This window comes from Eleutherodactylus coqui, chromosome 2 (assembly GCF_035609145.1).
Source record: "Eleutherodactylus coqui strain aEleCoq1 chromosome 2, aEleCoq1.hap1, whole genome shotgun sequence".
NCBI classification, from domain to species: domain Eukaryota; kingdom Metazoa; phylum Chordata; class Amphibia; order Anura; family Eleutherodactylidae; genus Eleutherodactylus; species Eleutherodactylus coqui.
In genome coordinates this window covers 23,190,601-23,262,689 of record NC_089838.1, presented here as the reverse complement: position 1 = coordinate 23,262,689, position 72,089 = coordinate 23,190,601, and the positions used below count along the sequence as shown (strand labels likewise).

Genomic DNA, 72,089 nt, shown 5'->3' with positions numbered 1-72,089 from the left:
TGCTACGTTGTTGTGCTGAAAGGTGAAATTCCTCTTCATCCTCAGCTTTTTAGCCGAGGCCGGAGGGTTTTGTGCCAATACTGCTCATAATTCCCTCCACCTTGACTAAAGTCGTAGTTTCACCAGCATAAAAACAGCCCCACACCTGATGCCTCCACCATCTTCACTGTGGGTATGGTGGTCCTTTTGGTGCTGCGCAGTGTTGGCTTTGTACTAAACACCTTTTGGAATTATGGCCAAAAAGTTCATCCTTGGTCTCATCAGACCAGAACACGTTCTCCCGCATACTTTTGGCAGAACTTATGTAGGCTTTGCCAAAACATAGCCGGGCTTCAGTCTTGCCACTCTACCCCACAGCCCAGACATATGAAGAATATGGGAGTTGGTGGTCACATGTACTACACAACCAGTACTTGCCAGAAATTCCTGCAGCTCCTTTAATGTTGCTGTAGGCATCTTAGTAGCCTCGCAGACCAATTGTCTTTTCAACAATTTCTGAAGGACGTCCAGTTCTTCTTCACTGTGTTCCATGGTATATGTATTGCCTTGGACATTTTTTTGGTACCTTCTCCTGACTGATACCTTCCAACAGTCAGATCACTTTGATTATTGTAAGCTCTTTACGGACCATGGTGTTAGCGTACATTGTAGCGCTAGAGGTATAATCTTGCTGTTCCAAATTAATTTTAAATGTTCAAGCTGCTCGAAGAATTAGGAGTATTTATAGAAACGTAGGCAACACCTTCCTTATAATTATGTAGAGCTTCTTACAATCCTATTATCAGTATTGGTTATTAAACCTTAGCAGTAGTAGTGCCATCAGTCGTTTAGGTAGGAATTCCTTCCTCCCAGGTCACACCCTGCCTGCCTACTATTCGTTAGTTAGTTTAAATAAACTTTCTCTGTCATAAGGCCGCATCCACACGGACGACACAACTTCGACACGAGAAAATCGCAGCGATATCGCATAGGTGGTCCATGCAACATCGCTGCGTTTTCTCGTGTCGATGATGTGATTTGTGTGACTTTGTAGCAACACACACTTTGCAGCACCACAAGAGAGGATTTTTTTTTTTTTTGGGGGGGGGGGGGGGTAATATAAGCCCTACCCCGAAGATAAGCCCTAGCTGGCGTAAAAAAAACCCCAAAAAATAATAATACATCACCTAAGAGGCACTGTCATCTTGAGTGCATCTTCTCCCCTGAGGCTCTCTAGCACTTGCTTGAAGTTTTCTGTCAACCCTTCCTGTATTGCAGGGTCAAAATCCCTGCCTCCAGGATGAGCTGACTGTGATTGGTTCACGAGCACCATGGCTCAACCAATCAGAGCCAGCGCTTGATGAACCAATTACAGCCATTCATTGATTCATTGAACCAATCCCATCCAGCCCTTCCTGGAGGTGGGGATTTTGATACAAGACAGGGTGAGGGCACTATGCAGAAAGTCTCATCTTCCTCAAGGAATTGTTGGTAGCAGCATGGCAAAGGGGCTGCAGGGTGCAAGTGGACTCTGCTTTCACAAGTGCAAAATCCTGCAGGCAGCATGTCAGTCACTGGTTGTGGGCATTCACTAATTAAATTGGGCACCCTGGCACTGAAGGGACTTAAGAGAGCCAATTCAGTGCTCCTTCGTGCCCATATGCCACTCTTTTCCCAATTAGTGTCCTTCTGTTCAGTGTTCCCTTTATGCCAATTGTCACTCACTACTACCGCGTTTCCCCAAAAATAAGACAGTGTCTTATATTAATTTTTGTTCAAAAAGGTTTAAAGGGGTTGTCCCGCGCCGAAACGGGTTTTTTTTTTTTTTCAACAGCCCCCCCGTTCGGCGCGAGACAAACCCGATGCAGGGGTTAAAAAAGAAAATCGGATAGTGCTTACCTGAATCCCCGCGCTCCGGTGACTTCTTACTTACCTGGTGAAGATGGTCGCCGGGATCTTCTCCCTCGGTGGACCGCAGGTCTTCTGTGCGGTCCATTGCCGATTCCAGCCTCCTGATTGGCTGGAATCGGCACGTGACGGGGCGGAGCTACAAGGAGCCGCTCTCCGGCACGAGCGGCCCCATTCAGAAAAGAAGAAGACCGGACTGCGCAAGCGCGTCTAATCCGGCGATTAGACGCTGAAAATTAGACGGCACCATGGAGACGAGGACGCTAGCAACGGAACAGGTAAGTGAATAACTTCTGTATGGCTCATAATTAATGCACAATGTACATTACAAAGTGCATTAATATGGCCATACAGAAGTGTATACCCCCACTTTGTTTCGCGGGACAACCCCTTTAACTTTTTTACATGTATAGCTGCCTGGACACTATTTAAATTGACTTTTTAAATTAACTGTTAGCAGGGCTTACTTTTGGAGTAGGGCTTATACTTCAAGCATCCTCAAAAAGCCTGAAAAATCATTTTGCATCCTCAAAAATTCTGGAAAATCATGCTATGTCTTATTTTCAGGGAAACGGGGTAGTGCTCTTATGTGCTAAAATGCCAATGAATAGCAATTGGGCACCATTGAACTGAACAGAATATTCAGCACCTTCTTTCTGCTAGTTTGCAGAGCTTGTGTGCTAAAGATCCGCCCACTCCCCCTTGCTGGCAGCTCCCATAGGCTGGAGCGGAGAGGGGGAGAGACTAGCTCTGCTAAGCTCCTGCCCCCTCCCCTTGTTGTCAGCCAGCAAGGGGCAGAGAGGGGGCGGGAGTTTAGCACAGCCAACCCTCCCCCACCCCTCCCCCCACCTGACGGTATTCCGGGGCTGCAAGATAAATGCGCCGCAGCCTCTGGCGTTAAGATGCGAGTTGCAGCCGTGACTTGGTCACTGCTGCCTCTCGTTCATAGGACTTTCAGCCGGCTGAAAATCGCAGCGCCCGTGTGAAGGACCCTGAGACAGACTTTGTTTGATTGACATCTCTGCAACCATCACCTGATAATTACATGACCCGGGTATGTTAGACTCGCTCCCACATTGTTACCCACTCTCTTCCTTACTTATCTACAATAAACCACTGAGACCAAATTCTTTGGAATTTTTTGGCCACAGCAGCCAAGTTTATTAAACAAAACACATACAATTATTCATTAACCTTTTCAATACGAGGGGAGGCCCTGGAGACAAACCAAAAATACCAAAGGGGTCTGGTGTTAAATAAATTAAAACCGTACCTTGCCTCCAGCCGTCACCCGCCTTGGAGACACCACTAGCCCCCCCCCCCACTGGGATGCTAGAAAAACAAAATATCTTAAGGCCACCCGGGATCCCTTCCCTGGCCTTCTCCCACACACCAGCCCCAAACACCATAACACCAGGGTGATAATACCGGTGAGGCCGTCCCCACTAATACTTCCTTTCACCCAACATACCAACTCAGCCTCCAAGGACCCCCCCCCCCCCCCCCCGTCCGCCACAGCCAGCAGAACTTACTGCCTAATTCTGCGCAGCCCCCACAATCGCAGAGCCCTCTCGATCCCCTCTTGGATCGCCAGTGTCCACATATCGGTACCAACCTCATTAAGGTGTACCCCGTCACTCCTCCAATAACCCCTATAACCCCCTTCTAGATCATTGTGGCGAATCTTCACCCCACCATTTCGTACCACAAAATTGGAAATGTGTCTGTTGATCTTAATGCAAGCTTTATTTATTTTCTCTACTGATCTTGCCATCCGCCACCTCTTTCTAGGCAAGATTTCAGACCAGACTATAATCATGTCAGGAAACAACCTTCTCAAACGCAAAGAAATCGTGCTGTATGTCCTTGCGTACCTCCCTCGCCGGTCTTCCTCCTAGGTCATTGCCGCCGGCATGCAGCACTAAGATGTCAGGAACCTTGTCTAATTCAGCAAACCCTTTGACCTCAGGAAGCACCCTGCCCCACATCATGCCCCTTATACCTATCCAGCGGATAATCGCGTCATCCCTGGAAAAGCCCAGCTGACGGCCTTCTGGTCTCCGCTTAGCCCGATCAGCCGCCCAGAACACAAAGGAATGGCCGATGATCCAAATCAGCGCTGGATCTTGACCTGTCAAAACAAAACCAGACAACAAAACTTCCAACAATAAAATAACCATTCAAATGTATATATATCCACAACCCCCCTAAAGTTTGCAGCATCATCCTCTATCATTGAACCATCCCTCAGGTCTAATATAGATTTGATATCTTTTCGATTCCCATCTCCCAATTTTTTGCACCACTGCCGGGCTCAAACCCCATTCTGCAGCCTCTGTAGCCGCACCAATCCTAAAAGAATGGGAAGAATAACCCACCCTTTCCAGCCCTAACTGTTCCAGCGCCTTCTGTAACACCGCTCCAAATTGAAACTTGGATAGGTACGAGCCATTCCTATGCTTCAATAACGGACCATCCTTTATTGTTAAACCTTCCAGCAGATTCTTCACACACTCCACCGGACACATCCTTGCCCCAGGTACTGACCCACGGACAATCCTTTTTCCTTTTCCTAATTGGTCGGTCTTGGAGCTTCTCAACCAGAGTTCCACCTGATCCCTTAATACCGTAACGTCTGTGTTCATCAAACCACCCCCCATTTTCGTACTGGGTGATACCAACTCACTAATACGAAAAGCCCCGAAAAAGGCTAATGAGAACGCCGCCTTGAACAAACTTAATTCAAACGAGTTGTGACAAACCACCTCCAATGCCTTCCCCAAATCCTCCAAAATTGCAAAAGATATCGGCCTTCTACAATCTTTTCCCGTTTTCCTTTTCTAAAACCTTTTAAAGCTTGTCGTACTACAAACTCTTTAGTAACAATCCCTCAATCCTTGCAATTTCAAATTAAACGCTATAGCTGCCATAATGTGATCCACCTTAGCCACTGACCACCCACTACTAGACGCCTCACTCAATAACCATAACAAAGCCCCTGTCCTATCTTCGTCACTGTGAACTTCCCCCAAAATTTCCACCCAGCGTTCCCACTCTTTCCATGCCAATTGATACGCTTTTCGCGTATTCTCAGCCAACGATCCTCTTATAAGGTGCTCCGTGGCATGTCTACCAGACTCCAAAGTTCTTGAGGGCATCGAATTCCTTCCTCCTCTGCATCTGGCACCAATGTTCGAAAGCGCTCCCACTGAAAGCGAGAAATTGAGTCAGCAATGGCGTTCTCAATCCCCGGAACATGCACAGCAATTGCCCATGTGTTAAGTGACAAACACAACAATACCAAATGCCGTAACAAGTCCACCACTGGGGGCGAATGCGCACTCAGTGCATTGATAGCTTGTACCACCCCCAGATTGTCACAACAAAACCTAACTTTTTTATTAGAAACCACTCTCCCCAAATTGTAACTGCCACAACAATTGGGAATAGCTCTAACAACACCAAATTTTTAACCAATCCTGCTTCCACCCATTCTTTTGGCCATGCCGCCGCACACCATTGTTTTCTAAAAATTGCACCAAAACCTATGCCCCCTGCAGCGTCTGTGAACAGTTCACAGTCCACATTATCCACCCCTTTTTCCATTTTTATTGACCGACCATTATATTTTTTAAGGAATGACAACCAAACTGATAAGTCAGCTTTCATTTCCTTTTTGACCCTAATGAAATGGTGAGGAGATTTTACCCCCGCCGTTGCCCTAGCCATTTTTCTACTAAAGACTCGCCCCATGGTCATAATCCTGCAAGCAAAATTTAGTTTTCCTAATAAGGATTGTAGATCTTTAAGCGTCACTTTTTTGCTTGACCTTACCTTTAGTAAATCATGCTCCAAAGAAGACAACTTCTCTGGCGGCAAACGGCACTCCATGGCCACAGTGTCAATTACAATCCCTAGAAAACTCAAACATGTTGTAGGGCCTTCCGTTTTCTCCGGAGCCAATGGCACGCCAAAATGACATGCGACCCATTGCACCGTGTCCAAAAGGTTCTTGCAAATATCATTATTTGCCGGCCCTATACACAAAAAGCCATCTAAGTAATGGATGACTGACTGAATACCTGCAACGTCACAAATCACCCACTCCAAAAACGAACTGAACGCTTCAAAGTAAGCGCATGAAACTGAACACCCCATTGGTAAACATCTATCTACGAAAAACATCCCATTCCAATAACAACCCAGCAAACGACAACTGTCTGGGTGCACTGGCAACAAACGAAATGCTGATTCAATATCAGTTTTCGCTAGAATCGCCCCCGCCCCATACTTGCGTACCCACTTTACGGCTGCATCAAACAACGTGTATACCACCGAACAGAGTTCTGGATCGATCCCGTCATTTACTGACGCCCCTCTTGGGTATGACAAGTGATGAATGAGCCGAAATTTGTTCGGCTCTTTTTTGGGGACCACCCCTAACTGGGACACCACTAAATCCTCCCAAGGCGGGGCCTCAAATGGGCCTGCTATTCTCCCTAATCTAACCTCCTTAAACAACTTTTCACTCATGACATCCTTATGGTCCGCTGCTGACCTCAAATTTTTTAAAGAAAACGGAACTTGATGCCTCGGTCGAGGTATCCTAAAACCCTGTTCAAAACCTTCCAACAAAAGTAAACCCTTTTCCTTATCCGGGTATCTATTTAGATAGGGGACCATCCTTTGAAGATTCACTGGTGTCATCCCTTTTCCAATTGCTTCCTCCTCCCCTTTTCCCTTATCCTTTCTGAAGCACCGAGAGGCGCCGTGAGATGCGCCTTCACAAACTGAGCAGACGTGCTTAAAGTTGCACGTCGCTCCAAATTTACATTTTCCCTCATTAAATTGCCAGCATACTCCTGGCTTTTTTCCTCCTGCTTGTCCCCCCTGCTGTCTGCTCCCCGAAACCCCACTTGTGCCGGCTGCGCCGGCTCCTCCCTGAAAGGTATGCCCATGTCTAGCCGGGGCCATCACTCTAAGCCATAGACCGATGTCCTTATGGTCCCATCGGATGCTGGGCCTAACCGACTTCCGCTGATGAAATTGTTCGTCATAACGGAGCCAACTTTCCCCCCCCCCCCGCCCCCCCCCGTATGTACGGTATGCCTCTCCTATCGCGTCCAGGTAGCAGAATAAACCCGAACAATTCTCGGGATTCTTCTCCCCAATGACGCTCGCCAATATTGCAAACGCCTGTAACCAATTCTAAAAAGTTTGCAGGATCAATCGCCACCGCCTCTTTTCCTCTTCCTCCTTCTTGTATTCAGTCCTTTTTCCCTTTTCCAGATTAAATTTTTCCAACGGTAGTAGAGAAAATATCTCCACGTACTCACCCCGCCAGATCTTTTCTTTTATCTCTTTTTTCAGGTGTGCCCCCAAAGGACCATCAAAGCACACATACACCTCTCCCTTAGCCTTGTCATCAAGCCGCACCGCATTCCCGTCCTTCTCTGTCTGAACGGCGACTGTTACACCTGACGTCGCCGACGCTGTACTGACCGGCTGACTTTCTATTAATGTTCCTCCATCATTAGCCGAACCGCCCCCCCCCCGCTAGCCAAGCCGCCACAGGCGACGGACCACTCAGGCCCCTTGTCGCTAACCCCCTTTCACACCTTACCAAGATTTCCCGCACATTACCCACTAACTGACTTAGATCAGCCTCACTGTTGCCCCCCCCTTTCTCTATCACCTACTCCCCCTCCCCCCACATTACTGCCAGCATGGATTACATCACTATCCTGCATCACATTTCCATCATGCATAACACTTCTACCCCGCACTAGGTCTAACATTACATTTCCATCCTGCATTACATTTCTATCTAGCGATACATTTCTACCATCTTCAGTAAAAGACAAATAGGATAACGCATTTTGCTCACCAGGCCGCATGGGCGCTGTGTCCCCACCAGCCGTACTGCGCGGATCCTGTGGAATCTCTGTCCTCCTATACGCCATGGAGTCCTCGATCATCGCTGTACGCTGACCTGTCAGCATGTGACCCGAGCCACCCTGATGCTCGTGCTGTGTCGGCACCATAACCGCCGACCATTAATATAGCTCCTTGATGGCCCTGCAGCTGCACTGTCGCCTGACCAACTCCTCTCACTGGTGCGCTCAGCGGAACGCACCGTTGCCCTGGGCGGATTTTCCTGTCGCTGGTCTGCGTCCATACCCGGCCCTGCTCTCCTTGAGCCGACCGTCCTGCTCCTGGATCCTTCATCAGATGGCCCCGCACGCGCCTCTCGCTGCCTGGCTGGCTCCTGGACCGGTACAACATCCAGGACACCAGCCGTTGCTTCACCGCTGTCACTCACTACAGGCTCCGCTAGCCCCGCCCCCGAGGAGAGCGGGACCTGCGAGGAGCCGTTAATCCAGGCCGGCGTGCAGGATTCCTCCTGACCGGTCTATCGCTGCCCCCCTTTGCTCTGGGAGCAGGACGACCGGCCAAAGGGTCCCCGGAGGGGCTCCTATACCTGCGCCTGGACTGCGGCTCAGTCTCCTCCGCTATGAGCCTTGCCGGAGGACGGGCCCTGCACGTGCACCGCGCTCTCTCACTTGTCTCCGCTGTCGCCGCTGCTCCTGACCCTGCCGCTGGTCCCGATGCTGCCTCTGAACCCCCGCTCAGCATGCCGGCTACCTCATGCTGTAGCCACACCGGCGGGTGACGCTCCACCGCTGCCCGCAGCGGCTCCAGAACTTCCTCCACCGACGCCATCAGTGGGTCTGCTAATTCTCTCTCCACAGCTCAACCACGCACTACCACCCGTCTGCTGCTCTGCCCGCTGCTGTTAAAAACTCCGCTTGTCACTGGCTGTATACTGGTATGTCACTCAGTTCATACCAGTTCTAAAATGGTGCTCCCGCCCAAACTTCCCTTTTTATGGGTTCCTTAACCCCTCCCCTTACTTAACCCCTGACCAATCCAATTGAATATAAATAGCCCACTCACCTATGTCCTCTCCCCCTCCTTCTACTTACGTTACTATTTATTAACCCTATCCTGCCCGTTCCACTCCCTAACAACCCTGTCATGCAGGGCCTTCTCTTATGGGCCCCGAGCTATATTCAGGATATACACTACTACCTGCTCAGCTGAGGTGTCATCCATGCTGATGCCACTGCGTCAGGGCAGGCAGTGATTGCTAAGTATTAAGTTTTTATTTTTTAATTCAAAATCCTAGGGAATTTCGTGCAAGTTCCTAAAGTTTTCACCATGGTCCCCATCTGTGCACTCCACGGTTATCTGACTACAATGTAATAAACTCAAGCACATGAACTATGCCGACTGATTTCATGCCAAGAATGATTTCATAACTTTCAGCATGACCTATTTTACCTTGGCTGCATTACATAACCTATCTGCCAGTGTACCCGAAATGTCAGCGCCTCCCTTTATTCCACGTAGCTTCACTGTTCAGAATCATTGCCTTCAGAGGTCATCTGACGTTACCCTACCAAGAATGGGTGATGTTGCTTATTACAAGCATCGGTGCTCTATGGGCAGCTTGTGCCTCGCAGACCCTCCTACAGACATTGATCTCTATGGACAGTATGTAGCTTATTCTATGGGGGAGTCACATATATAGAGTCATGTATGGACAGACAACTGTACAGTCTAACGAGCACACAGGACCGGTGCTCAAGATCTAAGCTTGGTAAACTGAGCTTCTTACATAGAACAGAATGCAGAAATATCCTAAAACCACCCATAAAATGGGACCGAGTCTAAAAAAATCTGTTCCTGGTTTTTGGAATGCCAGGAATTAACCCTTTCTAATCCAATTTGTATCCTGGTTTCCCTAGGGGGCTTACTTTTTTTCTGCCGTTATACAATGGCTCTATCTGCTGGCTAAATCCAGTACTGCATGAGGTGACACGTTGGATAGGCTCCGACAGCAGAGCGGCTGGGAATATACAGTAAGAGAACCCCGACGGACGTCTTCCAACATCGGAGCTGTACAGCCTTAAATCATAATGTCTTCAGACGTCAGACAGTGGGTTGGAAAGGGTTAAAAGGAGTCTTGCAAATTCCATAAAAGTTTGCAAATGTGAAGCTCTGGTTATGTTTATTTTTATGTGGGCAGGAATCAGTTAAAAATAGAAAAATAAGCCATATTCCTCTCTTTTGTGCCACATCCCCCAGTATATATGTGAGCTAGTATAAGGCCACGGACGGACTTGATCTGTGGAATCCGAGCGGGGCACCTGCAAATCAAACATAGGGAAGCATGGGCGTCCGCAAATGGATTAAAGCATGTGGATTTGTTTTGAGGACTTTTTGGTCTGGAAAACAAATCGCAGTATGCCCCATTTCGGTGCGGATCCCACACGGACGGCTTCCATTGAAGTCAATGGAAGCTGTCCGATCCGCAGTCCGTCCGCAGCTGACACTGCGATGGGCCATGGATCCCACAGGAAAGCAGGAGATTTTTTTTTTTAAATCTGCACTGCGCATGCGCGGACGCCGCTGACTGCCTGCACAGGTATTCAGTGTACTCGGCCGCGGGCAGGGTCAGATTCCACTGCGGGATAGACATGAGGTCTAACCCTGGGTATTTCTATCTGAACTTCCCAGCCTCTTCTTCCTCAGATGGTCATGTGATCTCAGCTGAAATCAGTATATCTTTAAGGCCTTAAAGGGGTTGTCCCGCGCCGAAACGGGTTTTTTTTTTTTTCAATAGCCCCCCCGTTCGGCGCGAGACAAACCCGATGCATGTGTTGAAAAAAAAAAAACGGATAGTACTTACCCGAATCCCCGCACTCCGGTGACTTCTTACTTACCTTGCGAAGATGGCCGCCGGGATCTTCACCCTCGGTGGACCGCAGGTCTTCTGTGCGGTCCATTGCCGATTCCAGCCTCCTGATTGGCTGGAATCGGCACACGTGACGGGGCGGAGCTACAAGGACCAGCTCTCCAGCACGAGCAGCCCCATTCAACACGGAGAAGACCGGACTGCGCAAGCGCGTCTAATCGGGCGATTAGACGCTGAAAATTAGACGGCACCATGGAGACGAGGACGCTAGCAACGGAACAGGTAAGTGAAGAACTTCTGTATGGCTCATAATTAATGCACGATGTACATTACAAAGTGCATTAATATGGCCATACAGAAGTGTATAACCCCACTTGCTTTCGCGGGACAACCCCTTTAAGGCCTCCTGTCCCAGCTGATATTTCACTGCGTTACCCGCGGCGATAATCCGTACGTATAGGAAAACTATCGAAAGCACAGCCCGATGTACACGAGCGGAAAATCGCTCGTGCCTAAAAATCGCGGCATGAGGTGAAAAGAAAGCTGTGCTGTGATTGGCTGCTCTTTCTTATATTGCTGAGGTAAAATGAAAGCTGCGCTGTGATTGGTTGCCATTTCTTTTACCGCTGAGGTAAAATGAAAGCTGCACTGTGATTGGCTGCTATTTCTTAGGCCGCCTGCAGATGGCCGGGTCGGATCCCGCTGCGACCCGAGCCCCTGAAGGGACCAGTGCGGCGCTCACCTCTCCCGCGGCTCCAGCTCTCTGATGAGCCGGCGGCCCGGGAGTGACATTTCTGTGTGGGCCTCTGCGAGACCCGCGCAGAAATAGAGCATGCCGCGATTTGTTTTCTGCGTGTATTTTCACGTATTGTAATGCAATCCTATGCAGGCGGGCAGGGGCGGAAATACTGCGGGAAATCCCACCGCAGAATTTCCGCCCGTGTGCAGGGAGCCTTATACTGCTGAGGTAAAATGAAAGCTGCGCTGTGATTGGTTGCTATTTCTTATACTGCTGAGGTAAAATGAAAGCAGCTCTGTGATTGGTTGCCATTTCCTATACTGCTGAGGTAAAATGAAAGCTGCGCTGTGATTGGTTGCTAGTTCTTATACTACTGAGGTAAAATGAAAGCTGTGCTGTGATTGGTTGCTATTTCTTATACTGCTGAGGTAAAATGAAAGCAGCCCTGTGATTGGTTGCCATTTCTTATACCGCTGAGGTAAAATGAAAGCTGCGCTGTGATTGGTTGCTAGTTCTTATATGACTGAGGTAAAATGAAAGCTGCGCTGTGATTGGTTGCCATTTCTTATACTGCTGAGGTAAAATGAAAGCTGCGTTGTGATTGGCTACTTTGGGCAACACAAATTTTCTTTTGGACAGCTTCTATAACAGTGCGGCGCTCGGCTCATTTTTGTGGCCCATTTTGTATATTCCAGGACTGATATTCATAAAATTGCTGTGTATCGCAGGGGTATATCACCTAGTATTGCATAAGGCCTCATGCCCACAGCCGTGGCAGACTCCGCCAGCGGAATATCGCAGTAGAGTCCGTCACGGCGCCCCCAAGGACCCCATATTCACCTCTTGGATCTGCGGCGTGAATTCTTTCTGCCGGGCCAGCCCGCATGCGCAGTATAGCGCATGACGCGCCGGCGGTGGGTGATGACGCGCCGGCGGTGGGTGATGACGTGGCCGGCGGTGGACGGTGACGCGTAATCACGCGTAATCACGCGATACTCCCCCTGTGCTCACGGCCGGCTTCCATTGACTACAATGGAAGCTGACCGCGTGTTTTTCCGCAGCAAATAGAGCGTGCCGTGGTTTCTTTCACGCTGTGGAATTCTGCGTGAAACGTGGCAGAAACCCGTCCGTGGGCATTAGCCCTAAATGTATTTTATGGATATTGTATTGCTTTGATTGCCATTACTATGATGAGTCCCCATTATCCATGTGGAAGCCCTTCTCTTTGAGGCTGGGGGCAGCAGGACCGCACGGAAATTCCGCAAGACTTCTGCAGCTTGAAGTCCCGCGGGTTTTCAAGCGGCTTACTCCGCTGCGGCCAGGTCTTCACCATAGAGAGAAGAGATAACCGCAGCAGAAACGGCGATGCAATTGACATGCCGTGGCTTTGAATTCCGTGTGGCACCTCAATTTCGACGTGGCTTGGCCGCAGCGTGGATGTGATTTTTGCAAATCTCATCCACATTGCTGCTTTATCCGCAGCAACTTCGCCCAGTGTGCACCCTGCCTTAGGCCTCATGCCCACAGCCGGGTCGGATTCTGACTGTGAAATATTGCAGCGGAATCAGACCCGGAGCCCCCCAGAGACCCTATACTCACCTGTCCCAATCCGCCACGAGCGTTTCGGACGGCGAGCCGGTGCACATGCGCAGGAGTATCGCGGGACGGACGGCTTCTATTGACTGCAATGGAAGCCGTCCGTATGATTTTCCGCACAGAATAGAACATGCGGAAATCGCATTAAAAACAGTTTTAGGCCTCATGTCCACGGTAAAAAGAAGATTTAAAATCCGCAGCGGATCCGCGCCCCATAGGGATGCATTGGACACCTGCAGGTAGTTAAATACCTGTGGATGTCATTTTCCCCTTGAGGCGCGGATCCGTGTGCGGGGAAAAAAAACGCGGCATGCTCCATTTTAGTGCGGGTCTCCCGCGGACGGCTCACGCAGGCTTCTATTGAAGCCTGGGAGAGCTGGAGTTAAAAAAAAATAGAGTGCCCGGCGCATGCACGTGGCACGCTGCCGGCGTGCCGAGCACATCTGCCGGGCCGAAGAAAAAAGATCCGGCTGCGACGGAGGGCAGGTCCGCAGCGTCCGGACAGGTGAGTAAATTTTTCTTTTTAGCCTCATGTCCCCGGGAAAGGAGAAACCACCTGATTTTCCCCGTGGACATGAAACCTTAGGACAGCTTCATAAGGGCGCCCACCCACTGGCGATTTTTTTTTCTTTGCGTTTTGCGTTTTTTCTCAAGAGCAATTAGAATTGAATGTACTCCTGTCCACTGGCGTTTTTTTTTTGCGTTGCGTTGCGATTTTTAACATAGGAACTGTCAGTTGCATATGTGTCCTTATTTTTCTCCTAATGCACCCATGAAAGTCAATGGAAATTAATGGAAAAGCCGCGAAAACGCCGCGAAAACGCTGCGTTTTTCACGCACGAAAATCGCAAACGCCAGTGGGTGGGCGCCCTAAGGGTGTAATTTATAGCACGAAGCAAATACACAGTGACTGCATACTTGCTGCACGTCACCAATCACCATGCACTATCTTGCCGCGTATGCACACGTAATACGTGCCACCATACATCATGCTGCGATCTTTCTTGCACATACATTTCACACAATATGTGTGAGCGGCAATATGGGAGCCTATGGCAGATTGGTACAGCGTATTACGTGTGCAAAGAGGAGAGGCCGGAGCACCACGGGCGCTTCAGTCAGTTGATCGGTGCAGATCTTGGGCAGCGGACTCTGCCAATCACTATTGGTGACCTATGCTAAGAATAGGGCATTCATAGTTTAGGTCAGCCTTTTCAGCCTTGGGGCACCCCTGGGAAAATTTTTTTACGGCGCCGCACCCCTACCAAAAGGGGCTGTATTTAGGGGTGTGGTCAGGGGGCGGGGCTTATTACGACATATGATTTTTACCTCCATCGTTATAAAAAGGACAGGGCTTTAAAAAAAACACAGGTGGAGCGCTGGGTGGGCTATTGATATATATTATATTTAAAATTAACATGTGGAATTAAATCCCGCACCTCATGTCAGTGTCCACACTGGTTTTGTGCAGATTGTTTCCACACCATGGGGATGATTTTCAAAATCTCATCCACTTTGCTGCTACAGCTACTAAAGATTCCACAACTAATCTGCCCCGTGTAGTAATAGTGTCCCACCCTCATATCGGTGACCCCCTGGTAATGGCGACCCCCTATATTGGTGGCCCTGGTAGTAATGGCGACCCCCTATATTGGTGGCCCCGGTAGTAATGATGACCCCCACAGTGGCCTTGGTAGTAATTATTGCGGCAGTAATAGGCGAGCCCTATTGCGGCCCCGGCAGTAATAGGGGAGCCCTATTGCGGCCCCGGCAGTAATAGGTGAGCCCTATTGCGGCCCCGGCAGTAATAGGTGAGCCCTATTGCGGCCCCGGCAGTAATAGGCGAGCCCTATTGAGGCCCCGGCAGTAATAGGTGAGCCCTATTGCGGCCAGCTTTTTCCCGGGTGAACTGCTCGCTTCCACCTCCGCTGTCAGTCTTCTACTGCTGCTGCACTGCCATCTCAACTGCTGGCTCTGTGCCGCACTGTTACATCACAGCTCCGTCCTCTGGCTTTTGTCTGCCAACTGCTTCGGCAATGGCTCCTTACAGCTCCGTCCCCTGGCAAGTGTTTTGTGAGTGTGTGGCGCGTCACTGCTGCCTTAGGTCCGCCAGACGCGGTGTTTCTTGCGCTGTGCCGCATCACTGCTCCGTGCCGGCAGCCGGCTCTTCCCCCCCCTCTCCGTGTCTGTTGTGGTCGCCTCTGCAGGGCCGCTGTCCGCTGTGTGGCGGCAGTGAGCAGGCGCCGCATACCCCGATAAACGCTGTGTGCCCCGGGGAATCGTAGGGGTGGTTGGGAGAGATCCCAGGGCTCACTGTACAGTGACAGCGGGGCTATGATGCAGGGCCACAGTGGAACACATTTGGGGACTGTCTGCTACAGCATCAGCCAAACACCTCCTGGGGGCGTCGGCTGTATCTTGTCGCCACAACACTTCCGGTGGCAACAAGATACAACAGTACCGATGGAATATTAACTTTTTCCACAACAGTTCTGCCCTATTCAACCATTCCAGCAACCTATTTGGTTGTTTGGGTTGGCTGATTCACTAAACAACCAATCAGGTTGCTGGAATTGCTGAATAGGGCAGAAGTATTGTGGAAAAAGTTAATATTCGTACCAACGTGATTTCCAGACAGAGAGCCATGGCACCCCTGGCAGCCTCTCGCGGCACCCCTGTTGGGAATCACTAGTTTAGGTTGTATTTACACGATGCAAAACTTGTGCAAGTTCTGTTCATAGCGCATCAAACGGAACTTGAACGAGTAAAGAACCCATTCATTCATTTGAAATGGGCTGATGTAGACGAGCGATGCATGGGGCACACTCTGCATGGTACGCAGGGAAATAGGCAAATAATTGGACAATACCTCTGCAGCGCCACCTATTGGAAGGCAGCATTCCTGCAAGTCAATGTTAGACTCTTTATACAAGCCTTGTAACAATGACTGGGAATTGAATGCTGCCTTCCAATAGGTGGCGCTGCAGAGGTATTGTTCCATCTCCCTTATTTGCATATTACCCAGAGGAGCATGAATGACCTTATAAGTCTCCTCACTCACCTTTAGGTGCTCTAATTAGCCTAATGGGTTTCATATGCGCCATTTCCATGCTGTGTACTTTTTGGCGTGATTGCGAATGCAAAATACAAGCTTGTGAACGAACGCATTGGAATCAATGGGCTCTATTCATTGCGTATTGTCCACGCAAATACGGACGTGTGAATGCACCCGGAGTCCCAGAAAAATGTATTTTTTGTCAGTGTTACAGGGGGCGCTGTCTTCAAACATTGGTATAGTGTGGATGAGCAACTAGTAGCAGAATGCCGTTTATAGGCTGCATGTATAGCTACAGGTCACTTATCAGTTCTACTCCCAGAGATTCGCTCTGCGCATGCGCCGTATGACACACGCCTTTGGCTCTCGGTGCCAGTATGTGGGCGGGGTTGGCCGCGGTGTCAGAGCGCGCAGGCGCAGCGCGGCCGCTGTTTGTTATTGTGGGCGGGTAGCGGGCTGTATGTGATGTGCGCTGCGTGAGCGGCCCGGAGCGCTGTGGGGGCCGGAAATCCGTGATCTAAAGGAGCCCGGTGACGAGACCGCGGGAGGCCGGAGGTGCGAACCGCTGTGACAGCTGTGTCCGCCGTCACCAGGGGGCGCTGTGCCGTGCGACGCGAGCGGAGAGTGGGCCGGAGGCCTGAGGATGGATCCCGGGAGACAGTGAGGAGACGCAGACAGGTATGTACGTGCTGGGCTGTATGGGGGCGCTGTCTGCACTACACTAGTGGCTTCCTGCTCTGTACATGTATGAGGAGCCCCCTCCCCCGTCCGTGGGTGTGACAGGGGGGACGTATGGAGGGTAGCGCTGCTGCCCCCTCTATACCGGGGTGTGACAGGGGGGACGTATGGAGGGTAACACTGCTGCCCCCCTCTATACCGGGGTGTGACAGGGGGGACGTATGGAGGGTAGCGCTGCTGCCCCCTCTATACCGGGGTGTGACAGGGGGGACGTATGGAGGGTAACACTGCTGCCCCCCTCTATACCGGGGTGTGACAGGGGGGACGTATGGAGGGTAGCGCTGCTGCCCCCTCTATACCGGGGTGTGACAGGGGGGACGTATGGAGGGTAACGCTGCTGCCCCCCTCTATACCGGGGTGTGACAGGGGGGACGTATGGAGGGTAGCGCTGCTGCCCCCCTCTATACCGGGGTGTGACGGGGGACGTATGGAGGGTAACGCTGCTGCCCCCTTCTCTATACTGGGGTTTGACATGTAGAAGATGGTGCCTCCCTTCTTGCTCCTGTGTGACATTAAGGGTTGCCCCCACCCATGACTCGTCCTTCCCTGACTCCAGGTGTGATGTGTAAGGGGGTGCCCCTGTACCCCTTCTTCACCCTGCAGGGACATGGCAGGTAGCACTGTTATCCCCTTCCTGAACCGCTGCGCAACACATGGAAGACGGCACCAACCGCTCACATCACACTGTGTGCGACACAGAAGGGAGCTTCTTGGGAACGTATGAAAGGGGTGCTTACCCCCTGGTGACCCTGTGCGAGGCGTATGAAAGAGGGCTGCTACATTGCTTTGATCTTGTGTTTGCTACATGGGGGTACCACCTTTTCCCTTTGACTCCATATGTGACGTATAGGGGGGGATGCCTTTCCCTTTGACACCGTATGTGACCTATAAGGGGGTGGGGATGCCTTTCCCTTTGACACCGTATGTGACCTATACGGGGGGGGGGATGCCTTTCCCTTTGACACCGTATGTGACCTATAAGGGGGGGGATGCCTTTCCCTTTGACATCGTATGTGACCTATAAGGGGGGGGGATGCCTTTCCCTTTGACACCGTATGTGACCTATAAGGGGGGGGGGATGCCTTTCCCTTTGACACCGTATGTGACCTATAAGGGGGGGGGGATGCCTTTCCCTTTGACACCGTATGTGACCTATAAGGGGAGGGGGGGGTGCCTTTCCCTTTGACACCGTATGTGACCTATAAGGGGAGGGGGGGGTGCCTTTCCCTTTGACACCGTATGTGACCTATAAGGGGAGGGGGGGGGTGCCTTTCCCTTTGACACCGTATGTGACCTATAAGGGGGGGGGGTGCCTTTCCCTTTTACACCGTATGTGACCTATAAGGGGGGGGGGGGGATGCCTTTCCCTTTTACACCGTATGTGACCTATAAGGGGGGGGGGGGGATGCCTTTCCCTTTTACACAGTATGTGACCTATAAGGGGGGGGATGCCTTTCCCTTTGACATCGTATGTGACCTATAAGGGGGGGGGATGCCTTTCCCTTTGACACCGTATGTGACCTATAAGGGGGGGGGATGCCTTTCCCTTTGACACCGTATGTGACCTATAAGGGGGGGGGGGATGCCTTTCCCTTTTACACAGTATGTGACCTATAAGGGGGGGGATGCCTTTCCCTTTGACACCGTATGTGACCTATAAGGGAGGGGATGCCTTTCCCTTTGACACCGTATGTGACCTATAAGGGAGGGGATGCCTTTCCCTTTGACACCGTATGTGACCTATAAGGGAGGGGATGCCTTTCCTTTGACACCGTATGTAACATATAAGGGGGGATGCCTTTCCTTTGACACCGTATGTAACATATAAGGGGGGATGCCTTCCCCTTTGACACCGTATGTGACATATAAGGGGGGGCGGGGAGGGATGCCTTCCCCTTTGACACCGTATGTGACATATAAGGGGGGGCGGGGAGGGATGCCTTTCCCTTTGACACCGTATGTGACATATAAGGGGGGTGGGGAGGGATGCCTTTCCCTTTGACACCGTATGTGACATATAAGGGGGGGCGGGGAGGGATGCCTTTCCCTTTGACACCGTATGTGACATATAAGGGGGGGCGGGGAGGGATGCCTTTCCCTTTGACACCGTATGTGACATATAAGGGGGGCGGGGAGGGATGCCTTTCCCTTTGACCCCGTGCTCTACATGGAAAGTTTTTGTTTGTTTGTTTTCTTTTGTTTAGTTTCCTCCAAGTAAACTGAAGCGGATGTATACTCGGCCCCCCCTTCAGAGGTCGCAGCAGTACGGTGGGGGTCTCTAAGGGGGGGGGGATTATGTAGTAGTAGTTTGATGCTCGGTTGTAGGTCTGTGAGGGGAGACGGATCGGGAAGGTAATGCGGACGCACCATGGAAGAGCGTCGGGCCGTATGGGGGGGGGGGGGGGTGGAGAGTGTTTCCCAGGAAGGGTCCTTGTAGAGAAGGTGGCTGGCGTAATCACACCAGGAGGGGGCGATACCTGAGGAAGAATGGGCAGGAGCGGTGATGCCAAATGTGGACCTATCCGATGCCTACATCAGTCCATAGAGCAGATTACTGAGCCTGTGCCCGCCGCTGGTGGTGCCTGGTGCCTGTGACGGGTTACTTTATGACGCCGGTTTTGTTTGTTGCTTTAATCTTTGTGCCCGCCTAATGTTGGATTAAGTAAACTTCACCGCTGAGTTGGCAGCTTCTGCCCGTCCACAAAGGGCAAACTTCCCAGGAGGTCTTGTACTGCTGGCGTGTCTTATGGTGCGGAAGGGTTATATTCCGTTACGTAACAATTAGCTTCACTGCTGGTTTAAAGAAAACGTCATGAAGCCCCTAAACCCACCTAGGAATCCTCGCCCGTCGCTGGGTCCTGACCCTCCTCCGTCCATCAGGAGTTCCTCCATTGCTGACAGTGAGCCCCACAACCCCGGTGTCTGCTGCTGGTGGGACACCTACACCGATGACCTGCGGGGTACTGGGGTGCGTTCACACCGCAGGGTTAGGCAGAAATCACACACAATCCAGGAGGTAACTTTCAGTGGCGGTTAGCGCCATAGTCCGTACGCCACCGACTGCGTGCAAACTTCAAATCTGGGCCGAAAAATGAAAAAACGACGTGCCGCGTGATGTGGATCTGCAGCCCAGCTCTGCGGGGGGGGAGCGATCTGGATGATTCTGCCGTGTGAACGTATTCTTAGAGATCACATAACCGCAAGTTAACGGAACCTCAGATGTCCAACTGGGAAGCGGAGGGCAGCGTCTCCACCGCGAGGGTAAGCTCACCCCGGGCTGATCTTGGCATGGATCTGCTGTGGATCTTGATGCCTATTCAGACCAAAACCTCCGTCAAGATGCCCACCATTGGCACGGGCACCGATCCGCTGCAGCGGGGGTGACGTCCACCGTGGATCCACATCCATGGAGTGAATGGACTCTAAGAGCAGAAACATGGGGAAAGGGATCCAGTAACATCCCAGTGACTTCTTTAGTTTGCGTCTGTCCCGTCTCGCTTCAGTTTTCTTGTATGGATACAAGCAGATCCTGTTTTTTGGGGGATTTGTTTCTTTTTTTTTTTTAATGGATCCATCAAAATTCCAGATCTATTGCTTCGGCGTGCATCCAAAATATGTATATAACAACCTCGGCTCTGCTACACCGGTGCTCTGGATGATCTCCAAATGCTTTATTATACAGGATGATTACAATCTCCTCCTTGAACTTTCCTCTGATGCGTCTGTGTCAGATAACATTGAGACGTGTGGCAGTCTGAGCGGACGGCATGTATTCGGGCTGCCGGAGAATACCTCCACCCTGCGATATCGCTGCGCCTCGTGGTTTGGGCTTCCTTCAGAGCTGGTGTCTTTGGAGGCCAACATATACCCCCAGTGTTTAGGCTTGCATCGGCCATTGACTCCTGGGTTATATGAGGGGCGTTCATTAAAGACTTCCCCTGACCCACTTGCTGTGGACTGAGGGCAACGAAACTTGGCCCAGTTATTAGTCCTTCCCTGCATAGGTGCCACCTAGGGACACACCTGTCTCCCATCACTCTATGCCACTGTAACCCCTCGCTTGTAGAAGGCGACAGGAATTTCATACCCGCAGCAGCTTCCATCTGAGCCACATGTGAGTTGTGAACTGGGGCATTATCTCTCAGGAGGCGGGCACCTTTAGTGGGCATGCCACGTCTCTTGCTTTTGGTGGCCTCACGCTATTTCCACAGCAGTGAAGCATTGGTAGTATGCCCCAGTAATCGTGGTACCCTCTGCTAGGAGATCCATCAGGACGACTCTATGCTGGTCCCAAAAGACTGTGAGCATGACCTTGCCTGCCGAGGGTTGGGCACGTGCGTCTGGATGCCTCCATTGCATAGACTGGTCTTGAGTCTCCGGACCGTAGTGATGGGCACCGCTTTCATCCTGTATCATCAGTCTGTCAAAAGAGCCTGGGAGCATTCGATTCGTTCCTGCTTCTGGAAAGGTGTGAGCAGCCGGGGAACCCAGCGAGCGGATACCTTATGCATACGAAGACGGTCTTGGATGATTTGTGATATTTTGGGCTAGGTCGCGAATGGTTACTCGACAGTCTTCCAAAATGGCAGCCTCCACCTCCGCTCCCCCCCCCCCCCCCCCCCCCAGCTCCTTCCTGCTAACTGTCGCTACTCACCGCTCCCCCGCGCCGGCACCCGAACCTTTTGTCCCGAGCGGGCAGGTACTCGCTAAAGGCAATGCTCGCTCGAAAAATTGCCTTTAGCGAGTATACTCGCTTATCTCTAGTGCTACGGCATCCATGGAGCGCTACAAACATACTCCTGAAGTTCGTGTGCCCCTCCCCCCCCCCCCATGGGCAGATGGGCGCAACTACTCTGCCCACAAGAGGAATAAATGGTGAGCGCATGCGCTGGTCTGGAGTGTATGAGAGTCCATAGCGCTCCATGGATGACATGGCACACAGCAGCAGAGTTGGGTAGGTTTATGAGGTCTCATCGCAGATGATGTTTGCACTTAATAGACCCCCAATATCTGTTGGGCCCCCAATTACTGACATTCTTCGTCATTGCTAGAATCAAGTGCAGCTAATACGTTGCATCGCCCCCTTTTTGGTTCTGCATCGCCCATCCCAGCAGCTCTGACATTGGCGGCACATCCTCGGGGCATCCTGATAAATGACATCCGCCTGTTTGGGGACCAGTAAAGGAATGTTACACGTTCTTTCTGGTTAGTAACCATTCCCTATAATAGACACTCTCCCGATTCCTTTGATATTCGGGACTGCGCTAAACATAGTAGTCTGACGGGTTCTCAGCCGCTATATATAGTGTCTTGTAATCCTCTGATAATTAACGTATCCTTCGTTTTTGTTTGTTTTTCCCACAGCTCAACTTTAATTCGCTCCAAAGGGATCCAGCATGGGTGCAAAAGAGAAACTAGAGGCCATGTTGAATGTGGCCCTGCGCGTCCCAAGCATCATGCTGCTCGATGTCTTGTACCGGTGGGACGTCAGCTCCTTCTTCCAGCAGATCCAAAGAAGTAACCTTAACAACAACCCCCTCTTCCAGTCCAAGTACCTGGCGCTCAACATGCATTATGTCGGTATGTCCTTCCTTTTGTGTCTTGGGCTAAAAGTTAGGGCCCGTTAATCTCATAACCTCTCTTTATAGGGGTCCTGCCTTGAACTAAATGGGCTCAACGAGAATAGATGCTGGTGGTGTCATCCTTACTATGGTCCTGCAGCTCAGTTCTGTTCCAGTGAGCGGGCTGAGCTGTAGTTGGAAGCACGGCCATATGTAAGGATGAGACGCTGTACCTGGATTAACCCTGAAGGCGCTGCAGCCTATATGTTTTGCTGGCTATTGGAAGTCTCATGGGTCACCCCCTTGATGGCCCCTGCTAGGGACAGGGCATTGCTGTATAATCCCAGGACAAAAGTCTGTAAATGTTACTGGGGGACAAGACCTGTGGTGAAGTCGCATGCAGGTTTTTGGGTGTCTGAGGGTGTGTTCACACATGGCAGATTTTGCACAGCTGAGAAAACGCACAGAAAATTCGCAATATTTGGCGCAGCTCCATAGAAGTTTATATTCAATTGAAGGCGTGAAATCTGCTGCAGATCTGTACCACAATTGGTGTCAAAATCCACAAGAAATGGCGCAGAATTGCTGCAGGTCTTGTTTGTTGCGGAAAATCGGCAGAAAATTTGCCACGTGTGAGCATACACTAAGGCCAGCTTCACACGAGCGTGACGGGCTCCGCCGCAGAATTTTCCGCGGCGAAGCCCGTCACGGCGCCCCCCAGAGACCCCATACTTACCAGCGGAAGATAGCGTGAAGACTCTTCCCCGCCCACCGCCGCCGCGTCATGTGACATGCCCACCGCGTCACATGACGCGGCCGGCCGTGTCACGTGACGCGCCGTTCAAAACTGCACCGTTTGGCGGAAATCACTCCTCATTTGAAGAGGTGGCATTTGCTCTGATAATCCGGGGCTATAGCTGATTTGTTCTCCCCACGGCTCAGATTCCGCATGGATTTTGTGCAGATTTTCTTTTCTGCAGCGTGTGGAAAAGATTTTGAAAATCTAATAGCTTTGCTGCTACTATAAATGCCACAGCAAAACTGCCCCACGTCAACATGCTCTTAGGCCTCTCTCACACGAGTGTATATCGGCCGCCGTTTTCACGACCGGCTGATATATGCTACGATCTGATGCATTGGATTCCAATGCATCATATCACATGGCTGTATTCCCGCGGCATGAAAGCGCCCGGCTGGGCCAATATAGCGCCGATCTCTTTCACGCAGGCCCGCAAAGATAGTCTTGGAACTATCTTTCAGGCCAGAATACGTTGACCTGCATGGGTTCTTATGGGAGCCAATGACAGTGGGTGGAGAAGGGAGGTGGGAAGGAGTTTAGCAGCGTGACTGCTAAACTCCCTCTTCTCTTCTCTCTCCCCTCCGGCTGTTTGCAATGATAGGAGACGGGAGCTTAGCTTCGCCTTCTCCTGTTGCAAACAACCGGACAGGAGGAAGGAGGGGAGGCCCAATGGCATTGCGGGCTCAACGTGGATGCGCCAGGGCCTGTGCCGCCTGAACGGGCGCACAAACGTTAGATTTGTGCACCCGTTCTCGCGCTTTTATAGTGCTGGCAGGCGCACATAAAAACTCCTACGGCCGTGTGAAAGTTCCCTTAGGGTGTTTCGGTGAGTCTCTGCAGCAGATTGCACTCTTTTTCAATTAAATTCAAATTGAAGGGGTGAAATATGCTGCAGATCTGCTACAAAATCTGCAGCAAAGCAGCTGTGTGTGATCAGACCCTTATGATGCAAGTCTATGGAAGCGTCCGCACACAGGACTTTGAAAAAAGTCAGATTTTGTATTACCTTGATAGATCAGACTTTTATTGGTGCAGGTAGCGATACCAAATGTTTTTTTTGCTTTTTTTTAAATATATATATAATATAGGAAAAGGGTTTTTTTGTTTTGTTTTTTTAAACTTTTTTTATTACCTCCCTTTTTTTTGTTAATAAATTTATATATTTTTTTTTTTTACACCCCCCATAGGGAACATGAACTTGCGATAGTTTGCTCTCTTCTGCAGTATGTAATACCATAATGTTACATCATACCGCAATCTGACAGGCAATCTGTGATGGCAGCCCTGGAGGATTTCAGAAGGCCCTCGGCTGCCATGGCAACTGAACGGCACCCGTGATCTCATTACGTCGGCCCTTCACAACCCTCCTCCCCCTCCCTAAACTCGATCAGGACGTTTTAAGGGTTGACGGCCACAATTGGCGGGAGTGCTGATCGCAGCAGGTGTCAGTTGTAGGGACAGTCAGCACCTGCATTGTATGGAATCGGTTTGGCTCCCGATCCTCCATACAAACGTCAAACCTCAATTTCTTAAATTTACATCATGGTGCATTAAGGGGTTAAAGTGCCCACTGTATATGCATCAGTGCTGTAGTTGGCACCGCATGGTCCCAGCCTCCACATCTACAATGTCTTGCTGTCACCTTATTCACCTCTCGGCCAATACTGTATGGTGTGTCCTCTTAACAGCACGTGTTTCCTACAAGGTATCTTAAGAATGCGGTCCTACCTGCTGACGGGTTCCCTTTTAACTCTGTATGACAAGAAGGGCGTATGAGGAGCTCCCGCATCTATAAATATATACTATGTAATGAATGTAAAGTATTCTGTTATGAGGTGACGGGCCCTCCCGCTCTCGCACCCGCCAGGTCTACATAGGTGTGGACTACAGATGACGTGTTCTGGTTACCTTGTGTGCTCTGCCTGTCTAGAGGGTCATTATGCTGCGGAGAGCTGTCAGCGTTGCGGTACCTTTACAACTATTGTTCATGTAGGCGCTGGAAACAATATTTCGCCGAGATTGCGTTCATAGGGGCGATCTCTATGAAAAGTTGTTTGCAAGTCATTCCTATGTGAACAGATGTGACTTTATGCCGGGCAACTTTTGATCAACCGGTGACTATTTTTAACCCCTTAAGGACCAGGCTGTTCTGCACCTTAAGGACCAGACACTTTTTAGGGATTTTACCCATGTGGGGGTTTTACTGCTCTATTTTTTTTCCTTTAGCTACCAAAATTATTTTTGCTGCGTTTTTTTTCGTGACATATAGGACTATTTTTTTAAATATCTTTTTCACTGACTTTTTTTTCTGTTTTTTAGTTTTATTGGGGGTAAAATGCTAAAAAAAAAATTATTTTTTTTAACATTTATAGTTTTTTTAAAATTATTTTTATATTTACACTAAAATAAAGTATGGGAATGGGTTCCTCTATTTGTTTCGGACGTTTTGATATACAGTATGTATGGTTTTGGTTTACAGGGTGCATACGGCGACGGTTTTTGTTGGCGTCTGCTTTGTGTTATTCTCTTTCTTTTGTATGTATTGTTGTTTTATTCTGTTATTTTGTTTTACTCATGTATGTAATTGTGTTTTTTACTATCTGTGTCCCCCATGACGTCATATAAGACCTCTGGGGGACATTCACTTTTTTTTCCCCTTTATTTGACACTTTCCCACTGTATATAGGGCGTCCATAGGAGCCCTAGTTACAGGGGAAAGCAACCCCTGTGGTGACATTAGTCACCTGCAGAGCTGCCAGGGTCTAGTCTGACCCTCCAGCTCTGCAGTAGCAGGGAATCCCAGGAGGTCACATGACCCCCCCCCCCCCCCCCCGAGGCTCCCGTAGTGAAAGAACATCTTACTTTCACTTTGCCCATACAGTGCTGTATATCGGGGAAGCAGAAGGCAGGAAGGGTTAAAAACCCCTCCTGCCATCTGCTCCAGGTTATCAGCTGTCACTGACAGCTGATAACCCGTTCCTTCCTCTGACTAATTGCAGAGGCAGGAGACTTAGAGCACCTCCGTATTTTTACGATCGGTGGTCCTCTAGGACCAGCACCAGCCGCCGTATATATATACAGTGGCTGGTCGTAAATGGGTTAAGTGAGCGGAGATGAAGTGACTATCGCTCGCGGCCGTGTTGGTGGCTGGGATTACTTGCAACAACTGTTGTTTGCACTCACTCTTTCCAACGATTGTTTGACTCGTCTTCCGTAAGCCTTCCTTTACTGGCCGCCTCAATGGAGGCAAATGCCAACGTGTCCCGTCTCATGAGGCTGTTAAGTACCGCTGACACTCTACAGCGGGGATCGACAACTTGTCTGTCCACAGCCGTTGCCAAACTACAACTACCAGCATGCTCTGGGGCTTAGTTTGACATCCGTCTTGATTATTGATGCATTATAGGTGAAGCCTGAAGCTTATAATGGTGACAGGAACTACTGACAAGCTATAGACAGTCGATAACTTATTGGGGGACGGCAGGGAATTTGATTGGCTCATCATCGCCCTTTACTAACTGCAGATCCATTTAATGAGTTGGAGTCTATAAAGAAGTACATAATATACGGTAATTTTCCTTTAAGCACTTTGTGTTTTTACAGAGAGGAGGCGCTACATAGACACCACTTCTCTTTCTCTACAGTCGTGGCCAAAAGTCTTCAGACTGACACACTTTTTTAGTTTTCACACAGTTTGCCGCTTCATTGTTTTTAGATCTTTTAGTTGGATGTTTCTGTGGTTACCGATGTGCAATTTCTGAGTATTTCATAAGTTTTTATAACTTTTATTGACGACTCAATATTTACAATGTTAACCCTTTTTTTTTCTTTCTCCGAGACCTCAGCAGTTCACCCGACATGCTGGATATCAACTTCTGGACCAAAACCGGCCTCATGGCAGCCCATTCTTCCTTCTCGGCTCTTGGAGTTTGTCACAATTTCTGTGTTTTTGTCTATCCACACCCTTTAGAGAAAATTCTGTACAGGGATCTGTCTTCAGAGGACTTGGGGAAAGTTATTGTCTGTGATGATTGGGATAGCTGGAAGAATTATGGTCCAGAGAAGAAAAGGGTGAGCCCTACCATGAGTCCTGTGTCATGCCAACAGTAAAGCATCCTGAGACCATCCATGTGTGGGGTGGCTTGTCATCCAAGAGAGTGGGGCTCGCTGACAGATTTACTTAAGAACACAGCCCTGAATAAAGAATGGTATCTACACGTCCTCCAAGAGCGACCGCTCCCAACCATCCAGGAGCTCTCTGGTGATGAACAACGCCTGATGGAGCCCCATGTCACAAGGCATAAGAGATAAGTGGGGCGGTGAACAAAACATTGAACTTCTGGGTCCATGGCCAACAAAAACAGAAATTGTGATAGCATCCAAGCTCTGATTAGGCAACAATGGGGTGCATTCAGTCGGGATTTGGCTCAGAAGCTCCAGCATGCGAGGGTGAGTTGCAGACGCCTTGAAAAGGGGCAACGTTGTGTCTTTCCCTAAACTTGATGTGTTTGGTAAAATGCTTATAATTGTACTTTAATATACCATAGAAACATCTAAGGGGAGGCTCACATGAGCGTAATCTAATCGTGTATTACGTGTGCGATGTACTCATGCGTAGTATGCAGTAAATGGATCCAATGAAAGTACAATGATTTTCAGTGATCCATTCACACTTGCATATCTACATTGTGTATAATACGCACGTAAAGAACACTGCAGCGCGTTCTATTTCTCCATGTATTACGCACTATAGAGCTCATTGTTCTTTATGGGTGCGTAATAAAAGCTGTACATACGCAATATAAGGCCTCATGTCCACGGGCAAAAGATTATTTTAGATCTGCAGCGGATCACCCGCATGCGGATCCGCACCCCATTGAGATGCATTGACCACCCGCGGGTAGATAAATACCCGCAGATGGTCAATAAAAGTGATTAAAAAAAAAAATGGAGCATGAAAAATTCCGGACATGCTCCATTTTCGTGCGGGTCTCCTGCAGGCTTCTATTGAAGCCTATGGAAGCCGTCCGGATCCACGGGAGACCAAAATCAGAATATACTCACCTGCTCCAGATCTTCCCTACTTCGCGGCTTCATCTTCTCTCCGTCGCGGCCGGATCATTTTTCTTCGGGCCGGCGCATGCGCACAGCACGCAACCGCCGGGCCGAAGAAAGAAGATCCCACCGCGACAGAGAGAAGATGAAGCCGCGAAGCAGGGAAGATCCGGAGCGTGCGAGAGGTGAGTAATAATGCTATTTTCAGCGCTCATGTCCGCGGGCAGCAGGGACCCGCTGCGGATTCTACATGGAGAATCTGTAGTGGGCCTGATTTTCCCCGTGGACACGAGGCCTAATTGCGGCATTTATACTCTCCATCGTTTAAGGAACCGAGCGGGAGATAAAAAAAAACAGTAAGACCACGTATGACGGCGTGCGTGAGAAACGCTGCCATGTGCAGACCAAAATCACTTCCATTCGCAGCGAAATGCTGTCTCTCACCGCAGTAAAACACTGCGCTATACACACAGCGTTTTACGCATACGCTCATTCACACATGCGTTGGAACAGTGCCAGGCAGACCGCATTGACTATAATGAGGTCCACCCAGTTGTTGGTATTTGCAGCCACATCTGTGCCAGACTCTCTGGCCGGAGGTTCCGTCACGGATGTGAAACCGGCCTAAAACATCTAGAAGCACTGAAGCGGAGAACTTTGTGAAAACCAAAACTTTTGGCCAGGACGGTTGCAGAAAGTTATTTCTCCTGTGTCGTTTACTGACAAGTTTGTGCTACCCAGATATTTAAAGAGGTTCTTCAGCTGCGGTAGAACATCATAAGACACACCGCAGCTGCTGCAGAACATCACAACACATCTCAAAGAAGCAGAAGCAGGATGAAGTGAAATTGATTCTTCATTCACAAATGTTTGAAAACCTCATATAACACGCCCCAGCTGCTGCAGCACATCGTGCAGTCCTCCATCCAGCAATTAATAATTTTAAAAATCTTTTTCAACTTTCCCCTTTATCTGAAACACGGATGTCACAAAACCACTGGCGCCTTCCACGCTCTTTAGTGTGTTTACTGAAATGCTTGTTTCAATTTTCCACTCCTCAGCAGACGGCATTAAATGCCAAAAAGTTATTCTAAGCCGTCATGTGACTTGGAAACTCTTCTTCAGGAGTAAAGGAAGTATTTCTGTGCCTGAGTTTCAAGATGTCTTAACTCAGTCTCATCTTAAAGTGTTATCTCTATACGGGTATTACAGGACAGTAGACTTGTGTGAGTATTCATATGTGCGATTGGAGGTAGAAGTCAACGCCGCTTGCAACTGTCTGCAGAACAAAAGGTAGTCAGAAGGGTGGAAAGCCCGACAGGCTCCCATGCAGACATACCCTGACTGGTCACTGTAGTCGAGAACCCCATCTAGTAGCACATTGGGCGTCCTTCGGCCTTCAGAATCACAGAAATTTGTCATGGTGTAGATTCAACTAGATGTTACGATCATTCTGCAGGAATATTGGCCCATGTGGACAAGAAGCTGCTTGTAGTTGACGCAGGTTACATAATGGTAATGAAATGTTCTGACAGGAAGGGTTCATCGATTCATGCTGCTTGTGCCAAATTCTGATCGGTCAGCACTGTGCAACAGAAATCTGGATTCATCTGACCAGGTGATGATTTTCCACTGCTCATTAATACAATTTTTTACACTTTTTTTGCCCTCCGGAGTCTTGTCTATCTGTTTTTCTTAGTCAGCAATGGCGCTTGGACCGTGCTGATAAATGGTGAGTTGCGCATTCGAACATCTTAGTTGGGCAACTGGCATTGTATTCGGCTGCAATTTGCTTGATTCATGCGCCTCCTGTCCAGGATTTCTATGACCCCTGTCGTTGATGAGATGTTTCCGTCCGCAGGATCCCCTTCCCCTGGATGTCTTCCCACTATCGCACCATTCTCAGTTTACTCTCCACACCGCTGCCCACGCGTTTGGCAGTGAAATCCCGGCCCCGGCTAGTCTAGCACCGATGACCAGGCCTCGTCGCTCAGATCACTGGACTTTCACATCTAATGTGAACTCATGGAAAACTTGTCATTTGGTTTTTATGCTGCACTTTTTTTTCTCATTACTTTTGCATGCTTGTAGTTGTTTTAGTTTCAACAGATTTTATTAAAGTTCAGAGTTAAAACAGTAGTCATTCATGCTTTCTTATTTCCCCACGCAGGGGGCGGTGAGATTAATAGAAGGAATGACAAAGGTTTATTTTCAGACATTTTTGTACACTTCTTACATAACCTTTCTTTTAACGAGCTGAATTCTATCGTATCGCCTGTTTCTGGCCTTTTCGGTGAATTCTAGATATTCAGGCTTCAGCAATTACAAAATTATAAAGGAAACATAAAAACATGAAAGAACATGGAAAAGTAGGTCTTCACACTTTTTTTTTTTTTTTTTTCCCCATTCGCTACCGACTTTGGGTAATTCTTTTGCTTAGCTCTTTTAGGATTTGTGTGGATATCAGGGGGGGATTTAGGTTGAGAGCAAGTTATGTCTAAGGCCTGGGATGTCCATCATTTCAATCCAAGGTCTCCATAATTCACTGTATTTCGTTAGAGTGTCAGTTTGTATAGCATGTATTCTCTCATACAGGGCAATCTGGGAGATCCGGTTTTGGACTTCATTATATGAGAGGGTTGGCTGTTTCCACCTCGCTGCTATATGTATTCTAGTTGCCATGCATATGTGCTGGATCAATTTATGTGCTTGGTATTTTATTCCTGGCGGACGATCTCCTAGTAGGAATATTGTTGGAGATTTTGGGAGTGGACCAATAAATAGTCTTTGCAATAGTCTGTGTATCTGAGACCATAGTCTGGCTACCACCGGGCAACTCCACCATATGTGGGCTTGGGATCCTACTTCTGTACATCCCCTAAAGCAGAGTGGTGAAGTCAAGGGAAAAAATTTATTTATTCTTACTGGGACTAGGTGAGTGCGGTGTAAGATTTTAATGGACGTTTCCATTAAGGAGACTTGGTGGCTTCCTCTAGTGATAGTTTCACAACAATGTTGCCATCTTTCCACTGACATGTGGATTTGTAGTTCAGTTTCCCACTTTCGCATAAACGGAAGTTTGCTTTCTGTATCAGGCTCGTTTAACATTTTGTATAGTAAAGATAAAGTTCCTTTCCTCAAGGGGTTGTTTTTACATAATCTTTCTAGTGTTGTCATTTCAGGGATCACCCTAGGTAAGTCCAGTGAATGTAGGAAGTGGAATATTTGGTTGGCTCGGAAGTTTTCTGCTGTTGGGAGATTGTAGTTAGCTTGGAGTTGGCTTAGTGTTATTATCTGGGAGCCCAATAAAAAGTGGTTAAGATTTGTCAGTTCATTTGTCTTCCACCACTGAAAATGGATTAAGTCCATACTTGGTGGAAATCTTATGTTCGGTATAATAGGCATCATCCTAGAGGGTTTATTGGAGAGTTTATATTTAAATCGGGTACTTCTCCAGATTCTCATGGTGTGGAAAGTGAGGGGACTTTTGGCATGTAGGTTTGAGTTTAGGGTATTGTTAGACCATATTAGATTAGGAAAAGTTTGTGGGGATATTCTGGATGATTCTAGCCTTACCCATAATGGAGCTTTTTCTCCCCCCAGTGTTGTTAGCCCTTGGGCTGTTTGTGCCGCCACATAGTACTTCCAAAGGTTGGGGACAGAGAGACCTCCCCTGTTTTTATGCTTATACATAAGGGTGTTTTTGATTCTTGGTTTTTTTGAGGCCCAGATGAATTGGAAGATACGTTTCTGTAGATTTGCTATCGTCGGGCGGGGGATTGGGATAGGTAGTGTCCTGAATAAATATAGTATGCGGGGTAGTAGGTTCATTTTAATTGCGCTGATTCTTCCCACCCAAGATAGTAGGGGATCATCCCATTTGGTCAGGTCTGCCATAAGTTTTTGTATTAGGGGTGGATAGTTCCATTTGTATAAGGTGGTTAAGGATGTGGTTAAGTTGATACCCAGGTAGGGAATATAGTGGTGTTGGTGTTGGAAGCCAAAATTTAAATCTATTAATTTTGTTAGTGAGGACGGGGAGTTTAAATATATGATGTCGCATTTATCTGGATTGATTTTTAGTCCCGAGAGCACCGCCCACTTGTCCAATAATCCCATTAAATTGGGGAGGGAAATTAATGGCTGGGTCATTGTAAGTAAAAGGTCGTCCGCGAATAGGCTTAATTTGTACTCCACCCCCTCCACTGTCACTCCTCTTATATTGGGGTTTTGCCTAATGGCTATTGCGAGGGGTTCGACCGCCAGTGCAAATAAAGCAGGTGAGAGGGGACAGCCTTGCCGTGTACCTCTCCTGATTGGGATAGGGGTTTCTTTGCTTGTAGGTAGCTTTAATAAGGTGGAGGGAGTGGAGTACAATGCTGCCATCGAGCGCACGAAGGCTCCCTCGAAGCCCATACGCTGCAGGATAAAGAATAGATAGTCCCAGGCCAATGAATCAAAAGCCTTTTCTATGTCTAGGGCTAATAAGGTGACGGGGATTTTTGTGTCTTTTGAATGGTCAATTATATTTAGTACCTTTCTAATGTTGTCTGGGGCTTGTCTTGATGGGATGAAACCGACCTGGTCTTTATGTATGAGATTTGGGAGAAATTGGTTCAGTCGGGCAGCCAGGATAGATGTGAAGATTTTATAATCAATGTTCAACAACGAGATAGGCCTATAGCTTTTGGGGGAGAGAGGATCTTTTTTGGCCTTGGGTATAACTGTTAGATTAGAATTTAAAAATTCTTGGGGAGGGGTATCACCCTTCTGCAGTGATTGAAAAAGGCTTTGTAGTGGTCCTATTAGGGATTCTTTGTATTTTTTATAATAGATTGCCGTGTAGCCATCGGGGCCAGGGGCCTTCCCTAACTTTAGGTTGTCTATGGCTTCCCTTATCTCTTCTATCGTGATATCTCCGTTTAGGTGGTCTCGCTGATTTTGGGTTAAGGTAGGAAGTGGGAGGGATTCTATAAAGGAGGGTCCTGCAGCCTCGATGTTCCCTTTATGTTCCTTATACAGGGATGCGTAATATGTAGCAAATGCTTTGTATATCTTGTCTGGATTGGATGTGGTCGTGTTGTGAGGGGTGTATAGTTTGAATATTGAATTCGTCCTCTGTTTCTCTCTCAATTTTGTGGCCAGTAGTCTGTCTGGTTTGTTAGCGTATTTGTAATATTTATAACCTGTCCACTGGAGTGCTCGGTCAACTTTGTCTGATAGTAGGATGTTTAGTTTAATCTTAATGTCTCTAATTTCTTTAATCGTGGCCCTTGTGGGGTTCCTTTGATTATAGGTTTCTAGCAGGAACAATCGCCTTTCTAGAGCTAAGTAAGATTGTGATTTTTCTTTTTTTCTCTGCGATGCTAATCGGATTAATTGTCCTCTAATGCTTGCCTTATGAGCGAGCCATATCCAGTGGGGGTGTGATTCTTGGGTAGAATTCAGACTGAAGAAATCTGTAATTTGTTTTTGGATTTGGTTTGAGATATTAGGATCTCTGATAAGGGCTTCGTTTAGTCTCCATTTATAGATGGGTTTGGGGGTCTCGTCGCTGTGTGTCACTGCTAATACCAAGTCATGATCTGACCATGAGCATGGATAGTGCCTTGATGTTACCAGTGTGGGTAAGAGGGATGTGGACATTAGGATGTAATCCAGTCTCGAATATGTCTGATTGGCTGAGGAGAAGAAGGTGTATCCTCTCCTGTTGCCGTGTATTTCTCTCCAGCTGTCCGCTAGCATCAGTAGTGCTAGTTTGTTTCCCCAATCCTTCCTTTGTTGGATCGAGAATCTGTCTGGGTTGTTGTTTGATCTGTCTAGGGTTGCTGAGAAAGGGAAGTTGAAGTCGCCTGCCCATATGATTTTATGTTGCGTATATTTGAGAAGCTTCCGAGAGACCACCTGTAGGGTTGGGATTGGATTTTCTGAGGGCGCATAGATATTAACTATGACCGTCTGTTGTGTGTGTATTTTTCCTACCAAGATACAAAATCTTCCTTCCTGGTCTATATCTGTCTCATCCATTTGGAACGGAAAAGAATTGTGTAGTAGGGTGAGGACTCCTCTGTGTTTTTTTGGTGCCGTTGCTGTGAAATGTCTGGAATAGTGTTGGTGGAAGTATTTAGGGACCGAGGTATGGGAGAAGTGGGTTTCCTGTATACAGATCACATCGGGTTTGTGTTTCAAGTATGACAGAAAAGCCATCCTTCTTTTGTTAGGGGAGTTGAATCCCCGTACATTATGGGAGACTATACATACCATTTGTAGTCTTGGGTGGTTGCTCTACTTCTCTTTTCCCCCTAATCCTTAATTTGGTGCGGTTAGTTTTTCTACGGTTTTCTTTATAGAATGGAAGACCTAGATTTCCAAAAACAAGAACAAAACAAACAAACATGCAAATCTTTGATGTCTCCCCTTGAGGAGGCATCACGAAAAGAACAACTTTTAAGTCGTTACAGGTCCTAGGACCAGATTCTTCAAGATTGAAGACGGCCCTCCTTAAGGGAGAGTCGCTTATCTTTGAGTGATCAGGGAAATTATCCATCCTTCCTGGACTCGCATCTCTAATCTTGTTGCTTTCTTAACTTTATAACCCACAACATAGTAGTAAACAGACCTCCTGTTTGGGCCTTTGTTGTTATCTTAACTTTCATTGTCAGTCTGGCCTCATAAACCTATTGCCAGCCAGGCAATGAAATCTTCTCTGTCTTCCATAGCCCTCCCTCCCCCACCTCCGTACAAAAAACTCCGTTAATTAGGTGAGGATAGGATTATTGCCTGAATAGCAAAAAACTAAAACATCAACATAGACTGCATTTCCTATCATTTCCTTCTCTTTCTTTTCTTTCCCCTCTCTCTTCATGAGGGATTGGGCAGTCCCGTGTCACGATCTTGGGGTGTAGGTCTTGGCAGTCCTCTCAGAGGGCGTGGCCTGCTCCAGGTCCTTCCTGGGCGAGGACGGGAGGGGCCGATTTTCCTCTGATCTGTCCACCGGTATTTGAGCCCTCTCTAGGGCCCCCAGTGCCTCTTCCATAGATTTAGCTGTATAGTTCCTGCTTGTAGTTGTTTTGGCACGTACATTAATGCAGGGGCTATGGTGCGGGACGCCCCCAGAGAAGGTAAATCTGTCACTTGGGCATAACGAGCTCCTGTCCTACATCGTGTAGATTTAAGAAGACTTCAACATTCCTTCAAATAGAAACCGCATTGAAATGACGTAAGTTCTACAATCTTCACAGCGCAGACTTTGCAGTTATTTTGGTCGCTGACCCGTGTTTTAGGTCGTCGGCATCTTTTAAGCCTCCGTTTTCCGGTCTGCTGACAAGACACATATTGATCATTTATGAGTTTTCTGGTCACATTGCTCTTACGGATTTCTTTTTTTTCCCCCCTCCCTGCAGGTTACATCCTGAGTGTTGTACTTCTGACTTTACCTCGCCAACACCTCGCTAAACTGTACCTCTACGTTGTAACTGCGTTACTGCTCTATACGGGACACCAGATTTCCAGGTGAGGACCCAATGCCATGGCAGGCTGCACTGCTGGATTATGGGGAAAGGAAAAAAGGTTGGATTTGTAAAGTGTCTCCTGCACATAACATCTGGAAATGGCGCTTTTTCCCCCTTACTATGGCTATGTGCAGACGGGCGGGAATCTCACGCAAATTTTGTGCGTTGCAAAATGCATTCTTTTGAATGGGGTTGTACATATGAGCAATTTTTTTTTTCCCCCCTTCACAGCAATGCTGCGAGATAAAAAAATTGCTGCATGTCCTATTTTTTTCCATGTTGCAATGCCCATTGTTTTCAATGGGACAATCAAACACATGGCATGCTATGTGAGGTGCACGGGAGTGTGATGTTTCCCATTGAAATCATTGGGAAACACTTATCGATCCGAGGATCGCAACGTCACAGAAGTGATGCATGAAAAATGCCTCGCATCCGCGAGTGAAACTCATATTGACAAGCACAATATCGGGCCGGTTCTCGGCCCAATATCGCGCTCGCCCATGCGTATGTCGCCTAACACTAAAGTTAATTTCACAAAGGCGAACGTGATACGGGGCCGTGAATCCAGCCCCCATATCGTGCTTCTCACATTGAGAAATCCCCGTGGATGCGAGGCGGTTTCATGTGCAAACTGCCTGACATTACTTAGGAATGCGAGGATCCCTCGCTGTGGTTGTCAGAGCCGCAGCAGTGGATGGCAGAGCTTCTCCCATTGCTTTCTATTGGGCCGGTGATGCTGCTGCTGGACCCATTGAAAACAATGGGCGGTGAGATGCGAGATCACACACGAGATAGAACATTTGTTTCCCGCATAGCATTGCGGTGCCATGCAGGAACACTTTGCTCATGTGTATGACCCCAATCAAATGGGCTCCATAGTTGTGTGTCTTGCAATACACAAATCTCGTACACTTTTATTGCCCGTGTGAAGCCCGCCCGAGGGTGCATTTCCAATGTGGTCTATTTTCTGCAGCAAAATCTACGTCAAAATCTGCACCGTTGAAGGCAGCTTTTGATGTGGATCCACAGCAGCACCGGGATATGCTGCCCAATGTAAGGTCCGCCATCCCGTTACCCTGATTAATAAAGGCACACAGCGGGATCTCAGTTGGGATGGGGGTGCTCTTCCCGCTTTCCCCCAACTTCCTGTGACCGCTTGTTTATGTAGATGCACCGAAGCCCATCAGTCTGTGACCCTTTTTATACACCTTGTTGGACACGATGACCATTTTCATTTTGTGTTTTAGGGACTATGTTCGCAGTGAGATAGAGTCTGGCTATGAGGGTCCGATGCATCTAGAGCCCCTGTCTATGAACAGGTTCATCACGGCGCTAGTAGGTGAGTGACGTCCAGTACGTATAATGCAACCAGTTGAGAAACGAAAGCTGTGATTGGTTGCTATGGGCAGCCAAGACCTACTTTCTTTTAGATAGTTTCATAAATCTGTATATTTGATGGCGATGTGAAGAAGTTTATCCCACAGTCTCTTAATTCTGCAGCTTGTTGCCCAAACGGCACACCCTCAACATCTTGCTGAACATGTACAGTTAGATGCAAATCGGTATTAAGGCTCCTTCACGTGAACCTATTCACGCAGTGTATTACGCCGAGTATAGAAGCCATTCATGAAATGGTCGCATGAAAAGAAACCTAATGCCGCATGTCCTATCTTGGCGTGTACATTCATAGAAGTGAATGGGTATGCAGAAGACCTGTGTCTTTGCCGCATATTTACACAGGAAATCAATGAAATTTCATGTTTGTGAGGAGTGTTGAAAACAACAAAAAAAAAAACCCTATAAGCACGGACCGCAATACACCCGTGTGAGCGTCCCCTTACAGCGACGATGCACCCGATGTGCCTATGATCGCTGTATAAGCGATAAGGCATGGCAGAGCAGTAGCCCTGCCATGCCTTATCACAGCGATCATAAGCACAGTGCTGCAAGTCCCTCAGAGGGACTCAAATAGTGTAAAAATAAATAAATAAATAAATAAATTTAAAAAAAGTAAACACCCTTTTTTATGCTTTTTCTAATATTAGCATAAAAAAAGGTTAAAAAAAATTAAAACCCCACATATTGGGTATTGACGCGTCCGTAACGACGTGTACAAAAAGTTGAACATGCTTTTTATTTTGTACGACAAAAAGCGTTAAAAAAAAACGCTAAAAAGCAGAGGCAAAATGCTAATTTTTAGCATTTTGCCTCACAAAAAATGCAATAAAAGTGATCAAAAAAGCCGTACATTCCCCAAAATGGTACCAATAAAAACTACAGCTCGTCTCGCAAAAACTAAGCCCTTAAAGAGCTCCGTACATAGAAAAATAAAAAAGTTACAGGACTTTGAATGCAGCTATACAGAAAAAAAAAAGATTTCCCCCAAAAAAAGGGTTTTTATTGCAAAAACGTGTAAAAACCTAAAAAAAATATAAAAATTTTGGTGTTGTAACCGTACCGACCCGCAGAAAAAATTTAGTGTGTCATTTATGCTGCATGACTAACGCTGTAAAAAATAAAAAAAACGGCCGCGGCAATGGAAAAATAACAAAGTTATGGCTTTTGAAAAATGGAGATGGAAAAATACCAAAAAATTGCTTGGTCCCCAACGCCAAAATAGGCCATGTCATTAAGGGGTTAAAGAGGTTCTCACAACATGAACCCCTGTCCGTATTCCCTGTTAAGGCTTCTACTATAAAGCTGTATTAAGATTTAAGAAACTAATCCGCACAGCGTTTACATCTGGAAACAACTTTGTGTTAGAAGTTGGAAATTAAATTTTTTTACTTTAAATGTTCCTGAAGTCGGTGACCTGGTCTATGCCGGCTCTAGCAGTGCTAAGATTCTAAGGCCCCATGTCCACGGGGAAAATCAGGCCCGCTCCGAATTCTCCATGGAGAATCTGGAGCGGGTCCCTCCTGCCCCGCGGACATGAGCGCTGAAAATGAGAATAAATCAGAATAAACTCACCTCTCGCACGCTCCGCATCTTCTTTTCGCCGCGGCGTCATCTTCTCTGCGTCGCGGCTGGATCTTCTTTTTTCAGCCCGGCGGATGCGCCGCCCTGAAGAAAAAAGATCCGGCCGCTACGGAGAGAAGATGGCGCCGTGGTGAAGGGAAGAACCGGAGCGGGTGAGTAAAATCCGATTTTTGTCTCCCGCGGATCCGGCCGGCTTCCATAGGCTTCAATAGAAGCCCGCGGGAGACCCGCACGAAAATGGAGCATGGTCCAGATTTTTTCATGCTCCATTTTTTTTTTTTTAATTCCCTTTTATTGACCATCCGCGGGTATTTATCTACACGCGGGTGGTCAATGCATCCCTATGGGATGCGGATCCGCGGGCAGGAGAAGAGTTAAAATCCGCTGCGGATTTTAATTCTTCTTTTGCCCGTGGACATGAGCCCTTAGGAGTAAACCTCTCGCCATTCCGTTTTTTTTAATCCGTAATAGAAGATGTAGGTTATAGACAGAGCATTGTATTAAAGAGGTTGCGGCAATAGTACATGCCCTGTTCATATGGCCTATTAGGGCATGGGAACGTCAGTCTGATGAGCTGTTTGCCCTGAGCCCTGCATTTAGGGAGGGGGTTGTGCACCTCCAGCATAACTTTTTTTTTTTTTTTAGTGCAATTTATTTAATATATAGTCTGTGGTCATAAACCCATAGACTAGTCACCTACGTAGTGACGGCCAGGAAATGCCCCCCATTATTAACTTCTCCTGCTATTATAGGGTTCTCGGGCATAAGAAGCTTATACGTGTGGCTGATATACACTGCACTTCTATACGCTTTGTACTTTTAGTGCTGCTTCTTATGCTTCGCTGTCTGCAGACTTACTGTAGAATTTAGAAGTTTTGTTTTCTCGGCCCTTGTGACTTTTTTTGGGAATTCATATTGCTTTACCCCACTCGTTGTTGTACGATTGAGCACTAATCTGATGGTGGTTGTGACATGATTGCGTTGCAGGCCAGCTGGTCGTCTGCACCCTGTGCTCTTGTGTGATGAAGACCAAACAGATCTGGCTATTCTCGGCTCACATGCTCCCCCTGCTGGCTCGTCTCTGCCTGGTCCCAATTGAGACCATTGTCGTCATTAACAAGTTTGCCATGATTTTCACTGGACTTGAAGTGCTGTACTTTCTGGCATCCAACCTGCTCGTGCCCTTTAATCTTGCCAAGACTGCATACAGGGAGCTTGTTCAGGTAAATCATCGTCTTGTAGGACGTCCGCTGTTAACCTTTTACCTTGTGGAACTTGCATAAGAGGAAGGTTGGAGATCAGACATTGATGTCATGTTTATTTGATATGACCTCAGTGTTTATGGTGCGACAACCTCTGTAAGCTCCACTTACTATCTCTGTGGTCTGCAATCTGATTCTTTCTAGCTGCTGTGAAACTACAACTCCCAGCACACCCCTCAGGCTGAGCGTTGTGGTTTTGCAGCAGGGTGCAGACTACTTGCGCTTGACAATATGAATGATTATGTTCCCTATTGTGATCTTGCAGGTGGTAGAAGTCTACGGCCTCCTCGCTCTGGGAATGTCTCTATGGAATCAGCTGGTGGTCCCGGTCCTGTTCATGGTCTTCTGGCTCGTCCTGTTTGCACTTCAAATCTACACGTACTTCAGTACACGTGACCAACCAACCTCCCGCGAGAGACTGCTGTTCCTCTTTCTTACAAGGTATGCTTAGAGTATTAAGGCATAAATGGAATATTCAGCCACTATACATTTAAAGGGGTTGTCCTGTTATAAACTATTGATAACCCATCAATGGTGGGCCATTACAGATTGTTGAAGGTTAATCGACCTGGGTGCCTCCCATTTAGCTAGTAGCTGAGCAGGTTCTCTTGCACTGAGCTGATTTCCACAGGAAGCAGACAACTCCGTTCTTACTGCAGTGGCCAGGCATGGTATTACAAGCGACGTCCCCATTGAAGTGAATGACCTGGAATACCAAGCCTGGCCATAAGAAATCTGCTTTCTGCACTGGCCAAGAAAACTGCAGAGGTGTTGGTGACTGACCTGTGTCGGTCTACTGTTGATGGCCTAATCTGAGGATAAGCCATTAGTAGTGTACAACTGGACATCCCCTTTTAAAGGGTATTACTACGGCTGGGATCCCCACCTATCAGAGATATCGCCCCTGGCGCATCCTGAAGGTTTGATGTTGGTGGCCACTCCATTCACTTCACAAGAATTTTTGCTGAGTTCAAGTACTTGGCTATCTTTGACTGAAGTGAATAGAGCAGTGTTATACATTCGTGGCTATGACAGCCATATCTGGCATCAGGGGCAAAACGTAAATGCAACAATCCCTTTTCAAAAACCGATAGCATATTGTGTATAGTACTGCATCCCTCCCAAGTTTTTAACTACCGGGGTGCCTTTGAAGCGGGCACAGAGCTGCATCCCCTCAGTGGAGGTCCAGCAGTGACCATAAAGTGATGGCACGTAGCAGTTTATAGGATGGGAATACCCCTTCAATACATAGGAGAAGCTGTGACTCCACATTATAGGAGTGAAGCTGGGATCTTTCTGCCAATACAGTCCCATTTACACATAATGATCACTCAAATAAAAGTGCGTGATAATCGTTACATCTGAAGGCGAGCCGTTGTGCACTTTCCATTTGCCTTTCGTTCGTCACTCAGTTTCAGCCTGCATAAAAATAATGGCTGGTCCGCTCACTTCTCACTGCGTTTAAAGGCTCCCCGCACAATGTTCCACATGCAGCAAGAAGTGAGCGAGCCAGCGATTAATCTTTATGCTGGTTAAAAGTAAACTAATAGTAAACGATGGTTTTGCATTTAGATGGAATGATTATTGCGCATTTTCATTCATTTAAACGAATTTTGCTTGATAATCGTTCCCTATAAATGGGCCTTTAATTAAATCCAGACCGATACGTAATGTATTGCTGCTCTTTGTACTAGTATGCAGTCAAACCGAACATGGTACGACGACAGGTCAAAGGTCGTTCTCGTGTCGCTGTGCCTATTCATCACCAATTAACCAGGTTTATAGCTATATTGGTTGTCGAGGTGTGGCTAATGCAAAGCAGATCTAACCTTCTCGCCCCGTCAGTCACGGACCTCAGATTCAGGGCTGGAATGCCGTGTAGTCAGAGAGTTGGACGTTTATGGAGTTGGAAAGCTTCTCGCATTCCAGAGCTGTTCTGCAGATGATCCGACACCGCAGATTTTATGTACTAAGAGGGAACGGAGTTCATGCAGCCATTTCATATTATTCACTGTGTGCATGGGGGATCATCAGCTGGCAGCAAGGATTCTCTACGCTGGACAAACCGATCACATGGACTCTTGTTCGTTCCATGTAGTTCAAATAGGGTAGACAAGCGCCAATCTATGATCAGTCTATGGGAGCATTTCGCTTATATAGATGGTGCTGAAATAGACTCCTTGATTCTGCGGTCTCCTAACTCTCATGGGAGCTGAGAATTGTCACCACATCTGATCGTCAGACAGCCTGTAGCTCTTCACTGCCACCTAGTGGTAGTGGCTGCAAATGTTTAACTATGGCTCAATTTAAAACCCCAGCCGTTTAGTACGAGATCTGTTTGTTCAGTAGGAGGATATTGCAGCTTTGGACGAGCAGAGCTTGTTCTATCGGGCCCGCCAACGTGCTTTTAAAGCTAAAATGCTTGGCTTATTTGTAGCCTTAGGCCCAATGTCTATGGTTGGTTTGAATTGCGGACGATCTGCAGTTCAAGCCACCCATAGGGAAGCGCGGGGCGTCCGCACTTCAATTAAGGAGGAGGGAGAAGGAGAAGGCAGGCACCTTGGGCTTGTGTTTTTTTTTTTTTTTTTCACGTGGATTATCTGCAGTGCATCCTCGGACATCCGTGCGGGAAAAAAACGCGTCCGTGATCGTCGGCAAGCATTTACAAATTTCCGCACTGACACGTAGGTCTTCCGCTGTGGCAATCCGCGCATGACTCGGACATGAGGTCTTACAGAACCGGAGCTACGGCCGTTTGCAATGGAGTCGGGAATTTTCAGCAATATAAAAGCTCTGTAATTCTCCTTTATAGCCTCAGTGTCACAGGGGAGGGGGTGACGAGGATATAATGGGGTTTTATCCAGAAAAGGAGTGAAATGATGAAGACTTGCTCATCTAATGTACACTGCTTATCCCACACTGATGCTGCAACCAAAATGTAAAATCTATTTTACACTTGCGCAAGGCTGCAGAGTACAGAAAAATGGGAAAGAACGACAGCCCCCCCCATCACACACACACACACACACACACACACACACACACACACACACACTTCCCTACTCTATCTCATAGCGGCCTTTTGTGTATTGTGTATGTACAGCATTGAATACGCATCCAATGTGAAGCAATAGGGTTGTACGCGCGGAATATGCGGTGAAATGGAACATGCTGCGTTCTTTTTCACGCACGTATTACACGCTAACGGAAATGAATCAATGAAAATCCACGTGACTCCATTCACCACATAATATGCAGAGAAATTGCGCTCGTGGGAACGAGCGATTACTGTGCTGTCACGGAGGTATAATGCGCTCGTCTGAAGTCCTATTAGTAACTTTGTATAATAAAATTTTCTAAATTTGGCAACTAAATAAATATTTTATTTTGCTCTTAAATGTCTCTTTGGCACCGCAGGTATTTCTTTCTCTTAGGCCTCATGTCCACGGGCAAAAGAAGAATTAAAATCCGCAGCGGATAGGGATGCATTGACCACCCGCGGGTAGATAAATACCCGTGGATGGTCAATAAAAGTGATTTAAAAAAAAAATGGAGCATGAAAAAATCTGGTCCATGCTCTATTTCGTGCGAGACCAAAATCAGAATATACTCACCTGCTCCGGATCTTCCCCCCTTCGCGGCGTCATCTTCTCTCCGTCGCGGCCGGATCTTTTTTCTTCGGGCCGGCGCATGCGCGTGGCACGCAACCAACGAGCCATGCACATCCGCCGGGCCGAAGAAAGAAGATCCGGCCACGACGGAGAGAAGATGACGCCGCAGTGAAGGGAAGATCTGCAGCGGGTGAGAGGTAAGTTTATTCTTATTTTAAGCGCACATGTCCGCGGGGCAGGAGGGACCCGCTACGGATTCTCCATGGAGAATCCATAGCGGGCCTGATTTTCCCCGTGGACATGAGGCATAATAGTCTGCTGGCTTTTGCAAAATTGTGGCGAACTTTTGTTGCAAAAAAAAACAAATTAAAAAAAAAATAAAATTTGTGGCATTCGCCAGAGAAAAGTGTTTTGCCCAAAGGGGGTGAATGTGTGCTCCTGTAATACAGACAGACGTCCGGCCTGACTGCTGGTCTACTGACCTGATCCCAGAGCATTCTAGAGATGTAGGAACACCCCATGTACTGGGTGGCCATGATACACCCTCACACGGTGTCCTGTTGTTCGATTCTTCTTTTACACCTTCTAGGGGTTTGAGCTTTTTTAGTAAATGTGTTCGCTGTGTAATGGAGCGTTCTACAACTTTGTAATGTTTTTTATTTTAGGATTTTTCAGATTATGTGTTTTTTGTTTTTATTGTCAGTGAATGGGGCGGTCCCACAGGCCGGGGCTGGGTTTACATGGTAAAATTGTCGGCTAAACGACCGCACGAGCGCCGATGTCCCCACTCAGGCAGAAATCACCGCTGGCTTCTTACCCAGTCCTTCCCGTTCTATGTGATGCGGGGAGTGTTATCGCGCAGCGATGTGATCCAGCGATGGTTTTTATGCCGGTTGAAAGTGAGGGATTACCAGAAAGTTATGGAGAATAATGTTTTTGCATTTATACGTAACGATTATCGCGCATTTTCATTCGTTTTAATGTGTAATTGTCCCGTGTAAATGGCCTTTAACCCCTTCACGCCACAGGACGTAAGGTTACAACATTGCAGCAGGGTACTTAACGCAGAAAGACAAAACCTAATGTGATATGGATAGTGTGAGATCGGAAGAGATCCCGCACTATCTGGCAGCGGGACCTGGCTGTTACCAATAGCCAGCCTCCGTCTGCAACAGCAGGGGTGCATAAGGACAGTGGACCCCGCTGCTAACCCCTTTCATGCTGCGATCTATGTAAAGGGTTCACAGAGGGAGCGTGCCCCCTATGTGACGTCATCAGACCCCCGCGGTGTAATCGCGGAGGGCCGACAGGACGTTGGCTACAAGTGTCCTGCTTTGCCGTTGCCTATAATTGCCATTACAAGCGATAAGGTATCGCAGTACATAAGTCCTGCAATGTCTTATCATAGCTGCTATGGATCAACTGCCCTTCAGGGACACAAACAGTGTAAAAAAAAAAAAAAAGAAATAGTGTTTAAAATATAAATAAAGCCCCCCTTCCCCCCCCTTTTGCTAATTGCCCCTATTTGTATGGAAAAAAAGTAAGAACCCCCCCCCCCCCACACACATATTTGGTATCATCGTGTCCGTAACAAACTGTACTATGATTAAAGCACACTAATTATCCTGCACAGCAAAAAGTAAAAAAAAAAAATACAGGCAAAATGTTGTTTTTTTTTAAATTCATTTTGCCTCCCCAAAAGTACAATAAACACGATCGGAGAAGCTGTATGTACCCCAAAATGGTACAAATAAAAAACTACTGCTCATGGCGCAAGAAACATGCGACTTTGAATACAACCATGCAAAAATAATTATACATTTTTTAAAAAGGGGGTTTTATTGCGCAAATGTGGGAAAAACCTAAAAAAAAAAATTATAATTTTTGGTATCCATGTAATCCTACCGAACCGCAGAAAAAAAAATCTGTCACTTATGCTGTATGATGGACGCTGTAGTGGAAAAAAAATTAAACAATGGCAGAATTGATGCGCTTTCTCTCAATGCTCTCACAAGTTTTACAATACATTAGACTGTAGGCGACCCACCGCACAAATATCCACAGTCCTGATGACTTGCTGCAGTGTATCGGTGCAGGACTGTCTGCAGTAGACTGGATACATTCGTAGCACTCCCTGCTGCGGCACCTCTTTTCTACTTCGGTTTTCAGCTTCTGCATGTAAATGTTGCATTTCACTGACTTGAGATCTTAAATGGTGAGAAGCTGAAAAGTTTTTAGTAGAAAGTTGCACAAAGGTAAAAACAGACTGGAACCTCTTCTTCACGTCAGCCTTCCTTTTGTTTTGCTCTGACAGTGTCGCCGAGTGCTGCAGCACGCCTTACTCGCTCCTCGGTCTGGTCTTCACCGTCTCCTTCGTGGCTCTTGGCGTGCTGACCCTCTGCAAGTTTTATCTTCAAGGGTATCGTGCGTTTATGAATGACCCTGTGATGAACAGGTGAGCTTCTCCTACAGCGTGTCCATAAGAAATGTATCGAGGTAATCGCTGCGAATGTCTTCATGGCGGTTTATGGCTTCTTTCTTTCCAGGGGAATGACTGAAGGAGTGACTCTGCTGATCCTGGCTGTACAGACAGGGCTGATTGAGCTACAAGTGGTCCATCGTGCCTTCCTCCTGAGCATCATCCTGTTCATAGTGGTGGCCTCCATCCTGCAGTCTATGCTGGAGATCGCTGATCCCATTGTTCTGGCTCTGGGAGCTTCTCGAGACAAGTAGGTGGTGGTAACATCTGCTAATGCCCGGCGGGTCCCAACGGGGAGTCACACATTGTGTATTTCTTGTCCTGCAGGAGTCTGTGGAAGCATTTCCGAGCGGTCAGCCTCTGCTTGTTTCTGCTGGTTTTCCCTTCCTACATGGCATACATGATCTGTCAGTTCTTCCACATGGATTTCTGGCTCCTGATTATCATATCCAGTAGTATCCTCACTTCCCTGCAGGTAATGGCATCGAAGGACTCTGCTGCAGCATGCCGGCTCTACGGAATGACCTTGCATCAATGCAGCTTTATATGTTTGTGGCTTCTGTAGCTACCATTTACTATTTTTTGAGGGTTACAGACAAGAAAGCCCCCCCCCAATATTTCACCATTTTTATGTCCCCGCTGGAGACTGCAGTCTGTGATCAAACGGATAATACACTTCTGTACTGCAGTTAAACTCTTCTTTCACAGTACCAGCCGTGGCAACCCATCGGTCGTCCATGATTGATTGGTGGAGGGCTGAAGATACCACAGAGGGGGCTTCCTCACAGTAATCTGTACATGCTGCGGTCAACATTGATTGTGGCTTGTAAGGAATTGAAGTTATGCCCAGGCTACTGCAATGGGACCTGGCTTACAGCTGGCTTCAGCTTTATCTTCTGAGCCTGTGCTACCCATGAGCTGTACATGGATGTCATTTTGCGTTAACTATTTGCCTACCATGACATACATGTACAGCATGAAGGAAGGGGGGGGGGGGGGGTTGTTAACGCGTTTCTGTGTGCAAGCTAGTGTCCTCACTGCTGAAGGACTGCTTCTATACAGATAGTCCCCTACTTGCGAACATTCGACTTACGAATTTCGCAAGATACGAACTATCTGTCCTGCACAGTATGATGTAATGCTCTGGCACAGTATGATGTAATGCTCTGGCACAGTATGATGTAATGCTCTGGCACAGTATGATGTCATGCTCTGGCACAGTATGATGTCATGCTATGGCATTACATCATACTGTGCAGGGACCGGATAAGCTTCTATCAAGCCTGATAGAAGCCTGTCCGGTCAGATCGCGGTTGCTAGGCAGCCGGGGGCCTTCTGAAAGGCCCTAGGGCTGTCTATGCAGAGCGCCTATCAAGCCGTGCGCTTGATGGGCACTCTGCATAGGCAGCCCTGGGGCCTTTCAGGAGGTCCCCGGCTGCCTAGCAACCGCACAGCGTCCCGCGATCTCATTGTGGGACGCTGTACGGGCCCCCTGAACGTCGGGTGCCGGCTGTTTCTTACAGCGGGCACCCGGCGGCAGCAGTTCCGACGAGCCGCGCCACTCGTCAGAACTGTTAACACTTTAAATACCGCTGTCAGAGCAGTATTTAAAGTGTTAACAGTCCTGACAAGCAGCGCGGCTCGTCGGAACTGCTGCCGCCGGGTGCCCGCTGTAAGAACAGCCAGCACCCGATGTTGTATGGAGCGGGATCCACCCGCAATCCCCTCCATACAACCATTTGTTCGACTTGCGAACAGATTCCTGTAATATCAAACATAGAAAAAAGGAACCTACTCGAGACTCTGCTGTATTGCTCAGGAGCAGCTTTTACTTGCGTCATCGGAGTTTCTTGGAGAATTGCATTGTAGGAATATTTTGCGCGGAGTTCTTCAGACATGTCACAAGAGCGCAGTAACACAAGACAAAGTTCAGCCGAAGTCTTGAGTATATTAACCCTTCACTCTCCCCTCTCAGGTACTGGGCACCCTCTTCGTCTACGTTCTGTTTATGATTGAGGAGTTTCGCAAGGAGCCGGTTGAAAATATGGATGACGTCATTTATTATGTGAATGGCACTTATCGCCTGCTGGAATTCCTGGTGGCTCTGTGCGTGGTAGCATACGGGGTCTCTGAGACTGTTTTTGGAGAGTGGACCGTAATGGGATCCATGATCATCTTCATCCACTCTTACTATAATGTCTGGCTGCGGGCACAGCTCGGATGGAAGAGCTTTCTTTTGCGCAGGGATGCAGTAAATAAAATCAAGTCTTTACCCATTGCTACCAATGAACAGCTGGAGCAACACAACGACATCTGTTCTATATGCTACCAGGTGGGTGTCTGACTATAGTCTGCCTATAGACTACCATATTCTGTTATTATAAAGTAGTCGATTTTGTACCACCACTGGTTTCCAGAAGAAAAGGTCTCTGTAGTATACCCAAAACCCTTAGGGCGCCTTCACACTGCCAGATTTGTGCGTAGCGAGCCAAAAAAATCTTGCATCAACAGGAACCCCATTGTTTTGAATGGGTTCATACACATTCGTAATGTTTTCCTGCATGGGACTGCCATGTCCTATCTAAGGCCTCATGTCCACAGGCAAAATAGGATTTAAAATCCGCAGCGAATCACCCGCATGCGGATCCGCATCCCATAGGGATGCATTGACCACCCTCGGGGTAGATAAATACCCGCGGATGGTCAATAAAAGGGAATTAAAAAAAAAAAAAGGAGCATGAAAAAATCTGGACTATGCTCCATTTTCGTGCGGGTCTCCCGCGGGGACGGCTCCCGCAGTCTTCTATTGAAGCCTATGGAAGCCGTCCGGATCCGCGGGAGACCTAAAATAAGAATTAACTTGCCTGCAGCGGACCGGGCAGGTCTTCTCTTCTTTACGGCCGGATCTTCTTTCTTCGGCCGGGCGGATGTCCACGGGACAGGAGGGACCCACTACGGATTCTCCATGTAGAATCCGTAGCGGGCCTGATTTTCCCCGTGGACATGAGTCCTAAGTGCGAGATCTCGCAGCGCAGCCCCCTTGTCTTCCACGACGGCCCCGTTGAAAGCAATGCGAGAACTCCATGATCCTCCGCTGCAGCTGTGACAGTCGCAGCGGGGAATTCCCTTCATCCCCGCAGTGATGCCAGGCTGTCTTCACATAAAAATGCCTCCCATCCACAGGGTAAGTGTGGTCTTTGTTTTTTTGTGTTCTGTTTGTTTTGAATGGGCGACTCTGGTCTGCAAATTTTTTTTTTCTTTTCTCTTTTTTACAGGGACCATCAGTCAGTGAAAAGTCACACCTGTGAATACACACGTTGACTTTAATGTGCAAGGGTGCTTTCTAGAGATGAGCAAGCATACTCGCTAAGGCAAACTACTCGAGCGAGTAGTGCCTTAGCCGAGTATCTCCCCACTCGTCTCTAAAGATTCGGGTGCTGGCGGGGAGCGGTGGGGGAGGAACAGGGGGGCGAGATCTCTCTCCCCCCCCCCCCCCCCCCCCCCGCTCCTCCCCGCTCACTCCCGCAACTCACCGCTTTTCCCCGCCGACACCCGAATCTTTAGAGACGAGCGGGCAGGTACTCGCGTAAGGCAGTACTCGCTCATCTCTAGTGCTTTCACATCTGCACTGGGAATCCTGCTTTCTGGCTCCGTTCAGGAAGCAGGATAGAGAAATCCCTGAGGCCGAACGGTTCGGTCTCTGGACGAAACTGTACAGCACCGTCGGACCCATTTGACTATAGTGGGATCCGTCCTCTTTCCGCCTAGGTTGCCGGCTTTTGGACGGTATTTTTCGCTGCATCTGTGACGGAGCTCTGGATGGAGGTTTCGCTGCAGATGTGAAACCACCCTAAGGCCTCCCTCACACAGGGCGTTTGCAGAAACGCAGCGTTTTGCAACGCTGCGTTACTGCAGATTCCGCACCCTTTTTAACAGCGCTGGCATACTTTATGCCAGCGTTTTGGCTGCGTTTTCAGCTTGGCTGAAAACGCAGCCAAGAATGCTGGAAAAAAAAAAAGTAATACTCACCTAGCCGCTGCAGTCCGGGTCGCAGCCGCTAGTCTTTGCTGCTGATCCGGGCTTCCTCGGCACTCCCAAGTCTATTGCCGGAGGCCAGGTATGAGAACCCTGCCTCCAGCAATAGAGTGCTATGATTGGTTGTCGGTGCTTGCTCGATGCCCAATCACAGCCCTTCATTGACTGTCTCAGCCAATCAGAGTTTTCCCGCGCTGATTGGCTGAGACAGTCAATGAAGGGCTGTGATTGGTTATCGGCACGCTCGATGCCCAATCACAGCACTCTCTTGCCGGAGGCGGGGTTCTCAAACCTGCCCTCCAGCAATAGACTTGGGAGTGTTGGAGAAGCCCGGATCAGCGGCCGAGACCAGCGGCCGTGACCCGGACTGCAGCGGCTAGGTGAGTATTAACTTTCTTTTTTTCTGTCTACCTAGCTGGGACTGATTTTCGGGGTAGGGCTTCTATTGCAAGCCCTCACCCCGAAAATCGGCGAGCGGTTAACGCTGCCAAAAACGTGGCACCAAGTGTTGCCGCGTTTTCAGTAGTGCTAAAACCGCTGCCCATTCATTTTAATGGGCGACGCAGGTCTGAAAACGCCCAAAAATAGAACTTGCATCGCTGTCAAAGCGCAGCGTTGGAAGGCGCTGCGTTTTCAGCCCTGTGTGAGCAGCCCCATTGAAATGAATGGGAGTGTTGTACAGCGTTTAGCGCTGGGCTGAAAAGGCAGCACTAAACGCTGTATAAAACGCCCTGTGTGAGGGAGGCCTAAGGGATCTATCAGTATCAGATTTGGGCATTTAAATTTGACTGTGGGAATAAACGCTTATCCATGGAGGTGGAACTACTTGCATGGTCCAGCAGTACTAGTATTTTTACTTCTGGCCCATTTATGACACTGGGTTATGTGGTATAGGGCTTCTTCCATCTTCCCTTCAACAGTGACTTCATCGTAGGGGCCGTTGGCTCATTTCAATCACTAATTCTGTGACAGTGAAGGGGGCCGGAGAACATCCACTAACAAGCTGTCTGTTGTAAAATAATGCGGTACTCGCCTCTTCACTGTCAGGATCCAGTGCTGCAGTCCCGCTGTGGTCTGGTTGGTTGTTGTGACAGTGGATGTAAACGGGAGTTGGGTGACAAACCTCCCCCTCCCTGCTGCAGCCAATCAAAGGCTGCAGTGTCACGTTCCTGAACTCCTGGTATCGCAGTGCTCAGGAGGATGAGCGTTGATGCTGCAGCGATCACATGACTTCCAGTGATGGCCGCTGTCACAACAACCACCCAGACCATAGCGAGACTGCAGCGCTGGATCCCAGCAGTAGCGGAGGGGTAAGTAATGTTCAGCTTATTTTAGTGCAGACAGCCCTATTAAAGGGATGTTGTCCAGTAACGCTGCAACCCCTTTAATGTAATAAGGTGATAGTCAGGCCCCTACAATGACATCCCCGATGCTGGGAATGTGGAGGGAGCTCTGTCGCCACAAATAAAGATGCTGGATCGGGTAAGCATTTTGCCCCCCCTGGATCACCCCTTTTAATGAATTTGTGGACATTTCTCCCCTATTTATTTAATCTCCTGACTAATGAAGGTCTCATATATTTTGTTTTGTCTTTGCAGGACATGAATTCCGCCGTCATGACTCCTTGCAGCCATTTTTTCCACGCTGGATGCCTTAAGAAGTGGCTGTACGTGCAAGAGTCTTGTCCCTTGTGTCACTGCCAGTTAAAATCTCTGTCTCAGCAGCCAGGGGCGGAGTCCGGAACTACCGTCAACCCTGCGCCTGACGCCAGCGTACCCAATCCTCAACCTGCAAATGTATCTAGGGGAGTAGAAGGCAATGCTGTCCCTGCAGGAAACAATCCCGAGCAGAGCAGCACAGAGTCTGCGCAGAGCAGAGACACTCAGTCCACAGAACCCACAGAGACTCATGCAGAACCTCCAGAGGCCGCTCTACATAAAGACACGGGGGAACTTGATAGTAGGGCGGATCTTGGGAGCTTTTCGGATGCTGTACAAACTGAGGACTTCAGAGCGAAGTGCTCTTCCCAAGGCAGTGTGGTCTGTGGGGGGATCTGATTGTTCTTTCCGCTTGCTGCGACTTGTCATTTCCAAGCCAAATCCCATCCCTGCCACACGCGGCATTCTGCAGATCCCAGAGAGGGCGTGAGGACTTTAGCACTGACACTCATCAAAGCGTATGCAAAGTTTTTTTTGTTTTTTGTTTTTTAAACTTTTTTCCCATGTGCAATTTTTTTTAAAATTTTTTCCTAATGTTTCAGTATCAAAAGAAGATAACGGAATAATCCCTCCCAACTGCTGCCAGCCACTGCCAATGGACACAGTACTGCTTATGCTGGCGGGTGCTTCCCACGATGGATTAAAGTTTTTTTTTTGTTTTTTTTTTTATGTAATTTTTATTTTATTTTATTTTTTTTTGTAGTTTTCATTCTCAAATTTCTGAAATAGAATTTCGGGATTTAAGACCATCAACGTTTACACAGACAACAACAAATCGTTGTTTTTTTTGCTTTTTGAGAATTGCCTAAAAGCATGGGGGAAGGTTGACTCTGCTGGTGTGAAAAAAGGGAGGCTGCACGCTTGCATGCTCACTTGCTCGCACTCAAAATATACACAATCTGGGAAAAAGGGAGGGGTAAAAAGAAAATTGGGGGCGTCACTGGAATTTTAAATGATGGACCCTGCAAATTGTTTTTTTTTTCTAATAGTATTGCATTGCAGTTCTGTTCGGCCCCTATATGAAGTATAGGCGGAGCTCAGGTGATCATGTGACTATGGGATGAGCTTTGCTACACGGAAAAGGGGCGTGCGAATCAGGTTTCTGCAGTCTATTTATAAAACAATACAGTGTTAAACAATGGCGATATTTGCACTTTTTGGAAATGAGTACACCTCCTGTGTACGATCAAATTGGGCAAATGCCATCGTAAGGCTATCGGTAGAGCTAGCACTATGATGATCGTTTTTTGCTTTGGTTTTTCAGTTTGTTTTTTTTTCCTGTTTTTTATTTTTGCCCAGTTGTGTTACAATTTTTACATTTGATTATGGCTTTAGATGGAAGAAAAAAAAATGAAAAAAGAAAAAAAACAACATTTTTTTATGTGAATTTTGATATAAAAATGGAAAAAGCATTAATTTATACTAGTATACATTGGCTGTACAGGGAGGTTGCGCCGTCGATCTCACTGATGTGACTTTTATTTTAGAGAACTGTTTCATTTGCTCTTTTTTTTAGTGGTACATTTGGATGTAGGACTGACAGACATAGCTGAATGTCTTAATAAATTCTATTTAAACATGCCGCATCGCTGGGACTTTGTGTATCGTCGCCTGGCTGGTATACGCCCACATGGGCCTTTTCCATATTGAAGAATTTATTCCCCCCCCACCACCACCACCTCCATGGCTTTTTAAAGGGTTTGTCCAAGGATTATAGAAATGTATTTAAACATAGATCCAAATGTGTAAAAACAATAAAATCTAGTCCCTGGTGATCCAGCACTGCAGCCCCCCGGTCCTCCTGGTTTTTGTTTTGGAACAACTGTCATGTGACCACTGTAACCAATCAGAGGCTGCTCAGGTGTCGTTCCTCTTTTTAGTTCCTCTAGTTTCTAGTGGTACCATTTTTGAGGTACGTATGACTTTTTTTTTTTTTTTTTTTGGATCACTTTATTTCATTTCTTCTGGGATGTGGAATGAACAAATACAGTTTCGTTTTTTGTTTTTTTGTTTTTTTATTTTATTCTATGGGCTGCTATGGATCCAGCAATGCCAAACATGCAACTTTCTTCACTCAAAAACAAATGTGGAATAAACGTGCTCTTCCCCCCCCGCTTTTTGTTTCTCTGTATGCACCTGAAGGGTACTTGGACATGTGATCTTATGATCGCCCAGTTACTATGCTGCTATTTCTTCTGTATTGCAGTGTATTATCATCTTGCATTATGGTTGGTCCATGACGTGATAGGAGGAGGTCTCTGCCAGTGATTGTGTTAAAGGGGTTGTGCCAAGTTATACCGTTATCCCCTATACTTTGGACAGGGGATGCCTTTATGATCAGTTGGGGTCTGACCACTGTGACCCTCAGTGATCCTGAGTAAATGAATTAGCGGTTGCACAGGCGCGCTGCTGCTCCATTCACTCCACTGACAGCACTAGAGATTGCCAAAGCACTTGAACTCGGTAATCTCCGGCACTGTCGTTCATCCCCTAATCGCAGGGTTGGGGTATCTTCATAACCTGATGCAACCCCTTTTTAAAAGACCCTTTACTCATTACATTTATATTATGAGGTGGGAAGGGATCAGTGACACAGATTTGCAAACTTGCTTCACAGTAGGCTGCATTTACATGCATGTGCGTGATCTCTGCTCGAGGAATCCAGTGAGATCGCATATGTAGAATTTAAGGGTTTCTATGTAATGCGATTTCTGAGAAAATCACATTGCGTTACCGAACATGTGACTTTTCACGTGCGTAAAAATAGTATTGCATAAGTAGACCATGACGTCTGTTTCTGTGTGTCTTGCAATGCGCAAAACTTACACTGAATACTCGCCCATGTAAATACAGGCTTAGGCTGGATTCAGACGAACGTATATAGGCTCAGTTTTCACGCCTAGCCGATATATGGCGTCTCTCTCTGCAGGGGGGAGGCTGGAAGAGCCAGGAGCAGTGCTCTAAGCTCCTGCCCCCTCTCTGCCCCCTCTCCGCCCCTCTGCACTATTTGCAATAGATAGAGGTGGGTTTGGGGGGGTGCTAATTCTTGGAACATTGTCCCGCCCCCTTTCATTGCAAATAGCGCAGAGAGGCGGAGAAGGGGTGGAGAGGAGGCAAAAAAGGGGTGGGAGCTCAGCTCCTGCTGCTGGCTCTTCCATCCTACCCCCCCCCCCCCCCCCCCCCCCCTCAGTTGGAAAGACTGGAGAAATAAAGGATTGGTTCTTAAGGTGGAAATAACATTTCATGTAACTAGTCCCATCTGTTACCCGCACAAATAGTCTGAGGCACACGTCTGTATTTTCAGCAATTTATGCTCCAGTAGCTCCTCGGTGGGATCGGACCGGATAGATTAGTCTTAGTCGGCACCAGCTATTTTCCTGGTTGTCCTTCCTTGGACCACAGATGGTAGGTACTAACCACTGCCCGCATAAGACCTGCTATTCTGGAGATGTTGACCCAGTCTTGTAGACATCACAATTTAGACTCATCAGAGTCCTCTCTTATGACCATTTTTACTACTTCCAGCACATCAACGCTACGAACTGCTGCCCAGTATATCCTCCCGCTAGATCCTGTTGTCATACACTAATACCCTGTTTCCCTAAAAATAAGACATACCCTGAAAATAAGACATAGCATGATTTTCCAGAATTTTTGAGGATGCAAAATGATTTTTCAGGCTTTTTGAGGATGATTTGAAATATAAGCCCTACTCCAAAATTAAGCCCTGCTAACAGTTAATTAAAAAAGTCAATTTAAATAGTGTCCAGGCAGCTATACATGTAAAAAGGTTATATTCATTTTTGTTCAAAAAGGTTTAAGACACTGTCTTATTTTCGGGGAAACACGGTATATGTTCATTTTGGAGGTCAGGGACCGCTTCTAGCAACTGTGTTTCAGGAATATTCCCTTCTGTGGATATATAAACCCGAAAGGTGAGGGAGGAAGGAGAGCAGTACGATGATGGAACCTGGATGATGATGCCATACACGATCCTTCCAAAAGTATTTAGACACCCCTCTCAGAATGGATTGGGGCTTAGCAGGTTCTATGTCCTAAACCATGCTACGTAAGATGCCGACCTTCGGAGGTGTCAGCCATAGTTTGTGATAGGAGCTGCACGCTATTGGCTATACGGATTATGCCGCTGTGCATAAGCCGCCCATCATGAAATACAATGTATCGGCCTGTCTACAATGGTGCCAGAAGCGTCGTCATTGGACAGTTAAGCAATGGAAGAATGTTCTATAAGTGACGAATCGCACTACTCCATCTTCACAGTGGATGGCCATTACTGTTGGATCCTCCACACCCAGCTAAGTGTGGCAGAGACTCCGTTAGGTCTGGGGATGTTTTACATGACATGGTTTCAGGCCGTTGGTTGTAGTGACAAGAACCATGAACACGGAGGTGTACCCTGACATTCTAGACAATGTGCTCCTGCCCATGTGGCAATACTCTGCATTTGTGACAAGGTACGTTGTCTTGTTGGCAGTATTGCTGACCATTCCCAATGTGTTTTCTTGGCATGGATATCTTTGAGGCAAACTGGAACGTTGAGGCAGGAAATATGAACAGCGGCCATAATCTTTATGAGAATGCGGCAGATGTTTGCAGGATGAATGGAGGGAAATACCAGCTGAAGTGTATCAGACGTTGGTAGAAAGTATGCCGCAAAGTATCCAGTGTCATTAGGGCCAAAGGAGCCTCACTAAGTGGTAACATAGAAATAAATACTACTTTTGATTCTTGGTGTCCAATTAATTGGGGTAGGATAGTGTGTAAGAGAATAAGATGAACTTGGATCCAATCTTCCCAACTGCCAGCTTTGTACATACATGAATGTTCTCTTTACCGGATAACCCAGGCGTCGCCAAACTTTTGTCATCTCTGGGCCACAGCAGAAGTCCTAAGCCACAAGTTAAATACACAAACACTATTATCCTCCACACAACCCCCGTAATCCTCCAAACAACCCCGGCCTACAGCCCCTAAAGTCAGTGACTGCTTCTGCAAGCATGGCAACCTGTCCAAGCTCACATGCAGTTCGCCGTCACGGGTCCATTTCTGTCACTAGGGGAGGGGGAGACTGTGTCAGCTGACCACGATGAGACCACCGTCTCTTGTCCTCTCCTTGATATTGGGTGGCTGCCTGCTGGACTCTGACTGCGGGTGCCGCCCGAAGCCGCGTCCTCTGTATGAGCTGGACTTGAGTAGAAGCTCACAGCCTGCCACTTCCAGGTAGCACCAATGGCTGCCGCCTCCAGATTTAGCCGGTGCGGAGCCACCTCCCCATTGGCCCGCATCCATGGCCATCCTGGCCCGCGGTTTGGACACCCCTGATCTAAGCTTCTTTAAACCAGATGGCATACGTATGTGATCAGGTTTCCTACCCAAACGGCCAATATCCATCTTCTCATCTGGCTAACCCCCATTTATGTTATTTTCCACTTCCCTCCATGTTTTACTGCCAAAGCCCCATTCGCTCTCCCCCCCCCCCTTCTTTCCTCTGTCGTAAGGCACTGACTTGGGTTTCCACTGAATTTAATAATGGAAAAATATGGCAATGTTTGACTTCTGTTTTTTTACAGGACCGAAAAGTGCAGGTTGTAAAGATCAAAATGAATACGAATCAATTCCAAAATGAGCATCTCGTATGCACTAGAGGTCCTTAACCCCTTCATGAGGAAGGTGATTGCCACTCCTGTGTCCGGGTCACATTCTGTTTTTTCCACTTTCGAAAAACCATAGCTCTTTCTTTAAGCTCCATGAGGGCTCGTGTTTTGTGGGGCAACTTGTATTTTTTATTTGTACTATTTTGGGGCGCATAGGACTATTTTTGGTTGCTTTCTATTCAATTTTTCTTGGAGATGGGGTGACCACAGAAAAGCAGAATTCAGGGATTGCGTTTTTTTTTTTCTAACAGAATTCACTGGGGGATTAATAATGTGATACTTTGTTAGGCTGGATTTAGAGATGAGCGAGCAGCAAAATGTTCGGGTGCTCGTTACTCGGGACGAAATTTTCGCGATGCTCGAGGGTTCGTTTCGAGTAACGAACCCCATTGAAGTCAATGGGCGACCCGAGCATTTTTGTATTTCGCCGATGCTCGCTAAGGTTTCCATTTGTGAAAATCTGGGCAATTCAAGAAAGTGATGGGAACGACACAGCAACGGATAGGGCAGGCGAGGGGCTACATGTTGGGCTGCATCTCAAGTTCACAGGTCCCACTTTTAAGCCACAATAGCGGCAAGAGTGCCCCCCCCCCTCCCAACAATTTTTACTTCTGAAAAGCCCTCATTAGCAATGCATACCTTAGCTAAGCACCACACTACCTCCAACAAAGCACAATCACTGCCTGCATGGCACTCCGCTGCCACTTCTCCTGGGTTACATGCTGCCCAACCCCCTCCCCCCCGCACGACGCAGTGTCCACAGCGCACAGCAAAGTGTCCCTGCGCAGCCTTCAGCTGCACTCATGCCACACCACCTTCATGTCTATTTATAAGTGCGTCTGCCATGAGGAGGAACCGCAGGCACACACTGCAGAGGGTTGGCACGGCTAGGCAGCGACCCTCTTTAAAAGGGGCGGGGCGATAGCCCACAATGCTGTACAGAAGCAATGAGAAATATAATCCTGTGCCACCGCCATCAGGAGCTGCACACGTGGGCATAGCAATGGGGAACCTATGTGCCACACACTATTCATTCTGTCAAGGTGTCTGCATGCCCCAGTCAGACCGTGGTTTTTTATAAATCGTCACAGGCAGGTACAACTCCGCAATGGGAATTCCGTGTGCACCCACAGCATGGGTAGCTCCCTGGAACCCACCGGCTGTACATAAATGTATCCCATTGCAGTGCCCATCACAGCTGAGGTAACGTCCGATTAAATGCAGGTGGGCTTCGGCCCACACTGCATGCCCCAGTCAGACTGGGGTTCTTTAGAAGTGGACACATGCAGTTACAACTCCGTGTGGACCCACAGCATGGGTGGGTGCCAGGAAGCCACCGGCGGTACATAAATATATCCCATTGCAGTGCCCATCACAGCTGAGGTAATGTCATGTTTAATGCAGGTGGGCTTCGGCCCACACTGCATGCCCCAGTCAGACTGGGGTTCTTTAGAAGTGGACACATGCAGTTACAACTCCCTGTGGACCCACAGCATGGGTGGCTCCGTGGAACCCACCGGCGGTACATAGATATATCCCATTGCAGTGCCCAGCACAGCTGATGTAACGTCAGCTTTAATGCAGGTGGGCAAAAAATTAATTGGATTACACTGTAGGCGAGGGCCCCAAAAAATTGGTGTACCAACAGTACTAATGTACATCAGAAAAATTGGCCATGCCCAACCAAGAGGGCAGGTGAAACCCATTAATCGCTTTGGTTAATGGGGCTTAATTTGTAACTAGCCCGCCTTGTAAGCTATTTATCAGAGAACTCTCTCCTAGACCCCCTACAGTCTGGCTTCCGACCTCAACACTCGACAGAAACTGCCCTTACTAGGGTATCCAATGACCTACTGTCAGCCAAATCGAGGGGCGATTACTCCCTACTGATCCTCCTTGACCTTTCTGCAGCGTTTGACACTGTTGACCACAAACTCCTCCTCAGTATGCTACGCTCCATTGGCCTAAAGGACACTGCCCTCTCCTGGTTCTCCTCTTACCTATCTGACCGCTCTTTCAGTGTCTCCTTTGCTGGCTCTACCTCCCCTCCTCTTCCCCTTGCTGTTGGGGTCCCCCAGGGCTCGGTCCTTGGCCCCCTTCTCTTCTCTATCTACACAGCCCCTATTGGACAAACCATCAGGAGTTTTGGCCTCAAATACCACCTGTACGCTGATGACACCCAGCTATACACCTCTGCCCGTGACATCTCTGCACCCTTCCTCCAAAACATCACTAACTGTCTGTCCGCTGTCTCTAACACCATGTCCTCTCTCTACCTAAAACTAAACCTCTCTAAAACTGACTTACTGGTATTTCCACCCTCCACTAACCGACCTCATCCTGACATCTCCATCTCAGTGTGTGGCGCCACCATAACTCCTAGACAACACGCCCGCTGCCTTGGGGTCATATTTGACTCTGATCTCTCTTTTGCCCCCTACATCCAATCTCTGGCCCGAACATGTCAGCTGCACCTCAAGAACATCGCAAGAATCCGCTCTTTTCTCACTGTGGAGACGTTAAAAACGCTTATTGTCGCCCTCATCCACTCCCGGCTCGATTATTGCAACTCGTTGCTGATCGGCCTCCCCTGTACCAGACTCTACCCTCTCCAATCCATCCTGAATGCAGCAGCCAGGCTCATATTCCTGTCCAGCCGCTACTCGGACGCCTCTGTCCTGTGCCGGTCACTGCACTGGCTGCCCGTTAAATACAGAATTCAATTCAAACTCGCTACCTTCATCCACAAAGCCCTCCACAGTACAGCGCCACCCTATATCGCCTCCCTCATCTCAATCCATCAACCAGCCCGGGCTCTCCGCTCTGCTAATGAAACCAGACTGAGCGCCCCTTTAATTCGAACTTCTCATTCCCGCCTCCAAGACTTCTCCAGAGCAGCACCGGTCCTCTGGAACGCACTACCAAAGGCTACCCGAGCAATCCAGGACTCGCAGAACTTCAGGCGTGCTCTAAAAACGCACCTCTTCAGGGAGGCATACCGCATTCCCTAAACAAACCTCTCTGTACTCCGCCTGATAACATGCTCCCTGACCTACTGACTGCAATCCCTGCTAGCCATCATAAACCGCTCCTGCAGTCACACCGTTTCTGCCGTCACACGGCTAAATGTCTGACCATTGTCTATGTGTATAGCATCGCTCACTCTCCACCTCGCCATACTGTGCACATCTCCAGCCCCTTTACCCTCTGTATCACCCCATTACTTGGAGTATGTAAGCTCGTTGGAGCAGGACCCTCACCCCTATTGTTTCCATCAACTGATTACTATATGTAACCGTGGTTCTGTAATGTTTGTATTTTGTCTTTCTGTATTCCCCCTGTCTATGTAAGCGCTGCGGAATATGTTGGCGCTATACAAATAAAGATTATTATTAAAGATTATTAACTAGGCCTGGAGGCAGCCCAGTTAAAATACAAATTGGTGGAGGTGAAAGTTTCAACGCTTTAATGAGCGTTGAAACGTATAAAAATTGTTTACAAAAATTATATGAGTGAGCCTTGTGGGCCTAAGAAAAATTGCCCGTTCGGCGTGATTACGTGAGGTTTCAGGAGGAGGAGCAGGAGGAGGAGGAGCAGGAGGAGGAGGAGGAATATTAGACACAGATTGATGAAGCAGAAATGTCCCCGTTTTGGATGGTGAGAGAGAACGTAGCTTCCATCCGCGGGTGCAGCCTACGTATTGCTTAGGTATCGCTGCTGTCCGCTGGTGAAGAAGAGAAGTCTGGGGAAATCCAGGCTTTGTTCATCTTGATGAGTGTAAGCCTGTCGGCACTGTCGGTTGACAGGCGGGTACGCTTATCCGTGATGATTCCCCCAGCTGCACTAAACACCCTCTCTGACAAGACGCTAGCCGCAGGACAAGCAAGCACCTCTAGGGCATACAGCGCGAGTTCAGGCCACGTGTCCAGCTTCGACACCCAATAGTTGTAGGGGGCAGAGGCGTCATGGAGGACGGTCGTGCGATCGGCTACGTACTCCCTCACCATCCTTTTACAGTGCTCCCGCCAACTCAGCCTTGACTGGGGAGCGGTGACACAGTCTTGCTGGGGAGCCAGAAAGCTGGCAAAGGCCTTGGAGAATGTTCCCCTGCCTGCGCTGTACATGCTGCCTGATCTCTGCACCTCACCTGCTACCTGGCCCTCGGAACTGCGCCTTCTGCCACTAGCGCTGTCGGATGGGAAGTTTACCATCAGTTTGTCCACCAGCGCCCTGTGGTATAGCATTATTCTGGAACCCCTTTCCTCTTCGGGAATGAGAGTGGAAAGGTTCTCCTTATACCGTGGGTCGAGCAGACACATGGCTGTCCTCACTAGGAAGATCACTTTCAGGATCCTCCTCCTCCTCCTCAGGCCATACACGCTGAAAGGATGACAGGCAAGCAGCATGGGTACCCTCAGCAGTGGGCCAAGCTGTCTCTTCCCCCTCCTCCTCCTCCTCAACGCGCTGAGATATAGACAGGAGGGTGCTCTGACTATCCAGCGACATACTGTCTTCCCCCAGCTCTGTTTCCGAGCGCAAAGCGTCTGCCTTTATGGTTTGCAGGGAACTTCTCAAGAGGCATAGCAGAGGAATGGTGACACTAATGATTGTAGCATCGCCGCTCACCATCTGGGTAGACTCCTCAAAGTTTCCAAGGACCTGGCAGATGTCTGCCAACCAGGCCCACTCTTCTGTAAAGAATTGAGGAGGCTGACTCCCACTGCGCCGCCCATGTTGGAGTTGGTATTCCACTATAGCTCTACGCTGCTCATAGAGCCTGGCCAACATGTGGAGCGTAGAGTTCCACCGTGTAGGCACGTCGCACAGCAGTCGGTGCACTGGCAGATGAAACCGATGTTGCAGGGTGCACAGGGTGGCAGCGTCCGTGTGGGACTTGCGGAAATGTGCGCAGAGACGGCGCACCTTTCCGAGCAGGTCTGACAAGCATGGGTAGCTTTTCAGAAAGCGCTGAACCACCAAATTAAAGACGTGGGCCAGGCATGGCACGTGCGTGAGGCTGCCGAGCTGCAGAGCTGCCACCAGGTTATGGCCGTTGTCACACACGACCATGCCCGGTTGGAGGCTCAGCGGCGCAAGCCAGCGGTCGGTCTGCTCTGTCAGACCCTGCAGCAGTTCGTGGGCCGTGTGCCTCTTCTCTCCTAAGCTGAGTAGTTTCAGCACGGCCTGCTGACGCTTGCCCACCGCTGTGCTGCCACGACGCGCGACACCGACTGCTGGCGACGTGCTGCTGCTGACACATCTTGATTGCAAGACAGAGGTTGCGTAGGAGGAGGAGGAGGGTGGTTTAGGGGAGGAAGCATACACCGCCGCAGATACCACCACCGAGCTGGGGCCCGCAATTCTGAGGGTGGGTAGGACGTGAGCGGTCCCAGGCTCTGACTCTGTCCCAGCCTCCACTAAATTCACCCAATGTGCCGTCAGGGAGATATAGTGGCCCTGCCCGCCTGTGCTTGTCCACGTGTCCGTTGTTAAGTGGACCTTGCCAGTAACCGCGTTGGTGAGGGCGCGTACAATGTTGCGGGAGACGTGGTCGTGCAGGGCTGGGACGGCACATCGGGAAAAGTAGTGGCGACTGGGAACTGAGTAGCGCGGGGCTGCCGCCGCCATCATACCTTTGAAAACCTCCGTTTCCACAACCCTATACGGCAGCATCTCCAGGCTGATAAATTTGGCTATGTGCACGTTTAACGCTTGAGCGTGCGGGTGCGTGGCGGCGTACTTGCGCTTGCGCTCCAATACTTGCGCTAGCGACGGCTGGACGGTGCGCTGAGAGACATTCGTGGATGGGGCCCAGCAGCGGAGGTGAGGGTGTGGGTGCAGGCCAGGAGACGGTAGTGCCTGTGTCCTGAGAGGGGGGTTGGATCTCAGTGGCAGGTTGGGGCACAGGGGGAGAGGCAGTGGTGCAAACCGGAGGCGGTGAACGGCCTTCGTTCCACCTTGTGGGGTGCTTGGCCATCATATGTCTGCGCATGCTGGTGGTGGTGAGGCTGGTGGTGGTGGCTCCCCGGCTGATCTTGGCGCGACAAAGGTTGCACACCACTGTTCGTCGGTCGTCTGCACTGTCAGTGAAAAACTGCCAGACCTTTGAGCACCTCGGCCTCTGCAGGGTGGCATGGCACGAGGGGGCACTTTGGGAAACAGTTGGTGGATTATTCGGTCTGGCCCTGCCTCTACCCCTGGCCACCGCACTGCCTCTTCCAACCTGCCCTGCTGCTGCACTTGCCTCCCCCTCTGAAGACCTGTCCTCAGTAGGCGTAGCAAACCAGGTGGGGTCAGTCACCTCATCGTCCTGCTGCTCTTCCTCAGAATCCTCTGTGCGCTCCTCCCTCGGACTTACTCCAATTACTACTACCTGAGTGATAGACAACTGTGTCTCATCGTCATCGTCCTCCTCACCCACTGAAAGCTCTTGAGACAGTTGCCGGAAGTCCCCAGCCTCATCCCCCGGACCCCGGGAACTTTCCAAAGGTTGGGCATCGGTCACGACAAACTCCTTCGGTGGGAGAGGAACCATTGCTGGCCATTCTAGGCAGGGGCCCGGGAACAGTTCCTGGGAGTCTGCCTGCTCCTCAGAATGTGTCATTGTAATGGAGTGAGGAGGCTGGGAGGAAGCAGGAGCAGCAGCCAGAGGATTCTGAGTTGCAGCAGTGGACGGCGCAGAAGTCTGGGTGGTCGATAGATTGCTGGATGCACTTTCTGCCATCCACGACAGGACCTGCTCATACTGCTGATTTTCTAATAATGGTCTACCGCGTGGACCCATTAATTGTGAGATGAATGTGGGGACGCCAGAAACGTGCCTCTCTCCTAATCCCGCAGCAGTCGGCTGCGATACACCTGGATCAGGAGCTCGGCCTGTGCCCACACCCTGACTTGGGCCTCCGCGTCCTCGGCCGCGTCCACGTCCTCTAGGCCTACCCCTACCCCTCAGCATGCTGTATTACCAGTAGTGCAGAAACAGAACGCTGTAATTCAATGTGCCACTTATTGGCCTGTGGTTGGAGGCTGACTAACGCACAGCAGATCCAGGAAACAATTTTGCGCAAGGCTGTTGTAACGCTTAGCTGCGTATTAATTAGGACTACTACCACCAGCAGATAGATACTGTAGGCAGCGTATAATATTATGTATACTGTTTCCCTCTGGCGGGATGACGGCGCTGATGTAACAGAGACAGCAGATCCAGGAAACAATTTTGCGCAAGCCTGCTGTAACGCTTAGCTGCGTATTAATTAGGACTACTACCCCCAGCAGATAGATACTGTAGGCAGCGTATAATATTATGTATACTGTTTCCCTCTGGCGGGATGACGGCACTGATGTAACAGAGACAGCAGATCCAGGAAACAATTTTGCGCAAGCCTGCTGTAACGCTTAGCTGCGTATTAATTAGGACTACTACCCCCAGCAGATAGATACTGTAGGCAGCGTATAATATTATGTATACTGTTTCCCTCTGGCGGGATGACGGCGCTGATGTAACAGAGACAGCAGATCCAGGAAACAATTTTGCGCAAGGCTGCTGTAACGCTTAGCTGCGTATTAATTTGAACTACTACCCCCAGCAGATAGATACTGTAGGCAGCGTATAATATTATGTGTACTATTTCCCTCTGGCGGGATGACGGCGCTGATGTAACAGAGACAGCAGATCCAGGAAACAATTTTGCGCAAGCCTGCTGTAACGCTTAGCTGCGTATTAATTAGGACTACTACCCCCAGCAGATAGATACTGTAGGCAGCGTATAATATTATGTATACTGTTTCCCTCTGGCGGGATGACGGCGCTGATGTAACAGAGACAGCAGATCCAGGAAACAATTTTGCGCAAGGCTGCTGTAACGCTTAGCTGCGTATTAATTAAGACTACCACCCCCAGCAGATAGATACTGTAGGCAGCGTATAATATTATGTATACTGTTTCCCTCTGGCGGGATGACGGCGCTGATGTAACAGAGACAGCAGATCCAGGAAACAATTTTGCGCAAGGCTGCTGTAACGCTTAGCTGCGTATTAATTAGGACTACTACCCCCAGCAGATAGATACTGTAGGCAGCGTATAATATTATGTATACTGTTTCCCTCTGGCAGGATGACAGCGCTGATGTAACAGAGACAGCAGATCCAGGAAACAATTTTGCGCAAGCCTGCTGTAACGCTTAGCTGCATATTAATTAGGACTACTACCCCCAGCAGATAGATACTGCAGGCAGCGTATAATATTATGTATACTGTTTCCCTCTGGCGGGATGACGGCGCTGATGTAACAGAGACAACAGATCCAGGAAACAATTTTGCGCAAGCCTGCTGTAACGCTTAGCTGCATATTAATTAGGACTACTACCCCCAGCAGATAGATACTGTAGGCAGCGTATAATATTATGTATACTGTTTCCCTCTGGCGGGATGACGGCGCTGATGTAACAGAGACAGCAGATCCAGGAAACAATTTTGCGCAAGCCTGCTGTAACGCTTAGCTGCGTATTAATTAGGACTACAACCCCCAGCAGATAGATACTGTAGGCAGCGTATAATATTATGTATACTGTTTCCCTCTGGCGGGATGACGGCGCTGATGTAACAGAGACAGCAGATCCAGGAAACAATTTTGCGCAAGCCTGCTGTAAAGCTTAGCTGCGTATTAATTAGGACTACTACCCCCAGCAGATAGATACTGTAGGCAGCGTATAATATTATGTATACTGTTTCCCTCTGGCGGGATGACGGCGCTGATGTAACAGAGACAGCAGATCCAGGAAACAATTTTGCGCAAGCCTGCTGTAACGCTTAGCTGCGTATTAATTAGGACTACTACCCCCAACAGACACGCAGTAAACTGAAGACGGTCACAGGCAGCCCAAATATAGTATTTTTCCCCAATTTTTTGGAAAAAGCCCACTGCCTATATAGCCTGAATATCTCTTTCCCTGCCTCACCAGTACTGGCCCTATACTCTGTAAAATGACTGCAGACTGCGGACGCAATGCTCTGCACGGCCAATATACAAAAAAAACAAATTGTGCAACACTGCTAAAAGCAGCCTCAACAGTACTGCACACGGTCAGATGTGGCCCTAAGAAGGACCGTTGGGGTTCTTGAAGCCTAAAATCACTCCTAACGCTCTCCCTATAGCAGCTCCGGCACCAGCAGCACTGTCCCTGATCTTTGTCAGAACGCATCTGTGGCGAGCCGCGGGAGGGGCCGATTTATATACTCGGGTGACACCTGATCTCGCCAGCCACTCACTGCAGGGAGGTGGTATAGGGCTTGAACGTCGCAGGGGGAAGTTGTAATGCCTTCCCTGTCTTTCTATTGGCCAGAAAAGCGCGCTAACGTCTCAGAGATGAAAGTGAAAGTAACTCGAACATCGCGTGGTACTCGTCTCGAGTAACGAGCATCTCGAACACGCTAATACTCGAACAAGTATTAAGCTCGGACGAGTACGTTCGCTCATCTCTAGCTGGATTCAGACGACCGTATATCAGCTCGGTTTTCACGCCCATCTCTCTCTGCAGTGGGAAAGCCTGGAAGAGCCAGGAGCAGTGCTCTGAGCTCCCGCCCCCTCTCTGCCACCTCTCCGCCCCTCTGCACTATTTGCAATGGGGAGAGTTGGAACGGGGACCCCGCCTCCTTTCATTGTGAATAGTGCAGCAGGGCGGAGAGGAGGCAGAGAGGGGGCGGGAGCTCAGTTCCTGCTCCTGGCTCTCCCCCCCTCCCCTGCAGATGAGGACACCGTTTATCGGCTCAGCGTAAAAACCGAGCCGATATACGTTTGTCCCAATCCACCCTTAAACTTAAACTTAATTTAGATTTCCAATCATCCAGTGCAATGCATGCTCGTCTGAGTATTAGCATACTCAATGGTGCTCGCTGCTCGAGCGAGCACCATGCGAGTTCGACCCCTCCCCGCATTACCACTTCCTGCTGTGATGTGCCAGCGTGCGCATGTCCACAGCAGTATGTGGCGCAGATATATATATATATATATATATATATATAGTGGCTGTTAACTCTTTCAATGCTGTTGTCAATTCTGAGAGTGGCATTTAAATATCCCCATCACGGTTAAGTGGTCCCAAGTATCATTGCTGCAAGGTGATTGCGAGGTGCCGTTTGGTTGCCATTGCTGCCTCTGACCTTTTCAAAGCCCCCAGGACTACCATGATTGATTGCCTATCAAGACATGCCTGTGGCACATCTTAATATACCCCATTTTGACTGGCAGTCTAATACAATGCCATAGTATTGCATTATATTGTATGAGTGATTAAATGTTCACAGGTTCACACTACTAGATTAGTGGGAAAATAAAAAAGTTATGGCGGCAGAAGATAATCACAGTTTTTTCCAAAGCTATTTTTTTGTTGTTCTTTTAAGTAGTACAGCAGAAAAAAATACTAATTTTGTATCCGTGTATTCGTACCGACCCACAGAATAAAGTAATCGTGTCATTTGTGCCGCAGTGTGCATGCTGTATAGTTGGTGGAATTTTTTTTTTCTATCAAGTCACCATGAGTGAAAGTAAAGGTAGAGCAACTGGTACGATGCTGAACATGTAATACATAAAGACTGCCACTAGATGGTGATGTTGTATTACAGAATACCGAAGTAAAGCTTCAGTAACTTAAAGGAGATGTCCCGCGCCGAAACGGGTTTTTTTTTTTTTCAACCCCCCCCCCGTTCGGCGCGAGACAACCCCGATGCAGGGGTTAAAAAAACCACCCGCACAGCGCTTACCTGAATCCTGGCGGTCCGGCGTCTTCATACTCACCTGCTGAAGATGGCCGCCGGGATCCTCTGTCTTCGTGGACCGCAGCTCTTCTGTGCGGTCCACTGCCGATTCCAGCCTCCTGATTGGCTGGAATCGGCACGTGACGGGGCGGAGCTACACGGAGCTACACGGAGCCCCATAGAAGACTGCTGAAGACCCGGACTGCGCAAGCGCGGCTAATTTGGCCATCGGAGGCCAAAAATTAGTCGGCACCATGGAGACGAGGACGCTAGCAACGGAGCAGGTAAGTAAAAAACTTTTTATAACTTCTGTATGGCTCATAATTAATGCACAATGTATATTACAAAGTGCATTATTATGGCCATACAGAAGTGTATAGACCCACTTGCTGCCTCGGGACATCTCCTTTAAAGGACTTTCATAGTCTGTGATTATGGCACAACTCTACCCTTCAGAGAAAACAGGGAGATCACAGGAATCCAAGATTATCCCAAAAGTCACCATGGAAGGTTGATTTACTTTTCTTCCATATTGCAAATATTAACTGACTATGCAGAAAGAACGATCAGTTGTGCATTCAGACGTTAGTTGGAGCACCAGTATGGTAGTCAGCTGCAATTTGCTTGACTCACCTCTTCATCAGAACGCTTCTTGACATCTTAAAATGATCCCTTTCGTCTATTAATTGTTTGCATTCACAGGATCCCTTTTCACTGGATGCCTTTCATCAAACACACATTCTCTTTATACTCTCCACCACCGCATGAGCCTCCATGGCCACCCGTATCACATCTTGTATCCAAACTAGAGCCGGTACAACAGGATACTAGAGCCTCCATACCTGCCTGTATCACATCTTGTATCCAAACTAGAGCCGGTACAACAGGGTACTAGAGCCTCCATGCCTACCAGTATCACATCTTGTATCTAAGCTAGAAGTGGTACAACAGGGTACTAGAGTCTCCATACCTGCCTGTATCACATCTTGTATCCAAGCTATAGGCTGTACAACAGGGTACTAGAGCCTCCATGCTCACCTACATCACATCTTGTATCCAAGCTAGAGGCAGTAATGAGTAACCTTTTGAGCTTGGTGTGTCAAAATTTGCCAAAAAAACGAGCATAACTCGGGCAGTGTGTCACTTTAAGAAAAAAAACATAAATTTGCGATATTTATAGCTTAAATAACAAAAATGTCTAATTGTAATATATAACTGTATTTAATAAACCAAAAACACCCATAGCACAGGCCATCGCCTCTCCCAGCCTCCCCTTCACTTATCTCAGTAATGGTGGGCCCCCAGCAGTGACAGTGGCCCCCCACAGAGGTCCTGGCAGGGACAGCAGCCCCCAATAGCAGCCCCCAGCAGTGACAGCAGCTCCCAGCAGTGACAGTGCCCCCCACAGCGGCCCCCAGCAGTGATAGTGCCCCCCACAGCGGCCCCCAGCAGTGACAGTGACCCCCACAGCGGGCCCCAGGAGTAATAGTGTCCCCCGAGACCCATATACTTACCCCCTCCAACTCGTGGAAGCTTCACTCCTCCTCTGACCTGCGTGCCGCTAGCAGCGATGATCTCCGGCACACAGTGTGCTGCCGGACGCCTCCTCCCCCATACGCTCTCGCGGAACCAAGTAGTAGATGTCTGGGGAGGGTGGGGGGAGGATCCCGGCTGCACACTGACATCACGATGCGCGCTGCAATCAGCGCTGCTTATTGAATACCAGCAGGGGAGCCACAGCCGTGTGTCAACGACTATGGCTACGTGTGTCAGTGCTGACACGCGTGTCATAGGTTTGCCATCACGGTACTAGAGCCTCCATGCCCGCCTGCATCACGTCTTGTATCTAAGCTAGGGGCAGTCCAACAGGGTACTAGCGCCTCCATACCCGCCCGTATCACATCTTGTATCCAAGCTAGAGTAGTAGAGCCTTCCTACAAGGTGTCAGTTTTCCACAAATGTGATTGCTCCCAGCAAGAGAAACCAAATCTTGTAAATATTGATACCTTTTAATAGTTAACAAAAATACATGATGTTAATGCAAACTTTCGGACCTTTGCAGGGCAATGGATTTGAAGAGGCGTGCATATTTATACACACATATTTATGACAAGGCACAGACATGGATGTGATTAATTTGCATTTAAAAATACTACAACACAAACATAGATGTGCAGTTTTTATGGTCTCTGAATTACTGTTGGGGGGGTCACCAGGCCAGCAGTGTTATCTTTACTATAGATGGCTCATACTTCCCAGTCACGCATGAATCCTCAAGAAGAATTTAACCCCCTGTTGAAAGTGTCAAAAGTTGTTATAAATTTATATTCCCAAATTCTTCTGTGCCGCTGTGATGTGAAATTGCCTTTCAATATAATAACTTTCATGCCTTCCAAGTTGTGTCCACGACTAGTAAAGTGCTCGTCCGCAGGGAATTCTGCCTTTCTCTGTTGAATTGTATGTGGATGAGACCTCCTCCTCACTTTAAGTTTTTGTTCTGTTTCTCCAACATACAGGTCCCCAACAGAACATTCACTGAACATGATCAGGTACACAACCTTAGGCTGGATTCAGACGACCGTATATCGGCTCGGTTTTCACACCAAGCCGATATACATCTGCAGGGGGGGGGGAGGATGGAAGAGCCAGGAGCAGGAACTGAGCTCCCGTCCCCTCTCTGCCTCCTCTCCACCCCTCTGCACTATTTGCAATGAAAGGAGACGGGATGGGGGCGGGGCTAAGTAGGGAGAATTAGCCCCGCCCCTGCCCCGCCTCTCCCCATTGCAAATAGTACAGGGGGGCAGAAAGGCTCCCCCCCTGCAGAGAGAGACGACGTATATCGGCTGGGCGTGAAAACCGAGCCGATATACGTTCATCTGAATCCAGCCTTAGACATGGAACATGTGAATGTCCCGGGATCTTATAGACCTGCTGTGTGTTGGGGATTTGTATCCTGTCCGCGCTCCGTACATGTCAGCAGGTCTTACAGCTCCTTGCATTGCAGGGATACGTTCCTTTTTGTGTGTCAGAGGGCAATGCACTCCTGATTTTGCAGCTCCTCAAATTTGGGGGTTGCTTGTAACATAGGAGCGGAGGGTCCGGGCATATGGTTTTCAGACGGTCCTCCTTGTGTAGGTATGGTGGTGTTTTTTTGTGGTTTTCATTAGTACAATAAATGATCCTTTCGCTCTGATATTGTAATCACTTACTTATATCAACGTTGCAATCACACAGTTACATTCCATCCGACAACTTCTAGGGGAGGAATTGTTTTTGACCATGACTGTACATGCAGATAGATCTCATATATTCTTATCTAACTACATCCAAGTGGAGTGCAATCTAATATAAAAAAGCCTACATGCTTTTCCTTGCACCACACTTTGACCCCTTTGCATGAACTTTTGGTGGATGATTTTGTGACATCCTCATCACTGCCGGGGTGAGAGGAGAGGGGCCCTCATCTCTGCTACACACAGGTATATAGTGGTCTACAGCTCAGTGACTATATTCTCTCTCTGCAGTAGATGCAATCTGTAGAGTATACCAGAGATATACCGAATATACTGGGGGCTCCACAATAACATATACTATACTAAGTGGTGTAATATAACCACATGTAATATACACTAGTTGACTGTTCCCATGTCCCCAAAACGTGGAAGACCAAGCCGTGGATGACGAACAGTTCAAGCCGAATCTTCAACTCAACAGTTCTTAAAACATTTACAACCATTTTCTCAAACTTTTTATGTTTGCGTAGCGAACTTTGGGTCAATCTAGTATGTAAGAAGTTGTTACAATCTCCGATTTCCAGCGGGAGGAGAGACAGTGGTGCTGAACCTATCAGTGAAAGGAATACTACAAGCTGCA

At 48.3% G+C, this 72,089-nt stretch overlaps 1 protein-coding gene across 1 annotated transcript; it reads left to right on the top strand.

The window, feature by feature from the left end:
- Nucleotides 1-16,474: 16,474 nt before the first annotated feature.
- Nucleotides 16,475-53,370, top strand: RNF145 (ring finger protein 145). Its single transcript, XM_066590479.1, has 11 exons — nt 16,475-16,716; nt 22,141-22,356; nt 35,595-35,703; nt 36,953-37,044; nt 39,672-39,907; nt 40,212-40,387; nt 45,872-46,012; nt 46,104-46,286; nt 46,364-46,511; nt 48,012-48,368; nt 51,670-53,370. Exons 2-11 carry the CDS (start codon nt 22,173-22,175, stop codon nt 52,126-52,128), a joined length of 2,085 nt encoding a protein of 694 aa, XP_066446576.1. The 5' UTR covers nt 16,475-16,716; nt 22,141-22,172; the 3' UTR covers nt 52,129-53,370.
- The last annotated feature ends 18,719 nt before the right edge of the window (nt 53,371-72,089 follow it).

Bases quoted from the DNA above. Each gene is read 5' to 3' on its own strand.
- RNF145 (XM_066590479.1), top strand. From the start codon at position 22,173: ATGGGTGCAAAAGAGAAACTAGAGGCCATGTTGAATGTGGCCCTGCGC. The intron at 46,013-46,103 runs GTGAGCTTCTCC...CTTTCTTTCCAG, and splicing joins AATGACCCTGTGATGAACAG to GGGAATGACTGAAGGAGTGA. The intron at 46,512-48,011 runs GTAATGGCATCG...CTCCCCTCTCAG, and splicing joins GTATCCTCACTTCCCTGCAG to GTACTGGGCACCCTCTTCGT.